Below are 72089 nucleotides of genomic sequence, written 5' to 3'. Positions count from 1 at the left end.
GTACCGAGGAGTGGGATTGTTGCTAGACTGCTGACTATGTGGCTTTGGCCTTTTGGAGCTGATTTTCAAGAGGAATGTGGAAGGATTTGAAACCTTGGCCTAAGAGATGCCTTTCAGTGTTCTAAGTACAGCTTGATGGGCTATTCTGGTCAGAGTTAAAAGACCTGAATGCAGTATGAACTATGGACTGTGAGGTTTGGCTTATAAGGGTTAGATAGAGCTTTGCTTAGACTGGGCTAGCAGTTTGTGTGAGAAGCTTGCTGTTATGCCCATGTACTGAGAAGTTGTGCAGGGTTGCTTTGCTTAGAAATGAACTGGTGTGCATAGAGGGATATGGCACAGAAAGAAAAATCTTTGGGCCTAAACTGCTGCCCATTCACTTGCAAATTGCTTGAGAGATTATAACCACTGAGATTGGGCCAGCTGACCTGCAATGGGGCAACAGAAAGAGTATAGACTCTTTTGAAGCGGTCTGAGTGCTCAAGAAGTGTCCTGTTCTTCAAAGTCTGCTTTATACCTCCCTGGCTTAACAAATTGGCACTCTACCTGGTATTGTGGAGTATAAGAAATGCAGGAAAGAGAGAGTCATTGAGTTTGCAACATGGTGCTGTTGTTTTGGAAATGGTCATGGGCAGTGTGAAGCAGTTTGTTGGTTGTCTGTATGGAGATGCCATGGAGTCATGAGCATGGACCATGACTTGCAATGGAGACCCAGTGGAGATGCTAGGACCACAAGATGACTGCTAAGGAAAGCTTCCAGCCCTGGTGAAGTTTACCAGGACTTTGAGTAGCCTAACTGGAGGGTGAAAATTGGAATTCCAGAGATTTGTTGCTGGTTAGAATTATCGGACTTGGAGAGTTGTCACTGGCTAGAGTTGTAGGACTTGGAGCTATAGAGTTTGGTATTTTCCCTGATTAAATCATGTATTGCTTGAGTATTTGCTATGTCCAATGCCATCTTTTGCAGTGTGAATATTTATTCTGTGTCATTATGGGAGTTTTTTAGGTTATTATTTGGTATTATGGCTCAGTTAAAAGATCTTGGACTATGGGGTTGTATGAACATCATTGAACTTGATAAAAACTATAGGGACTTTTAGAGTTAGATGAATGCATTGCATATTGCATCATGTATAGTTATCAGTTTATGTGGGCCAGGGATGTAATGTGGTGGTTTGATTCATGTGTCCCCCAGAAACTTAGGTGTTCTAAATGCTAGGTTCCCCAGCTGATGACAATTGGAAATTAACACTTCCTGGAGGCAGTGTACTGTTGGGGGCGGGCTTATGGGTGCTATAGCCTATTTCCCCATGCCAGTGTTTGGCATACTTTCCTGTTGCTATGGTCCACCTTCTATTGGCCAGGGGTGATGTCTACCTTCTGCTCATGCCATCATTTTCCCCTGCCATCTTGGAGCTTCCCCTCTAGCCTGTAAGCCAAAAGAATCCTCTTTTCCCACAAGCTGCTCTTGGTTGGGTGATTTCTTCTAGCAATGTGAACCTGACTGTAACAGGTCATATGGTAAAACACTCCATGAACACTGGTATGATAGAGCTATAAAACCCTGCTCGATATGGGCCTATGAAGAGCTGTTTGCCAGGACTCATGAAGCCTAGGTCTCTTTGCTGTGAAGTCTATGTTAATTCTATTCACTACCATTCTAATTGCTCAGAAGCTCAGGATTTTCCTCCTCCCCTCCCAAGGTGTGGGACACCTCACCTTTCTGAGACAATTCAAATAGACACATCTTTTTTTGCATGTGAAGAAGTGATTGCATGCATCCAGACACGTCACCGATTGTCAAGAAGTCCTGCCTTTGTCTGCCTTCATTCATAGCAGGAACTAGGAATGGCAGTACTGTGGCAGAATTTTCTGCACATCCATACATTAGCATTTATTGATGAGGTCACACTCATTCATTTTTATTTCATGACTCCAAGATAACAATGTAAAGATGGTGAATGATTTTCAAGGAATAATTGACATCATAGTCATATATTGCTTAATAACCCATTTTATTTTTTTTAATATTTTTTGTTCATTTTATTTATTTATTTGAGAGTGACAGACAGAGAGAAAGACAGATAGAGGGAGAGAGAGAGAATGGGCGAGCCAGGGCTTCCAGCCACTGCAAACGAACTCCAGACGCATGCGCCCCCTTGTGCATCTGGCTAACATGGGACCTGGGGAACCGAGCCTTGAACCGGGGTCCTTAGGCTTCACAGGCAAGCGCTTAACCACTAAGCCATCTCTCCAGCCCATTAATAATCCATTTTATAATTAATTATTGGGGTTCTCACTGGAAACAATATGCATTGTTTTTATATTTCAGTCTTAAGATTTTGTACTTTTGGTTTCCAAAAAAAAAAAAATGAGGACAGATGACAAGTTGAGGAAATACCACAAAATTTCAACCTATTGTTTCAATGCATGGGAAAAAATGACAAACTACACATTTCATATTTTGATATCACTGTGCAATGATAATCACATGTTTTATTGTAGAAGGGAAAGGTATGATAGAGTCTGAACATAATAGCACTAAATCCTCTTATAAGGAGAAAAAAAAAACAGTATACCTAGAACAACCATGTTTGTCTTTGTAAAAAAAAAAACACAGAAGTTTCTGTGACCGTCCATAGGTCAAGTTGAAGTTCTTTCCCTTCAGTCTCTGAATGTAGATCAGCCAATATGGTCCTCACTTCCCATACCACAGTACTGATCAGGGAGCTAACCTTTTCTTCCCTCCCTCCCTCCCTTCCTTCTTTCCTTCCTCCCTTCCCTGCCCCTCCCTTACCTTCCTTTCTTCTTTCTTTCTTCTTTCTTTCTTCTTTCTTTCTTTTTTCTCCTTCCTTCCTTCCTTTCTTTCTTTTTTCTTTCTTTCTTTCTTTTTCTTTCCTTCTCTTTCTTTCTTCTTCCTTCCTACCTTCATTTCTTTTCTTCCTTTCTTTCTCTGTCTTGCATTCTTTCTTTCTTTTTTTTCATTCAGAAACAATTTCTGCTCTTGGAATTGTCTGTGTCTGAACAGAAAGCATTTGCCTTATATTCTCTTTCCCTTGTCTCCCTATACAGCTCCATTTTCGTAGCTCCTGAGGCTCTTGCCTTTCTACATTCTGGAGGAAGACATCAGGTTTAGATGACTGGGTGAGGCCTTATAGATGCAAGAGAAACATAACCCTGCATGCCACTTATGAGTGCAAGGACAACCTAAATCCTTAATGGAAGCAGGACCAGTGAGGTCACAACAGGCCTATAAGCTACTGAGGCTGTTAAATCCCAAACTGGGCAGACCACCAACAATGATTCACTGTCTCACAGCACAGGCAGTTAAAAGTCTGACATCAAAGTGTCTGCGTGAATATTTCTTGGAGGTTCCCTGTCCTAGGCTTGAAGATAGTTGTGTAATCCCTGTGTTTTCATGCCATAGTCCTTATACATGTTCCTCTGTCCCAAGTCATTTTTATAATATCACCCTTGTATTAAATTACTGTGTTGGCTTCATTTTAGTTTAAAGAATCTATCTCTAAATACAGACACATCATGACACACTAAGAATTAAGATTTTAAGATTGGGTTTTAGTGGGACAAAATTTAGTTCATAACTCTAGGAATTCATTGAAGTCAGAGTTCTTTAGCAACAAAGGCAGTTGGGTGTTATGGTTCAAGCCTGAAATCATGAAGCTGAGTCAGGAGGATCTTAACTCTGAGCCTCAAACTGAGACTCTCTCTACAAACAACCAGCCAACCAGTCTTACAGAGAATCAAGCTGTTTGCCATCATATAACCAAAAAGGATGAAGAGTATATTGGCATGCTGTACACAATAGAATAGAAACCTTTATCAGGAGATAAGTCACACCCCCACTGGGAGGATGTAACTTTGTATGTGGCATCTATTCTTCACTCTCTCCCTTCCAGTGAGATATAGAACACACGCCCCCACCTGGAACTTTCTTCTCAATGCTAGGTCCTCACATTTTTATCTTAGCTAGTGATTCAAAGCTTTTCTAACATCAAGGATAAGAATGACTTTCCATATAATATTTTTACAAAATAAAAAATAAATTACCAAAATGGATGGAAAACATTCTAATCCTCTTTATTCCCTTTTAAGTGATATGATTAAATAGGATCAGATACTGGGCAGAGTTGGGATATTCTAATCAGAGAATCCATTGTAATTGTCATAAAATTTTAACTATTGAAGTGGTCTGGCCACTATGCGAACACAGTCTAAGAGCCTGATTTGATAATCTAAACATCAACTAGAGCAGCTGAATGAACATTGTCTGGAGATTGCTCTTCTTTCTCATAGGAAACACAAAAATGTCAGTAAACCACGTTGTTGTCTTCAGGTATTAAATACTCTTCTGATAACCATCAAGACTCAGAGAGAGCAGAGGGAACTAGAAATGCATGTGAAAGTATGTTGCCATGAACAGCTGAGCAGTGGTATGCTCCTTAGGTATTAAGTTACCCTGAAAGTATCAGAAGAATGCTTTTGAATATGTAAAGTTTTGACTGTCAAAAAATTTTTGTATAACAATTTTCTTATTGTCGTATCTTTTGTCCTTTTTAGAGCATGCCCTTTTAGAAAATAGTGATTAATTAAAAATTGAACTCACATGTCATTCAAAATATGGTTTTTCAAAATAATTACTCTGCATTTTGACTTAGAAAAGATATTTTTCTTTTTTTTCCATTCAGTTGGGGAATCAATACTGTTTACACATGCTGGATCAAAAAATGTAGATGTTTAAATGTAAACATTATTCTGTATACTAGCATATAGTGTTTCTTAAAGTTTTTTTTTTTTTTTTTTTTTTTTTTTTTTTTTAAGAAACAAATTGAGAGCTGGGCATGGTGGCACACGCCTTCAATCCCAGCACTTGGGTGGCAGAGGTGAGTTTGAGGCCACACTGAGACTACATAGTGAATTTCAGGTCAGCCTGGAGTAGAGTGAGACCCTACCTCGAGAAACCAAATAATAAATAAATAAATAAATAATAATAAAAAGAAACAGATTGATGTGTAGAATCTATCCACTATGATATTCAAATTTGTTTGTGTGAACATTTATGTAACAGTTCAAAACTTCCAGGTTGAGAAAACCTTAAACTTCATCACACATGAATAGCCAGACAATCAGAATTACTGGTGAAAAAAACTACTTTTTTTTTTCTCTCTTTTTATCTCTCCCCTGTTTCTGTTTTTATTACTGCATTTTACTTAAGGGATGTGCAGTCACTGACAATTTATGTTCAGTGATACTGTGCTCTGTTTTCTCTAAATGCCTTGTGAGGACCTCAGACTATGTTCCTGCATTTTGCTTAGAAGAGCAGTCTGTGTTGGAAGTTGGAGGCATTTTTACTTGGCCTTTTAACAAATCAACCATTAACATGGTTCATGAGAATTGGCTCAGTCAGGTGAAAATAAGTTCTCACACTGAGTCAAATCTTAAAGAGCTCAAAACACAAAGAAAAACTGATTTTTAAAATAATTTTCATATAAACTGCATTAAACAAAAATGAGTGAACAATGCTATGGAAAATATTTTTATACCTTAACTCTGAGCCTCAAACTGAGATTCACCCTACAAACAACCAGCCAACCAGTCTTACAGAGAATCAAACTGTTTGCCATCATATAAGCAAAAAGGATTAAGGGTATATTAGATGCTGTACAATCAAAAGTAGGGCAGACAGATACTTCTGGTTAAGATGGCGGCTTAGGTACCATGCTAAAGCAACCTGGGCGGGGGGGGGGGGAAGACTGAAAAAACTCAGCAAAATACACACTTTTACTAAAAAGTGACGTGTATAGGAAATCAAAATGGCAGTGGAGAAGTAGAAGAGATCCAGAGCCCACACAGGCCAGCAAAAGTGGCCCCAGCAGGTCTGCCAACCGCAGTGGCAGTGGCGCAGCAGAAAGCCATTAGGCTCGGCTCCAGCCATAGGAAAAGCCAGGTGAGGGGAGCTTCCACTCACACCAGAGCTCTCCACAACTCAAGAAACGTGAAGGGAGAGTGGCAGTGAGTAACAGAGGAGCAGATCACAAGGTAGAAGAACACTGTGAGAACTGTGAGAGAACTACAATAGCTGTGGCTCCCTCCCCTCCCCTACCACCTGTGCCCAGCTCCAGCGAACAGAGCAGCAGTTCCAGACCTGGCCAAACCAACATGAGCCAACAGCGGGACCCAAGCAGAAGCAGAGTCTGGCATCAACATCAGCGGCTCCGGCACCAGCAGCAGCAGCAGATCCAGAAGCAGCAGTGGAGGATCCAGCAAGGTCAGCTAAAGCAGCAGCAGCAGCTGTGGACCCAGCAGAGGTGACAGACCCAGCAGCGGCAGCTTCAGGAGAAGCAGTGGTGGTTCCAGCAGCGGAGGTGCCAATCTGCAGGGCCACAGTTGGCAGGCTTGGTTTACCCTGCAGGACAAGCCAGTGCCCAGCTCCAGAAATCAGAACAGCAGCCCAATGACCCAGCTAGCAACTTGACTGAAACCAAAATCATCCAAAAAGGTAACTGGGATTGCACCAGGGAAGGTTCTTACTTGGTCACAAGGTGACGTGGACCCCTCAACAGGCCAGAAATCTTAACCTCTTTGTTGATAGAAGATCTGGTTGTTATAATAACTACTCTTGCATAAATACTCGGTGCTGCCTTTGATTGAATGTGTACAGTGTTTAGTTAAATTTTAGAATCTACTTGTATTTCATTCCACTCAGCTTACATGAATACTCCCATAGCAGGGAAACTCAACCCCTAGGAACACCTTTGTAGACACTCTGAGAGTTTTAAGAGCCACACCTAATACCTTAAGCTCCTACTCTGAAGATATATAACATGAAATCAATTGATACAGCTAAGAATACCCAGGTAACTAGAAAATCCAAGCATTAACATAATCCAAGATGCAAAAATATATTCATTATAACACAAGAAACACTAAAAAACAAAACAATATAAATACACCTAAAAGTATTAATGCATCAGAAATGACCTCCAGTGAGAATGAGTTAGAGGAAATGCCTGTGAAAGATTTCAAAAGAATGATTATAAACATGTTCAAAGAAGCCAAAGAACAAATCAAAGGGATCAAAGAGGAAATCAAAGAAGATGCAGGACACCAATTTAATGAAATAAAGAAAGCAATACAAGACATAAATAAGGAAATAGAAATAATAAAGAAAAACCAGTCAGAATTACTAGCAATGAAGAACACAATTAATGAAATAAAAAAACTCTGTAGAAAATTTCACCAGTAGAATGGATGAAGGAGAGGACAGAATATTTAAGCTAGAAGACCAGGTAGTAGATCTAATACAGTCCAACAAAGAGAAACAAACTTATAGAAAAGTATGAGTGGGAATTTCAAGATATTCGGGACAGTATGAAAAGATCAAATATAAGACATCAGGGCATAGTAGAAGGAGAAGAATTCTACTCCAAAGGCATAGTAGGCATCTTCAACAAAATCATAGAAGAAAACTTCCCCCGAATTGGGAAAGAGGTGTCAATGCAGATACAGGAAGCATTTAGAACCCCAGCCAGACAAAACCTGGAAAGAACCTCTCCTCATCTATTATAATCAAACTACCAAACACACAAACCAAGGAAAAAATAAGCAGTCAGAGAGAAAAATCAAGTTACCTACAAGGGCAAGCCCATCAGGATTACAGCAGATTATTCAATACAAACTTTAAAAGCCAGAAGAGCTTGGAATGATGTATTCCAAGTTCTGAAAGATAACGACTGTCAACCAAGGTTACTTTATCCTGCAAAGCTATCCATTCAAATAGACAGAGAAATAAGGACATTCCATGACAAAAGCAGTTTAAAGGAGTATTTGAAGACAAAACCAGCTCTACAGAAAATACTTGGTAGAATCCTCCATGCTAAAGAAAAGGAAAAGCACTCATATAAGGAACCTGGAAAAAAAAAAGTCATACTCAAATACTAGTTAACACAAGAAAGCAAAGGTAGAACCAGAACCACACACACACAAAAAAAAATGGCAAACATAAATACATACCTTTCAATAATATCTCTTAATATCAATGGCCTCAATGCCCCAACCAAAAGACATAGGTTTGCAGGCTGGGTTAAAAAGCAGGATCCTACAATTTATTGTCTGCAAGAAACTCACCTTTCTACAAAGGATAGACATTATCTTAGGGTGAAAGGTTGGAAAACAGTGTTTCAAGCAAATGGGCGTAGAAAAAAAGCAGGGGTTGCTATCCTAATATCTGACAATGTAGACTTCAGTCCAACGTTAGTCAAGAAAGATAAGGAAGGTCACTTTATATTGATTAAGGGCACACTCCAACAGGAGGACATTACAATCCTAAACATATATGCACGTAACATGGGGCTCCCAAATTCATCAAACAAACACTATTAGAACTAAGGTCACAGATAACACCAAACACAGTGGTGATGGGTGACTTTTAACACCTCACTTTCATCAATTGACAGGTCATCCCAGGAAAAAATAACCAGAGAGGCATCTGGACTAAATGAGGTCATAGAAGGAATGGACCTAAAAATATACACAGGACACTACATCCAAATGCTGCAGAATATGCATTCTTTTCAGCAACACATGGAACATTCTATAAAATAGACCATATATTAGGACACAAAGCAAATCTTAACAAATTCAGGAAAATTGAAATAATTCCTTGCATTCCATATGACCACAATGGAATTAAACTACAAATCAGTAGCAAGAAAGGCTATAGAGCATACACAAAATCATGGAAACTAAACAATATACTACTAAATGATGAATGGGTCAATGAAGAAATCAAGAAGGAAATCAAAAGAGTTATAGAGTCAAATGATAATGAGAACACAACATACCAAAATCTCTGGGACACAATGAAGGCAGTTCTAAGAGGTAAATTTATAGCCTTAAGTGCCTATATTAAGAAATTAGAAAGGTCGCAAGTAAATGACCTTCACCTTAAAAGCCTTGGAAAAAGAAGAACAAGGCAAACCAAAACTCAGTAGTCTGGAAGAAATAATAAAGATTAGGGCAGAAATTAATTAAATAGAAACAAAAAGAAACAATCCAAAGATTTTATGAAACAAAAGAGTTGGTTCTTTGAAAGGATAAACAAGATTGATAAACCCTTAGCAAATCTGACCAAAAGAAAGAGAGAAGATACACAAATTAATAAAATCAGAGAAGAAAAAGGTAACATCACAACAGATTCCAGAGAAATTCAAAAAATCATAGGGGCATATTATAAAAGCATATAGTATAGACTATATGTATATTTTATTAAAAATATGTGGTAATTATATTAACTATGAAAAAAGTAACCCTGTTATTCCTTTCAAAACTCTACATATGGGTTGTGAAAAAGCCCACTTTCTTTTTTCTTTAAGTATAGAAAAACAAGTACACCAGGGTAATTAATTGCTCCTGTGGAAATCATCAAAGCCACATAGTCAAAGAAAAAAGTACCCTTTTCATTATGTAAACCACTAAGTCCAATAGTTTATTTATTTAGTTTTTGGTGGAAAATATAACTCTAACCAGAACACTTTGCAACAATTCTGTGTGAGTTACCTAACTCTGACCCTCCACATTGCTTATCATTCTAAGTTCTGTGACCAGACTGACCATCTTTAAATATGACATGTATCTGTGTCCTTGCCCAAACACTTTTAATAACTCTGTTCATACATTGCATCTAATTGAATTTCCAGGCTGGCCCATGTTCCCCAGATATTGACCCTGCTATTCTGGAGAGTAAAGTTTTTATACTGGGAAAGCTACCAAGTAAAAACATTTATGCCTGTCCTTAATCGGGTGTTGGCTCAGAAGATATGTCTTGTTAAATATATCTTCTTATCTCCTTTTCTCTTTCAGGGAGAACTGGGAACCCAAATCATCTTATCCTAGTGTTCTTCCTGAGATCTGATATCAGTTGTCAGCTAGTATTCCTCGTTTAGTTCTTAATCCTTAAATTTCACCATCACACAACACTAGATTGCATTCTGCTTCTCTGACACTTTCATGAATGTTGACACTGTAATGTTTCTTAAGTGGTATCACTAGGAAATAACAACGAAGCAGAAACAAATTAATGCAAAAACTAAAACACGAGACAAAGACTTCTCATAAGCTTCGCTCAGGATCTAAGGACATGGCTGAGTGGGTAAGAGGGCTGGCCCTGTGACCATGAGGTCCTGGAATTGATCCCCAGAATCCATGTTAAAGGCCAGGCAGGGCTGCCTGTAACTCAGAGTTTGGAATTAGAGGGGAGATGAGTGGAAACATGGAGGATCCTTGGGGCTCACTGGTCAGTCAGTCTAACCAAAAAAGCACAGGCCCCAGGTTCAGTGGGAGAACCTTTCTCAAAGAATCAAGGTGGAAGAGTAGTAAAGGAGCACTGCTGGCATTTTCCTCTGGCCTCCACATGCATGCTTGTGGTGCACATGAATCTGCACAAACAAGTGCCCGCATCATACATGTCCATACACCACATGTACACATATCTACACCACAATATGTACCCACCACATAAGTACACACACACCACAGCTACACAAAAAATGAAAAAAATGCATCTTAGCTTGGTTTAATACTTATGTATGAAATTTAAGATTATTTTCCATAAGATGAAACACTCCATGTTCAATAATGGAGAGAAATCAATAAATCTGAACACAAATGTATTCATTTTACAGCTCTGGTTAGGATTCTGGGGGATGAATAGAAATAATTTTACATTTTATCAAAATAGTATTGATTGAAGGGATAGAGATATATCACAATCAGCCTAAGAGATACATTTTGCATCATTTCTTCTCGTCAAACAGCTGTCAGGAAATCCTAGGGAGACCCCATGGCAGATCCTTCAGCCAAAGTGGAAATTGTTTTTCCTCTTTACATTCCATAATGAAGGATATAATAGTTAATGACAATTAAATTGAAATGAAAATTTAACTTAAAAATCCCCTTATAATCTTATTTTAGTTCCTATTAGTAATATTCAAATAAAATTAAGAATTAAATTAATTATAACTATTTTGACAGGGTAGGAGGTAAATTCTATTCAGGACATCTCGAATGGTATTGGGTAAGATTCATTTAACATCTACTATTTTATAAGGTCTCACTGAAAAACATTAGGGTAGCTTTAGCAATGAGTCAGCTCCATGATCAAGCTTGACAGTGTTCAGAATGTGTTCACTTGGTGAATTTTCTTGAGTGGCTGGGCAGGAATGGTAAACAGAAAGTCCTGGAAAAGAAGTCTGTGAATGAGTTGGGTGAAGCCTTCTAATCTGATCAAGTCTCCTTAGCTGGCCCTTGTTCGTTTGGTTAGGCGCTATGCACAGGGCAGACTTCTGTATAGATTCAGCAAAGCTTGCGCATTGGCACAACAGGTGACGACTGCTCAGTAAAGATCAGCAATTTCAGCACTGCTGTCTCATTCATACCAATCCTCAGGGGGCTTGGGAAGACTTGGTGCCTGCCTTTGTTTCTGTAAAGAGAAAGTCTATTATCATGGTCCTAATCCAAAATGTGGGATGTATGTGGTCTATCTGGTTGCCTTGGATAGGGGCATGGGCTTATAGCTCATTATATACTTTTGGAAAATTGTATAAGCCTTTGCTGAGAATCTAGTGTGATCTGGTTTATATTTTCATTATTTGTTTCTGTTTAACAATATGTTATGGATTAAGGTAGTATTGTTGTAGTGTGGTGCACTGAGAGGATGGCTTAGTAGTTAAAGGTGCTTGCTTACAAAGCCTCCTGGCCCAGGTTCAACTACAAAGCCACCCCATTTAAGCAGATGCAAAAAGTGGTATACATGTCTGGTGTTCCTTTTTGTAGAGGCCTGGGCACACCCATAGACACATACATACATACATTGCTTTTCAAAAGGCAATATTTTGCCTTTGAATAACTTCATATTTGTGTAGGTATTTGAATAACTATATTTGTGCAAGTATTTTCCCCTAATTTCTCAGTTGAGCATGTTGGTGGTAATTTGACACAGTGGTCTTTATCTGTGTTTTATAGCCACTATGATTTCCATTCTACATATCCTGAGACTAAACCTTGGGGTTATTTGAATTAACACTTATTTTTTTAAATATTTTTTAAATATTTTTTTAATTATTTATTTGAGAGCGACAGACATAGAAAGACAGATAGAGGGAGAGAGAGAGAATGGGTGTGCCAGGGCTTCTAACCACTGCAAACGAACTCCAGATGCGTGCGCCCCCTTGTGCATCTGGCTAACGTGGGACCTGGGGAACCAAGCCTTGCACCGGGGTCCTTAGGCTTCACAGGCAAGCGCTTAACCACTAAGCCATCTCTCCAGCCCTGAATTAACACTTATTTATCATTGGTTATGTGTGAGGAACTATGGCAAACACACACACACACACACACACACACACACACACACACACACCAAATAATGCCATCCTCATGTCAGATCATCAGGTAGGTTCTGTTGTTATTTCCCTCTCACAGGGGAGTTGATGAGACCTAAGAGAATCTAAGCAACTTGCCAAAGATAACCTAGCTTACCAGGTCTAGTTCTTCTCAGGCCTTTTTCTTCACTACTTGGCTATACTTTGTCATTGCCATTCAATATCTAATACCTAATTACACTTGTCTATTAATACATTCTGCCTCATCTACAATTTCAGCCTCCTTGAGAAAGATTGCTTATTTTATTCTGTTCTAAAATTCCAGTGAGGACCCACTTTTTATATCAAGCTAACATTTGATATTTTCATTTTTTTTGTCTTTTTAACTGGAGGTTCCTTATTATAGCATTGTTGATGCAGTTTGAAATCAGGCTTTTGGATTCTGTGCAATTCTGATCTGCTGTATTCATGCCAACATGACTTCTGAAGAACATGTTCTTTGTTTCAATTTCCACTGTGGCTACAGATCCATTCTGTAGGAAGTTCAAGAACAGTGAGAGCACATGCACCCATTTGCTCCTAGGACTTCTGTTCCTCACATCACACGGAGCACTGTTGATCTCACATCGTTCTTGTTCATTCCTTCCTAATTCTTGAACTCCTAGCTCTTTACTCATAGTTAAGAGCTTTAAGTCCTCAAAATAGATATTACTGGGCATCTTCAAGGATCTTTACTATGTTAAAAGATTTATAAAATTCTTATGAAGCTTTCATTACTTAATCAACTTAAAAGTTTACAAGTAAGAATGGCAAGTAAATAAGAAACTCTTAAAAACTAAACGTGGATCTTCCTTTTTACGTCCATCTTTCCTCCTTCCTTTTCATAAGCTAATATTTCCAGTGCATATGGTAATAGCCTCACTAATATCTATCCAGTCCCCCCAAGTCACTGCTAAAAGGGGAATAACTCCTGAAATATGATAGAAGATATAAATAGGTGATTTTGAAATCAAGAATTCCACAATATCAGTAAACATGGAGATTTCTTTTGAGGGTGGTATGTTTCATTAGGTTTTGTTTCTGTTCTTCTTTCCAACTTTTACCTCAGGAAATTTCCTCAATATCAATAACATGCTTCCATAAACAGAAACTGGCATGGAATATTCCATTGAGACATATTCTCAACTATCCATTTATCCTGCAGACTTACATGGTGCCGAAAGTATCAGTTTTGCATAGCAATATTAAGCAATGAAGAAGGACAGCTATAGCTAATGACACCATGGTCACTGTGCACAGTCGCTGTCATGCTTGGTTGCCCATGAGCATTGTACATTAGAGTTGGAGTTCTTGCCTGATCTGGGTTCTTGCTACCTGTTGGATCTAGAGACTCAGCATTTACTTAGCACTCACTTCTGAAGAAATCAGCACTCTTCCCTGCAGTGGATGACTGCCTGCCCTTGATAAGTCTTGCAGCTTCAGCCCCATGCTCGGATGCCTTCTGTTCTACATATATACAAGCCCTGGTGGTAACTTTGGTTCAGGCTTTCTTTGTCAGCTGTTAACATTTTCCTTGTCACTTCAGTGTTCTTCTACACCAACAAGTACTGACCTCAAATGCCTTCACCTCCATATCATGCTCTACCTTGACTAGAAGTTTTTTAAGATCATTAAATTTGTGGTCTAAGATGAGTCCTCAGTGCTGGTATCTTTCTGGCGGTGTTGCTTTTCTTTATGCAGATAGGGCTAAGCCAGTCCTGGGACTCTTCACCACAATCTGTTCTCAGTATCTGTGACAATGACTTACTGTCTCCAACTACAGATAGCAGCTGCCTACATGATTTCTTAAATAATGCATAGTTCAGCTAACATATTGTCAATCAAAGCTACATAAACTAAGATGCAAATAAAAACATGGAAAATAGGTGAATTTGTGTTATGTTTATAGGCATTTAAATTCTTAAAATAGCTTTGAAATATAATCTGGTAGGAGGGATTTAGAATTTTGGGGTATTAATTCTATAGAAATAAGTAGTCAAATTCAAAAAAACTGGAAAGTTCACAAAATTTGACTGTTGTTACAGAAAAAGTAAATAGGAAAGATTAAAACCTATCAATATGAGGCCAGAGAGATGGCTTAGCAGTTAAGGCTTGCCTAAAAAGCCCAAGGACCCATGGTGTACTCTTCAGATCCCACAAAAGCTAGATGTGCAAAGATGGAGCAAGTGCAAGGTCACACATGTCCAATGGGTAGAGCTAGGGTCTGGAGTTCTGTTGCAGTGGTTGAGACCCTGGCACACCAATTCTCTCTCTGTGTGTGCCTTTCACTCTCTAAAATAAAATTTAAAAAATAATTATCAATAGGAGATTAGTGAAATAAATATCATATGTATATGTATATATGCTACATATATACATACAGACCTTCATAGCATATCTATAATCATAATGGAGTAGCATATATGTTTTAGTAATTTTTTATTAGATATGGACATATTTAGTATGTAAACAACACATGTTGGTACCATGCATTTCTTCCTCCCTGCCCCTTTTCTGAAGAGGCCATCCTCATTGGGGATACTGATCAACCCCATAGGGATTGTGGGTCATGCATTATGGGGGGGAGGCAATGTCTTTGTGTAAAATGTCGCAACGTACGGCTCTTACAATATTTCCACCCCCTGTTCTGCAAAATTCCCTGAGCCATATGAGGGAACTTTTTTTTAAATTTTATTTATTTATTTGAAAGTGACAGACAGAGAAGGAGGGAGGGAGGGAGGGAGGGAGGGAGGGAGAGAGAGAGAGAGAGAGAGAGAGAGAGAGAGAAGAGGAGGAGGAGGAGGAGGAGGAGGAGGAGGAGGAGGAGGAGGAGGAGGAGGAGGGAGGGAGGGAGAGAATGGACGTGCCAGGGCCTCAAGCTACTGCAAATGAACTCCAGATGCGTGTGCCCCCTGTGCATCTGGCTAACGTGGGTCCTGGGGAAATAAGCCTTGAATTGGGGTCCTTAGGCTTCACAGGCAAGCGCTTAACTGCTAAGCCATCTCTCCAGCCCACTGGGGGCATTTTAAGTCTACTTCAGTGAGGCACTTAGGAGCCTCTGACTTTGGTTTGGTAAATGTTGAGTGTCCTCATTATCTATCTCCATCATCCTTGTGTTGATATCTATCAGATTCACTAAGAAAGCATAACTCGCTCATTTCCCCAATTCTTCTGTGTTTTCAGCTGTGGCCAGGATGGAGTAAATTGGGTCGTTTATCTCCTCAGGTCCAGATCTCATCTGAAAAAGAGCAGCAGATTCTCCAATGGAAAATGAAGTGACCACCAGTTAAATGGATAACCATTATTAATTTAAAGAGAATTAAATGGTTATAGAACCTCTTATAGTCTAAGGTTAGTAGGAGCTTGACGATGGAAAACAGAATCATTATCTGCATATGATTCTGGCTTGTTTCCCAGTTCCAGATATGGTTTCCTTTCCACTAAGTGGATCTGTTAGCCAATACAAGAGCAGTTGGTTACCCATCATAGCTGTGTGCCACTACTGCACTTGTGTGAGCATCACTTCAGGTTCTGTGCTTCTGAGTAGTTTAGACTTTGAGTTGTTTGGAGAGATGTTGGGGACTGGCTTTCTTCCAGATTCCAACCAGGTCTCTCCGTGGTCTGAGTTGAGAGCATATGGTGTCTTTAGCAATAGGGTCTTACCATGAATGTCTGGTAGGTAAACACATACTCTGACAGAGTCTGTGTTGTTTGTTATAGGAGACCTAGTTGGTGTCACTGTTCAGTAGTTCATTGTGGATGTAAACCACATCCTGATTCAGGGAATTATAGGCCATCACCAAGAGAAAGGAAAAAAGAAAAAGACAGAGAAGAAAGAAAAACAGTAGAAATTTACAGTTAGGTTTCTTCTCACCCTCTTCAGGGCCCTTTGATTCAGGTGCTCCCCTAAGGTAATCTCTGGGGTTCCACCGTTTAGTCTGACTTCCAGGATATAGTATTTTATGGTACCAGCTCAATTTGGGTTTAGTTTTCTGTCCCCTCCCACCCTTCTTCTTCCCACAAGCCCTATCCTTCCTATTTTCCAAGCTTCAAGATTCCATTCAATTATACCAGCAACTTAGGTTAATCCAGGTTAGAAACTGCAGATGAGTTAGATCATGTGACAGTTGTTTTCTGTGATTGTATGAGTTCACTTAAAATGATCTGTTCCAAGTTCAACCATCTTTCTACAAATTTCAATATGTCATTTTTTTTCTTTCCGCTGAGTAGAATTCCATTGTGTAGATATTCCACATCTTGGTTATCCACTCATCCAATGATGGGCACCTGGGTTGATTCCAGTTTTTAGCTATTATTAATTGAGCAGTTATAAAAGTGATTGAACAAATATCTCTGAAGTGAGATATGGAGCTTTTAGGGTAAATACCCAGGAAGGGAAAATCAGTATCTCTTTGTAATACTGTATTCATCTTTTTCAGGAGTCTCCAAATTGATTTCCATAGTGGAAATCAACACATTCCTGCCAACAATGAATGAGTGTTCCTATTTCTCCACAGCCTCACTAACATTCATTTTCATTTGATCTTTTAATACTTTTTATCCTGACTGTGTGTGATAAGGTGGAATCTCATAGTTGTTTTAATTTGTATTTCCTTAGTGGTTAGGGATGTTGAACATTTTCTTAAGTGTGTGTTAGTTATTTGTAATTCTTCCTCTGAGAACTCCCTATTTAAATTTTCTGGCCCATTTTTGGAGTGGGTTGCTTGATTTTTTTATTGTTTAGTTTTTGTGAGTTCTTTGTAGATTCTAGATATTAGGCTTCTGTCAGTGGCATAGCTGGCAAAGATTTTCTCCCATTCAGTAGGTAATCTTTTGGCTTTGCTTATGGTATATATGTCTGTGCAAAAGTTTTTTCTTAGCTTCATGAGACCCCATGAGTTGAGTGCTTGTTTAATTTCCTGGGCTACTGGGATTTTATTCAGGAAGTCTTTTTCCAGTCCTATATAGTAAAGTGTGCCTCCTATTTTTTCTTCCAATAATTGAAGAGTTTTGGGACTTATACTGAGGTCTTCAATCCATTTTGGACTTGAGTTTTGTGTATGTTGAAATGAGTGTTTCTAATTTCATTTTTCTACACATGGTCATCTAATTTTTCCAACACTATTTGTTGAAGATGCTATCTTTTCTCCAGTCTATATTATTGGCACCTTTGTCAAAGACTAAGCAGCTTGACCTAAGACCTGAATCTTCAATTTTGTCCATCAGTGTAAGTTTCTGTTTGTATTCCAGTACCATAATGTTTTTGTCACTAGGACTTTGTAATATAGATTTAGGTTGGATATAGTGATACCCCCAGAGGTTTTCTTTCTTTATTTTCCTGAGGATATATTTGGATATCTGAGGCCTGCTGCCATTCCATATGAATGCTGAGGAAATGTTTCCAATCTTTGTGAAGTATGATGCTGGTATTTTTATTGATATTGTATGGAATCTGTACATTGCTTTTGGTAGGATTGTTATTTTCACAATATTAATTCTACCTATCCAAGAGCATGGGAGGTCTCTCCTTCTCAAGTCCTCCTTTCATTCTTTTTTGAGTATTTTTATGTTTTTATTATATAGGTCTTTCACATCCTCCTTTAGTGTCATCCCGAGGAATTTAATTTATTTTATTGCTATTGAAAATGGGATACCCCCACTGATTTATTTCTCTGTATATTTGTCCTTTGAATATAAGCAAGCTACTGATTTTTGTGCATTGATTTTGTTTCCTGCCACTTTTCTGAAGTAATTTCTCAACCTAAGAAGTTTTGAGATGGAAACTTTCAAGTCACTTCTACATAGGGACATGTTATCTGCAAGTAGTGCTGACTTGACTTCTTCCTTTACAATCTGAGTCTCTTTTAGTTCTTTCTCCTGACTTATTGCTTGGGCTAGTACTTCTAGTACTATGTCGAATAGCAGTGGTGAGAGTGGGAACCCCTGCATTCTTCCCAATCTGAGTTGGAAGTCCTTGAGTTTTGCCCCATTATTACTTGGGCTTTAAGAGCTTTATATATAGACATATTGTGTTGAAATATAAACCCTCCATACCTATTCTTTTCAATGTTTTGATCATGAAGTCATTTTGTTTTTTTGTCAAAGGCCTTCTCTGCATCAATTGGGATGGTTATGTGGTTCTTATGATTCAGTTTATTTATGTGGTACTTTATGTTGAAAGATATCCATATGTTGAATCCTCCCTGCATCCCTGTGATGAAGCCTACTTGATCAAGGTGGATAATGCTTTTGATATGTTGTTGAATTTGGTTTGCAAGGATTTTTGTATCTAAGTTCATTAGGAATATAGACCTATGTTTTTCTTTCTTTGTTGCATCTCTGGTTTTGGCATTAGGTTGATGCTAGCTTCATAAAAGGAGTTGGAGAGGATTCTCTGGTTTCCAATTATGTGGAACAGTTTGATAAAAATTGGTTTCAGGGCTGGAGAGGTTGCTTAATGGTTAAGTGCTTGCCTGCAAAGCCTGAGGACCTTGGTTCAAGGTTTGATTCTCCAAGACCCACGTTAGCCAGATGCACAAGAGGGAGCATGCATCTGGAGTTAGGTTTGCAGTGGCTGGAGACCCTGGCGCGCCCATTCTCTCTCTCTATCTGCCTCTTTCTCTCTCTCTCTGTTGCTCTCAAATAAGTAAAAACAAACAAACAAACAAAAAAAGTTTAAAAAAAACTTGAAAAAAAGACAAAAATTGGTTTCAGTTCTTCAATGAAGGTTTGATAGATTTCAGCTGAGAAGCCATCCAGTCCTGGATTTTCTTTTGGGGGAGGTTTTTGATTACGTTTTCAATCTCCATTAATATGATAGGTTTGTTTAGGATATTAATCTGTTCTGAGTTTAGTTTGGATAGGTGGTATGTGTCTAGGAATTCAATCATTTCTTCCAGATTATCCAATTTTGTGGAGTAAAGGTTTTGGAAATATGCCCTGATGATTCTTCCAATTTCATTGATGTCTTTTTTGATCTCTCCTTTTTCATTTCTGATTGTGTTAATTGAGACATCTTTTTTTCTTCTTGATCAATTTGACAAGGGGCTTGTCAACCTTGCTTAATTTTTCAAAGAAGCAGTTCCTTCTTTCATGAATTTTTAAAATTGTTTTTTTTAAGTCTTCAATTCATTAATTTGTGATCTAATCTTGATTATTTCTTTCTGCCTGGAGCTGTTTGGGTTGGATTCTTCTTGTTTTGCAGTGCCTTTGGGTGGACATTCAGGTTATTAATTTGAGATCTCTCTGTCTTTGTAATGAAGGCATTTAATGCTATAAAATTTCCCATTATGACTGCCTTCACTGTGTCCCATAAGTATTGGTAGGTTGTGTTTTCATTCTTATCCAATTCTAGGAACTTTACAATTTCTTTTGTGACTTCTTCCATGAGCCATTCATTGTTTAAAACTGTATTGTTTAGTGTCCAGAAGCTGGTGGAGTCCTTGTTATCTCTCTTGTTTTTAATTTCCAACTTTAAAGCATTGTTATATTGCAAGAAAATACTTTAATTTTCCTGATTTTATGAAGGCACACTTTATGCCCTAACATATGGTCAATATTGGAGAAGGTTCTATGGGGTACTGGGGGGAAAAATGTATATTCTGTAGAGTTGGGGTGGAAAGTGCTGTAGATATCTGTTGGGTTTAGTCGATCTATGATATTATTGAGCTCTGTTGTTTATCTGTTGATTTTCTGCTTGGATGATCTGTCCATTGATGATAGTGGGGTATTGAAGTCTCTGGCTATGATTGTGTTGGTGTTTGTTTCTGGTTTATTGTCAAGTACATTTTGCTTTATAAACTGTGGAACTGTGGTGTGTCTGTGTTTAGTGCATATGTGTTTACTATTGTGATGTTCTCTTGTTGCATCATTCCTTTGATGAGCAAGATGTAGCCTTCTTTCTTCTTTTTGATTACTTCTGGTTTGAAGTCTATTTTGTCAGATGTTAATATGGCAATATCCACTTTTTAAAATTTCCATTTGCTTGGAATAGCATTTTACAACCTTTCACCATGAAGATATGTCTATCTTCAGTGGTGAGGTGGGTTTCTTGAAGACAGCAGATCAAAGGGTCCAATTTTTTGATCCATCCTGATAATCTGTTTCTTTTTATTGGTGTGTTAAGGCCATTAGTATGTTGGGTTATTACTGTGAGGTTTGAATAAATCCCTGACATAATGAGGTGTTTTAAGGGGTTTGCTTCTTGTGTTTTGTACTATCTTGAACATGATATATTTTGGTTATTGTGACCATCTTGTTGGCTCTGGAGATTGGTTGTTTGATTGTTCTTTGTGAAGTATTCACTCAAGTATTCTCTGTAGGTTTGGTTTTGTGTTCATATAATCATAGAGTTGAATTTTTCATGGGAACTTTTTCTTTCACCATCTATTATGAGGGATACTTTTTCTGGGCAGAGTAACTTGGGTTGGAAGCCACAGTTTTTCGGACTTTGAAGTGTTTCATTCCAGGCCCTTTTGGCTTTCAGGGTTTCCATTAAGAAATCTGATAAAATTATGATGAGATTGCCTTTGTATGTTGTGAATTGCTTCTCTTGCTGCTTTTAACACTATTTTCATTAAGAGTTTTAACTATAATGGGTCTTGGAGAGTTTTGTCTTTGATTCTGTCTCTTTGGTGATCTGTGGGCTTCTTATATCTGGATGGGCCTCTCTTTTGAGAGATTCAGGAAATTTTCTTCCATCATTTTGTTGAATATGTTCTCTATGCCTCTGGTCTGGATTTCCTCTCCTTCTGGTGTACCCATGATCTGGATATTTCATCATTTTAGGATGTCCCACATTTCCCTTGTATCCTGTTCATTTTATTTACTTATTTATTTTGATTTTTTGATGTAGGGTCTCACTCTTGCTCAGGCTGACTGACCTGGAATTCACTATGAGACTCAGGGTGGCTTTGAACTCTTGGTGATCCTCCCACCTCTGCCTCCTGAGTGCTGGGACTAAAGGCATGCACCACTACATCTGGCCCATTTTAGTTTTTGAACTTAGCAAAGTTTTTGGTCTCTTGATCAATTTCTTCTGTCTTATTTTCCAGGTCATGAGTAACTTCCACATGAGTAACTCTGTTGGTGAGGCATTCTAGAGAGGTTTTTATAATTTCTATTTGATTTTTGTTCTCTGTTGTGTTATTGCATTGTGTTCATCTCTTTTGGAGGAATGATTTCAATTCAAGTTGTTTTTTTTTTTTTTATGCTTCCTGTAGTTCACTCTTGCATTTGATCAAGTCTTCATCATTAAGCTTAATCAAGCAGTTGTTGATCTTCCAGTTCTTGACTTACCTTCAATTTACTCATATCTCTTTGGAAGGTTCTATTTTTTTTTTTTTCAATCATGTTAAGTCTACTATCAAAAGATGAGCACTCTAGGAGATGATTCTGTTCACTTTCATTGATATGGTTATTGGTTCTTTGATAGTTTGCTTCCAGTTCAAAGATTTTTTTTTTTTTTTTTTTGATCAAGGTCTTATTGGTTGCTGTGTTTTTATTTGGGGATTGAATTTCTGTTGATTTCATTGTAGGCTTCCATTGTAGACTAGGCATCCTTGGTAGAGATCTCTCAATTTTCTGTATTTTGTTGCCTTTTTTGCATTGTTGTATGCTCATTTTAGGAAGACTATTCTATTAAGGAGGAAGCAAGTTTTTGTCCTTTGGCCAGTGCATCCTCTGACTCAAGTGACCAGGGATATTGGTACCCCATGGACAGCCAGGATGCCAGAACAAAAGGCCTGATTCCTCAGCTCACACAGAGATCCAGGCCTCCTCAAGCAAGGCAAATGGGACCTACTAGGTCCAGGGGACTGGGCAAGCAAGGGAATAGGGATCTGGCTTTCTACCTGCTGAGCCCTCCAGTACACACACCAGTGCAGGGAACACAACCCAATGAGGTGGGAGAAGCCAGAAAACAGGGGCCTGGCCTACTCACTTTAAACTACCATGCCTGCCCACACAATGTCTGAGCAGGAAACTCAAACTGGGGAGGTGGGATGAGCCTGAAAACAGGGAAATGGCCTACTCACTCACTCCAGATCATTGTACTTGCCCATGCACTGTCAGAGCAAGGCACTCAAACTGGGGATGTGGGACAGCCTGGAAACAGGTGTCTGGCCTGCTCACTCCAGACTGTGGCACCCGCCCACATACTGTCTGTGCAAGGAACTCCTGGAGTAGTATATCTTATCCTTATAAAAAAATATATGTACATTCAAAGCCAAAAATCAGAGAAAATTCTACAGGCTGGAGGGTAAGGAGGTATTACTGTATAGCTATAGAGCAATATATCCTATATTATAAATTGTCATTTCACATTGTGGGATTATTGGTAGTTTCACTTATTTAAATTCTTCCTATATAGATTTAATCTAGCTATGCTTATAGATAGACTTTTAACCAAGGATCACATTTAGTTTTATTATAAGTTGTTAAATTACAGTGTGCAAAAGCTACGCTATATAGAAAGTCTTTGCATTTTTAATGATAGGCCTTAAACTGGCTAAATAACATGAAACTTTGCACTTCTGTTTGAACTTCTGAAGTGGTGAGATTACAGGTGTTTGCCATCATGCCTAGTTTATGCACTCTTAGCAATTGAACTCAGGGCTTAATGCATGCTCGGTAAACCTTCTACCAGCTGAGCTACATCTTTGATCCTGCACAGAAATTCTTATAATCATTTTAATCTGAAGTGTCACAAAGCTCTCTGCATTTGATACTATCATGATCCACATTCTACAAATGAGGTTACAGAACTGAAACAATTTTACAAACTCATTAAACTGAAGAAAGGTGGAGTTGAGATTTGAGCCTTCACCCTCCTGATTGTCCATAATTTATTCTAATAAAAATCAAAAAAAAGAATGTAACTTATATCTATTTGATATGAAAAAAAGATATTTCTCTGTAATCTTACTAAGTATTTGTTGGTCCTTAACCTCTTTATCCATAAAACATTTAAAATAAAACAAACACAAATTTAAGTAAGGGATTTGTTGTGGTTTTGTTGTCTATTTTTCCTTCCACTCAGAGACTAGAATGTTTCACAGTTAATTTCCTGGTTATTAAAAACATCTTCAAGATAAACACTCTTTCCATACAGGGTATGATCATTTGATTTCTATTTCCCTGCTCTTCAGAAAACATTCTCACAAAAAAACATTGTCATCTAATCTGCCCAAGGGCATTACAATGCAAGCACATCATTCTGATGTCAGAGTGAACTAAATAGTCTATATGGCAGCAGTTAAGAGTAACAGAGCACTGTGGCCATAACGAACACTCAGTGGCTTCTCTGGATCAGATATGTAGATAGTGTTGATTGAATACATTTCAAATTTACAACAGAATGCTTACTGTAAGTACCCACTACTTGTATCGTTTTAACCACACAAAATATTACAGGAATGATTGAAAAGTTTTATGTCATTCTATCATTCTTATAGGAATAGGACACACCAAAACAAATTCACATACATATATGTTATTAACTCCTCATTCAACAAACCTGAAAGGCTCTATTCTCACCCCTATATTTACAGTTAGACTACAAGCCAGATAGGTCATTCTGTGTAGCAAGACTGAGCTGGGATTTAATACTAGGAATACCTCCTAGTGATCAATCTATGAGGAAGAATTCCTGGTACAAGTACAAAATTATCATGAGTCCAAAATTATACTTTAAAACTTTGTCAGTTGCTTTTTCATTATTATGATCAAGTATGTGGCAAGAAGCAGCTTACAGGAAGGAAAGCATTTACTTTGGTTTATAGTTCTATGGTCCATGGGACAGAATAATGGCAGAAGCAGTCAGCTGCCTGTTAACATTGCATTAACAATCAGGAAACTGAGTATGTACAGTAAGGTTGGACAATAAATCCTCCTAGAAGTTCACAACCATCCCAAACACCACCATAAGCTGGAGACCTAGTGTTCAATTACATGAGTCTATGGGGAATATTTTACATTCAGATAACATGCCTGAACAATATGAGCTAGACAGGTGGAGAGAGGAAACAAAATATATATCTGTGGGAGTCACAGAATGATCACCTATATGGTGGTTTGATTCAGGTGTCCCTTATAAATTTAGGTGTTTTGAATGCTGTGTTTCCAGTTGATAGAGATATGGGAATTAATGTCTTCTGGAGTCAGAGTATTATTGGGGGTGGGTTTATGGGTATTATAGCCAGTTTCCCCTTGCCAGTGTTTGGCACACTCTTCTGTTGCTGTTGTCTACCTGATATTGGTTAGGAGATGATGTCCACCCTATACTCATGCCATGGTATTTCCCTGCCATCATGGACCTTGCCCTCAAGCCTGTAAACAAAAACAAACCTTTTTTTTTTTTTTTCCAACAAGCTGCCCTTGGTTGGGTATTTGCTGCCAGCCATGTGAACCTGACTGCAAGAGTAATGTTGGTAGCAAGGAGTGGGATTGCTGCTGCTGGAAACCTGACTGTGAAGCTTTGGCCTCTTGGAACTGTTTTGTAGGAGAAATGTGGGGGGGATTTGAAATCTTGGTCAAAGAGACGCCTTGCAGTGCTGTAAGTTCAGCTTGATTGACTATTATGGTCAGAGTTTGAACACCTGAAATCAGTAATCACTATGGACTATGAAGTTTGGCTTATGAGGGTGAGAAAGAGCTTTGCCTGCACTGCCCTAGAAACTGCTTTGTGTGAGAGGCTTGTTGTTATGCCCATGTCCTGAGAACTTGTGCAGAGTTGCTTTGCATATAAATGGACTGGTGTGAGCAGAAGAGTAGGGAAAATAAATAAAGCCTTTGGGCCAAAACCCTGCAATTGTATGAGAGATTACAGCCATTGAGATTGGGGCAGTTGACCCGCATTGGAATAACAGAAAAAAAAAATAGATTCTTTTGAAGGGGCCTGAATGCTGAAGGACTGACCTGTTCTTTAAAGTCTTCTTTATTCACTCCTGGATGAACAAATTGGCAACCCACTTGATATTATAGAGTATAAGAAATTCAGGAAAGAGAGGGTCATTGAGTTTGCAACACAGTATTGTGTTTTGCAATGGGCCATGAGCAAAAAAAATGGGCCATGAAGCAGGTTTTCTGGATGCCTGCATGGAGACCTAATGGAGCCATGAAGATGGGCTGTGGGTTGTAGTAGAGACCCATTAGAGATGCTGGGACCATGAGATGGCTGCTAAGGAGAGCTTCCAGCCCCAGATGAAGTTTTCCAGGACTGTGAGTAGCCTAGCTAGTGGAGCAGAATTGGAAGTCCAGAGACTTGTTGTTGATTAGAATTATTGTACTAGGAGATTTGTCCCTGAGTGAAGTTGTTGGGTTTGGAGCTATAGAGTTTGATGTTTGCCCTTAAATCTTGTATTGGTTGAATATATATATATGATATATGATATATATATATATATCCTTAATGCCACCGCTTGCAGTATGTTTATTCTGTGCCACTATGTTGTTTTTTTTTTCTGTTTTGTTTTGTTTTGTATTATGGCTCAGTTAAAAGACCTTGGATTATGAAGGTGTTTAACATCATTGGGATTGATTAAAAACTATGGGGACTTTTGAAGTTGGATGAATGCATTGCATTTTACAACATGTATGGTTAAGTTTATGGCAGCCATAGGTAGAATGTGGTGGTTTGATTCAGGTGTCCCTATAAACTAAGGTGTTCTGAATGGTAGGCTCCCAGCTGATGGAGATTTGGGAATTAAAGCATCTTGGAAGCAGTGTATCATTGTGTCAGTATAGGCACACTGGGGCAACTGTTGTATGATTCCACTTGTCTTTGGTCCCTAGAGTTGTTAGGACCATAGCAACAGAACATCGAATGATGATTACTTAAAATGGAGAGTAGGGATGTAGAATATTTTGTAGTAATCAAAGAGTTCTAGTTTTATAAAAAGAGAATTTCAGGTAAGATACAGGCTTTGAAAATATGGGTTACAGGGCTGGAGAGATGGCTTAGCGGTTAAGCGCTTGCCTGTGAAGCCTAAGGACCCCGGTTTGAGGGTCGGTTCCCCAGGTCCCACGTTAGCCAGATGCACAAGGGGGTGCACACGTCTGGAGTTCGTTTGCAGAGGCTGGAAGCCCTGGTGCGCCCATTCTCTCTCTCTCCCTCTATCTGTCTTCCTCTCTGTGTCTGTCGCTCTCAAATAAATAAATAAATAATTTAAAAAAAAATATTGGTTACACAAAATAAAATTTCAAACAAAGAAAAGTTACTAAAAGTTGTTTAAAAAGGCAGTTTGACTGCAAAGAAATGACTGTAAGACCTAATGCTGTTTCTTATTTTCAATAAGGAAAATCAGAAGGTTGTTGAAATTATATAGTATAAATGCTCTTACAAAATTACTTTGTTTAAAAATGAGTATAAAGACATGAAAACAAAATATTTCCCCCCTAATGAGCTTAAGTAATTTTGCTTTATAGAGTTGTGTAAGTTAGAATTAAAACACAGAGCAAAAATATACATAATATATGTGAATCTTCCACTTTTACTAGAAGATAGTAAATGCATTGATATATTTTTGACTTATGAGGCAAAATGAAAAAATTAAATACTGAGATAATATAAGTAGGGATCATAAAATAAACTTGGTAAAAATTCTTAAAATTGAGAAAGAAGGAAAAAACTTGCATGAAACTCCAAAGATATCAAGGAGGAAAAAAGTAATAGTATGAAAACAAACCTAAAGCATAAAACAAAATTATGCAATATATTTCAATATATCAACAATCTAAAATGCTTCATTTAAAAAGGGTTCTTTTGTTTTGTTTTGTTTTTTGTTTTTTTGAGGTAAGGTCTTGCTCTAGCTCAGGCTGACCTGGAATTCACTATGTTATCTCAGGGTGGCCTAGAATTCATGGCAATCCTCCTATCTCTGCCTCCCAAGTGCTGAGATTAAAAGCATGTGCCACCATACACAGCCCCAAGAAAAGCTTCTCTAAGGAAGAGGATGGGATTATATTTCTCCTGTTCTTCACAAGACAGTAGACCACTTTGTTACCCTGTCTTCATGCTTCACCTGTGTCCATGTGTTTGGCTGCGAGTGAGGAGAACATTGGACACTAAGGAACTATTAATGTCTTTTCTGTAGTTGTGACCTAGATACATGGAAGTTGTATGGATACCTATGCTGCATTCAACTGGCTCTCTTGAGATCATACTCTGCAAAAAGGGAGCATAGGAAAACTGCTGAGTGGAAGATGTGAGAGAGAAGGTTCTATGAATAAAAGAACAAAAAATGAACTAAAAGATGGAAGTTGTGTGCAATCAGGATTATTTGCTGTAATATTAAATGAAAGCACAGCAAGCCTCCTATCTATAGAAATGTTTTCTAAGCACCTACCTGGGGCTGAGCATTATGTGGGTCCTATGGACAGCAGCACATGCTAAGCAGGTGACCTGATGAACTAAGTGAGCTGGATGGCTTCCTCAGCATGGAGACTTTTGGCAATGGCAAGACTCACTTCTTTGGGAGGACAGAGAAGGGTACTGCAAAATTTCAATATGGCCTTCAGAACAGTATAAGATATATGCAGTTTAAGATATATGGATTCCTTATTCCTTACAATTTGCCTTCAATATTTATGGGTGATAGTTGGCCAAAGATAACTTAAACTAGAGAACCAAGGGGAAGGGATACTCCTATATACTCAATATTCTGAAGAAAATGTAAATATTTTACTTTGGACATTAAACATCTAACTAATCACTACTTACAAGAGAAATAAAAACTATAAGAATTGAGAATATTTGGCAGTCAAAATGTTTTCTTTTTATGAGCTAATTACATTTATCTATATCATAACTGATAAACATGTATATTTATAAACTTTTTATGATATATATATGTATAGATAGATAGATAGATAGATAGATATAAGCACATTAGATAGATAGATAGATAGATAGATAGATAGATAGATAGATAGATAGATAGATAGATATGTACCACAGAAATAATAAAAGAGGCTGCTATATACTGTTATTGACAGGCCCAAAATAAAACACTAAAACACATAAATGAGGACATTATATGATATAAGCATTTAATCATCTCAAGTATGATATAACTAAACTTATGCACACTTAATCATAAAGTGAAACTATTAGCAAAAAGTAGAAATGGACAGACGTTAGCATTTTTAGGAGAATTTTGGTAGCATGGTTTTCCTTGTTGCCTGCACACTGTTGGCTCACCTGAACTGTCTATGCTTCGTCACCGTGGAATGGAGCATAAAGTAAGTGCTCACTTTCTGTTGTACAGAAGAAGGCAGACTAGAACAGATGATGGCCATGGAACATTTGCTATCATGCAGAAAGTATTCAATTTAAATTAAATACTAATTTTGTCTGCTCTAAAGTTGTTGATAAAGAAGGTAAAGCAACAGTAGAGAAGTTGCAATTTGATTACATTGTATGATGGTGGGAGAAGGCCAGGGAAAGAAAACCCCAGAGGAAGGGTAGTGGGATGAGGAGGCGCATCTGTAAGCCATTTCCAGAGTCCCATACAATCTATAATACTCTTTTCCTTTCAGAGTCTTTCTATGACCACATCAAAAAAGAGCCAAGGAAAAATGTGAAAAACAAACAAAAGTTATTTAATAGTGGAGTTTATTGCTTTGTCTGCCTTGGAGGCTTAACATACTGGGAGAATAAAAAATCTTTCTTATCCTCCAAACTCCTCACATTTTATCTTTACAATTGTCAATTGCTTTAAAATCCAGTCTGTGTTTTCTGCTTGGGTAATAAATTGTCACTCAACTCTCTGGCTGCTAATAACTCATTACTGGACAGTTGGTAGGACTAGGTAAATATGAACAGAAAAGATGTAAGAACTAGGAACACAGCATCATTAAGGTGAAATAAAACTCAGTATTGCTTTTGGATAATGTTGTATATGGAATCAAGAAACAGTTTAATGTGGAAATATTTACTCTGTTCACTGGCTTCCAAATTATGGTGCAAACATACAATTCTACAGTGATCGCTTTGGCTCCATATGAGCAGTTGCCGTGGTCATGAAAACTCTAAATTTACTTCAACTAACCACATGCTGATTGGATTACAATGAGCCCTGGTATCTTTGCTTTGGTTCATTGCTGCTGCTTGGCTTAGGAGTCTGAGCTATCCACTCCACTTACCTTCAGAATATAGTTAAGCATCTTTGAAAAGCTTCAGGCACATAGCAAACCACTACCTGACCCTTAGTGTTTGCCAGCTAATAGGCCTGCTGCTTTACAAAAAGAACGTGGTTAAATATGCATTTTTCAACAGGCAAGTTTGGTCTTTCTGAAACAGAGCCATAAAATTGCACAACCTAGAGGGAGGAACAGTTTGTTTTACCCTCTTTATTGCCAGTTAAATGCCAGAAGACTTTTAAAGTAACAGCAACCAGAGCAAAGGAAAATAAAAGGTAATAAAATTTTTATAGTCTTAAAATAAACCTATTGCTCTTTGCTCTTCCATAGTTTTACAAAACTTTCTATATCTATTGGCACTGGAGCTATGTATAATGCTTCTTTTCTCCATGAATGCCAGCAAGGCATCATATAAACTTATAGCTGTAGAAATCCAGATGCTGTAAAACTAAGCAGGGAAAAGACAATTTTTCTATAGAGTAAAACAGTTGATTTTATTTTCACTCAATAAAGCAAGATTTCTTATAAGATAAAATGAGTGAAATTGAATGTATGCTTTTACTTTTAATAAAAAATACAACCTCCTTACAGCAGCATTATAGATGGATTTTATTTTGAATAACACGGTTACTTCTATCTTACATCAGATTTTCTCTCAGGGCTACAGTGGAGCCATTCCAGTAGAATGCAGCCATATCTGAACATTGGAATGACTGGGGAACCCTTGATACTGTCAAATCATGTGGTCTCAAAGGATTCCTAGTCAACTGACTTGGGGTGCTTCTTAGACTTTTCCTCCTGGAAGTTTCCAAAGGTCCACAGGTCAGTCTGCAGACAACCATGTGCATCACTGCCTAACCAGTTTACAGGAGTTGGCTTAGATGAGTTCCGGGTCTACAAAGCAAGTCCAGGTGCGACAGAAAAAGCCACCTGTGACTTAACTATTGCCCAGCATCTATCCTTTGCATTGATTTGAGTGAGTTAGAGGATATATTTTTAATTCACCAGGTCCAGTGTGTTCACTCCTGATCTTTACAAATTTTACCCATAGAGGAAAGAATAATGGTGGTTTGAGACTGGAATGATAAGAAGAGAGAGAGAAAAAAAAAAGAAACATGCTTCTTTTTCTTTCACTTTTCCTTTATTTTTGGTTCCTATTCTCTCTCCGCTGTTAAATTTTGACATATTACTTAAGAATGGTCTCCAGATGTTTGGCACTAAGGCTTATTTCATTTGTACTTCCTACACTTGGGTTTGTTTGCACTTGCATTTTCTTCATTGTTTTTGTTTGCCTCAACAGTTCTGCATTGCTTGGGTTAAGGAGACAGACACTATTGACCTGTGGCATGCATGTGGGTGCACAGGAGGCAGCATCCTGGGGAACTCAGAGGAGGTATGGAGAAATCAGGTCTGGAGAAAAGGGAGACTGGCAACATGAAAAATTCATGCTACCCTTAGCCAAATCTCAGTGCAGGCTGGCATACATCAGAAGCTAATACACATTTGCGATGTACTCTTATCCTAATGTTAAACACAGTTTTTAACATCAAGCACAGCTAGCCAAATCAAACTGACTAGAAATTGAAAATATTCTAATCTAAATCTTGATGGAATACAAAAATATGTTCTGTCCTATATCTACAAAAATGTCATGTAAGGAATGGAAATTAACTTAGAATAAGAAAAAGGAAAACCTGTCTCATCAGTCTGAAGCTGTACAAACAAAAGATTCAGCATTCTGTCTCTCTTGAAAAATAGAATAGTAATTTGTAATAATTTAGTTGCAATAATGACATTTGTTATGACTATAATAAACAATTGGTAATAAGTTACTCATAAAATATGCCATTATAAGGAATAACGTATAGCTTAGTAAATGTAATAATGTCAAAATCAGACACATATAATTAACAAAACTGAAGCCCCGATTTAAACTTGTGAGGATGAAAGTAACAGTTGTGGACACAATAGTGTTTTCTGAGCTATGTGTGATTGTGATTATTGTTATTTCCTCCTTCCCTCACTTGTGGGCTGATTTAACAAACATTCATTACTCCCAGGTTCCCAAGAGTTAAGCACTGTATCATATCTGAGACAATAAATAAATGGATCTGCCTTCTGTCCTTAGGTAGGTAGTTTATAGAGTAGATCAGGACAGACATTAAATAAGTAAAAACTCAAATGGTTATATTATCTGATATATTTTCAACTGTATGAAAAAAAAGGAACAAAGACATTCATATTCTTTACAAGATGTCCTACTTCAATTTCAGTCTTCTGAGTATCCTTTTTAAAGAAATGATATTTAGACTGAGTATTGAATCATATAGGAATAATTATGGTTTAGGAAATGAAAAAAGTTCATTTGACACAGGAAGAAAAGTGTGTTGCATGCAATGAATAAAAATGCTTCATACAGTATGCATATACACACACCACCAAACACACATACTGAGATCTAACAGAGCAACTACGCAGTTACGTCAGGGTCTGGCTCACTCCCAGGGTCCACACAGATGGGAAGAACCAGCTGGGGGCCAACCATCACAACTTCCAAAAACAAGAGCCATAAAACATCAAGTTTCAGTAAATATATCTCTTCTTTGATCTCAAAACTCTCATGAATTCATTTCAGAACATTCTTATGGAGTATCTCCTTGTACTTGTGTGATATTTCCTGCACCCAGACGGCTGCATTAAACACTGTAAACACTCTGCTGGGCTTCCCAGAGACAGCGCAGTGGAGCCTGCTCAGCTCAGAACCCCACACAAGTGGGGTTCTACAACTGCAGGGGATGAAGGCTTGGCTCCAACTGAGACTATAAACAAACCGAGTAGATTGTGAGCTGAATCACTGCTGGGGGAAGAGGCTGTCTACCAACCATTTAAGAGGTATATATTGGCACTTGTTCTGCAGATAGCCCTTCTGGTTTTAATGAAAAATATTCTCTTTCAGTCTTTGAGCCTGTTGTGTTGTACTTTTTTTTTCCCCTCTCAGCTATTTTGAAGGTCATGTTTATATTCATCTATAGGTTTTGAGCTATACTATTTTGCTATATGGTGATGCCTATCACTCCAAGAATAATACTGCAACCCACTATTAGAACATAAATAAAGCAGTCCTGACCTCAAGAAAGGGCAGGAGGTGTTGCTGTAGTGACTGGCAGCCATGCTGATCAGTTCCTTCTACATCCTCCCCTTTGTTTGATGCTGTGTGACACTGTTATCTGTGCAGAAGAAATTAGGCATTGGCTGCTCAGATTTCTGAGCTTCTGTATCACAGAGCAAAGAATTATATCAGGAAGCAGGTTATTTAGCTGGGAAATGACATGTGTTCAAAGGTAGTGGTATAATTTCTATAGCTTGCTAGTTATTAGTCAGTTGCATGTGATCTGGTAGAAAATCCCCTACAAATCCTCATTCAGACCTTATTAAGCTCAGTGTGTTCTCTCTCTCTCTCTCTCTCTCTCTCTCTCTCTCTCTCTCTCTTTCTCTCTCTCTCTCTCTCTTTCTTATGCACACACACACACAGACACATACAAATTTCAAATAAGACATCAAAAGTAGCTGGTAAGAAGAAGGGTTCAGTGGACAGGGAAGGGGGGTCAAGAGCAGACAATGAGAGGGAATGGGATCATAATAAAAATATTATACACAAATATAGAACTTGTTGACAAAATTGTAAAAAAGAGCTGAACCACAAATCTTGTAAGCCTTTACTGGCCTTTTGCCCAGCACCTGCCTTCTCCTGCAATCGGTTGTCTGTGGCTTCTCTGGGCTGCTCTGCCTGATGCTTTCAGCCCAAGGGAGTGAGGTTTCTAGTCCTCTGACTTCTAGCTTAACTCATGTTAGTCTTGACTCAGCTCTCTTCAGTCCACACTGCTGCCATAAAGTGGTTATTTGAAACAGTATTAGCCATTATACAAATGCTGCTAACTCATTCTCTTCCAAAATCTTCAATTATTCCATCAGTTGGGGAGTATGTCTCCTGCACTTCTTTGTACTCAAGCCCTTCCTGTGAAATTGTATGCCTAATTTACTTTTGTATTCTTTTTTTTTTTTTTTTTTTGGTTTTTCGAGGTAGAGTCTCACTCTGGTCCAGGCTGAGCTGGAATTAACTCTGTAGTCTCAGGGTGGCCTCTAACTCATGGCGATCCTCCTACCTCTGCCTTCCAAGTGCTGGAATTAAAGGCATGCACCACCACGCCCGGCTACTTTTGTATTCTTATGTATGGCTAACTCTACGCTATTTCTAGTAGGGATTATGAGATTATTTCTGCATAAACCATGAGTACAGTCCATGAAAAGATGAATCTAAACTCATTAACATCACAATAGACATAATTGTAGAGGTTTCTTTGGTCCTGTCCATCTCAACATCTCAAACACCTTAAATTCTAGGTGTTGATTACCCTATTCTTCTCTTGAGCACTCAGAGTCACTTCGCCAATCCTTAGCCAGTGAGCACTGTAGTAAGGTCACATCCTACCCAAGGGGAGATCTGGTAGGCACAGAAAAGGGTTGGGTGCTTTGAGTTAACAAACAGTCTTAGACTAAAGAATCTATGAACTTATGGACCATTGTGTTGGGTTGAATTGCTGTCCCCCAGTTAATTCAGAAATTTATTAAAAGCTTATAACTTGGAACCTCCTGGTGGGAGAAGGTGTAATGTGGGTGGGTCCTAGGGTCCAGCTCCAAGGTGTGGGGTGGATTTGGAATTCCAGTCTAAAGATGTGCAGAGTGTTGGAGCTTTGCTGGAGTTCTGCATTGTGTTCTGGAAGTGTGTTTGCCTGCTTTTGGGGGTGGCTTTTCCTTCTATCTGCTTGATCCTGAGAAAGTGGGCCAATTCTTCTTCTGTCATTATGGAACTTCCCCTGGTTCTTTAAATTTCAAATAAATTTCCTTCCTCCATAACTGTGTCTGGTCTGGAGGTTCATCCCAGCGACCTGAGGCTGCCTGCTATATTCAATATTTCTAGTCTTTGGCTAACAGTAAATGTCTAAATATGTTCAGATTACTTAGTGGAGAACCAAATACTTATTTCTGGTAAGACAAGGTTTCCTGATTAGCAAGGGTGATCAGATGTCTACCACAAAGGATCAGACTGCCACGTAGTGGTCTGTTGAACAGTGGTGGATGGGAAGAGAGGTCCCTTCTACACTATGGGGAGATGCTCTGTGGTCATTTGGGAGTGTGTGTTTTCCTCTGAGTACATTGAGAGACAAATGGAATTTGAGAACAAACAATGGAAGAAGGAAAACTTGAGAAGCATGAGAGCAAGTGGAAGAGCTAGAAGGTTATGTTAACAGCTGGGCTGTCACAGGAAGGGAAGCTCAGAAGCAGGTATCTTTCTCATTCTTCCAAGTCAGAGGCACTGTGAGACCCTTGATGTGACAGGGGAGTCTGTCTGCATGGTCAAGGCGTGGACTCTCTATAGCCTTCCCTGCCTGGATCACCAAGCAGGGAGTTCCTTCATTTGATGCTTATGAGGATAAATTACTTAAAGGTAGTGACAGAATTCCAAAGTTTCTCATTTTCAATATTTTATTTATTTATTTATTTGAGAGAAAGAAGGAGAAAAATAGGCAGGGAGAGAGAGAGAGAATGGGCCCTCCAGGGCCTCCAGCTGCTGTAAACCAACTCCAGATGCATGTGCCCCCTTGTGCATCTGGCTTACGTAGGTCCTAGAGAATCAAACTTGGGTCCTTTGGCTTTACAGACACCTGAACTAATAAGCCATCTGTCCATCCCAAAGCTTCATTTCTGTGCCTTGTCATAGACCAAATGCTTTAAACACATCCCTGCCATATGTATGCAATAGAAGTGCTTGTGCACATTTGACCTAGAAAAGGAAATAAAAAAAAAAAAAAGTCAAGAATTTTTCAAAGGAGACATTTTGTTGCAAAGCCTATCATCTGATCACAGAACAACGGTGGCTAAGAGCTGGGGAAGAATGTGTGTTTCTGTTCTGCACCCACCATCACATGACAAGAGACGTGAGTGGCTGAGGGGTCTCCTGCTTCTAACTGCCCATCAGCTGTCTGTGCCCATCCTTGTCCTTTGGGGGCTTGGCTAAAATTAGAAAGCAGACTGTAGTCTGAATTCTTTTAACACTTCATTGTCTGACTGAATAATCATTACTTCCATGTTAGGCAATATTTTTTTTTTCTTAAAATTTTAAATTACCTATTTTAACCCCTCACTTTAATTTGAAAGTATATAATATAGTAAAAGAGGAGCACTTTTTTTCTTGACACAGTTAATAATTGTCTCCACTGGCCACATAGATTCTGGTAATGACACATCATTCTGAGTTTCTGGGTTTTTTTTTATTTTTACTTTTTATTTTTTATTTATTTGAGAACAATAGACAGAGAGAAGAAGGAAAAGAGAGAGAAAGGGAGAGAGAGAGAGAGAATGTGCACGCCAGGGCTTCCAGCCACTGCAGACAAACTCCAGGCTCGTGCACCCCCTTGTACATTTGGCTAATATGAGTCCTGGGGAATTGAGCCTCGAACTGGGGTCCTTAGGCTTCACAGGCAAGCGCTTAACCACTAAGCCATCTCTCCAGCCCTTGAGTTTCTTTTTTGAGGCTACTGCATATAGCTACTAGAGTTGACAAGAAACCATTTGAAAGAGAATTTGTTCCCAGAAATCATCTTTCATAAGAAGGAACTCAGGAGAAGGAGAAGCATGAGATATCAGCTTTAGTAATAGCCCATTTCCCTCGGAACTTTACTTTCACTTGAGAATGGCTGTGCCTCTTGAATTACAAAGTCTTAGTATTACTACCATGTTAGTTTTTAATACATCACAATACCTCAGTGATATGAAAAATTTATAAATGCAGCCATGTAGACATGTATGATACTTAGTGCATGGTTGGTTTTCCCCTTTCCCAGTGTTATATATTGGAACTTAATTCCTACTGTGTAGCCATTTTTTTCCCAATTGAAACATTCCCTCTTAGAGAGAAGAGACAAGCTCATCATACAACATATGAGGCTCAGAAAGCAGAAAGTTCCAAGATCCAAAAGCCCATTCCCAAGGTTATAGAAGCAGTAACAATTGCTGGGGAAAGACTCTGCAGTCCACTCACTTGCCTGCAATTCTACAGGCCATTCCAGGTAGTCACCTCTTATGGGTCATCACCCATGCTAAGGCGAGCTTTTTGGTGATACAATGGCCTTCTATTCACCCACACTCCTTCAAGTTACCTCAGCAAACTCACAGAATCATTGAAGTACACTTAAGTGGAATCATGTCTCTGGTCTGCAGTGGGTTCTACCTTTAGCACAGATGTTTGGTCATACTCTCTCCAGAAAAGCTTGCAGCAATCCTCACAGAGGATGTCTGAGGAGGTAGACTCTGTGGAAGGTTATTGGGTGAGGAGCCTGAATGCTCATGAATGAGATCAGTAGAGTCTGTGGAAGGCAATTGGGTGAGGATGGTTGAATGCTCATGAATGAGATCGGTAGAATCTGTGGGAGGCAATTGGGTGAGGAGGGTTGATTGCTCATGAATGAGGTTGGTGCCCTTTAACAGAACCCCATTCTCTCACTCTATCATGCTGTCCCTCTTTCACAACCAAACGACCAGCCTGTTGTGCTTTCCTGAAAGGGGGGAGAGAGAGAGAGAAGGAACTCAGAATAACTGTAATTCAAATGTAGGTGCAGAGCTAGAAGACACCATCTACAACACAGGAAATAGATCTCCACCAAATAGAATATCTGCTGATGCTTTAGTCTTTGACATCTCTGTTTCTAGACCTGTGGGGAATAAATGTTATTCATAAGTGACTCAGTGTATGGTATTTCATCATAGCATCTTAGTGTGAATAAGACTCCACAAATCATTGTTGTCCTCCCATTTCTGAGTGGCTCTCCTCTGCCATTAGCAGCCCACACCTGCCTTGGACCAGGCCTAACATGTTTTCCCTGGAAATTTGCATGGAACGTAAATTTTTTTACACTGGCTAACTGACTTTTAGTGGCTTCCTGTTCCTCAGCTTCCATGGGAATGAATCCAAGGAAAGCTTCTCCCCACTACACTCCTCTCCATGAACCTGCTCCCGCATGTCTATCTAGCAAAGTCAAGGGACCGGGTGGAGCAAGACAGTGTGTGACCAGTCTGGTCTCTGAGAAATCATCAAGGTCCTGGGGCATTTCCTGTGGGTCACACGCACTGTAAGTCAGTGACATAGGCACTATGAATATGAAAGCCAAGTTTCCTCACTTATAATTTTAGTTTTAGTCATTTGAACATTCATTATATTATTTTAGGGAAGGTATATAAAAATTAGTAGAAAAAGAGAGGCATGCAAAGACTGCATTTATGCATCCTTAGCTGAATTTTGCATACTTGACAATGTTTCAAAGGTAAGCATGAAAGGTATAATTTAATCTGTTTTTGGTCTACAAATAAATACAAATGAGAACAGTTTTCATTTAAATAGCCCATTTTGTTCATTTTTAATTAAGCATACCACATTTTATCTAATATACTCACAAATTTGAACTTTGGACACTTTTATGATATCATCCTGTTTTATTTGTTTGTTTGTTTATTTTTAATTTATTTGAGAGAAACAGACAGAGAGAAAGAGGCAGATAGAGAGAGAGAAAAATAGGCACACCAGGGCCTCCAGCCACTGCAAATGAACTCCAGATGTGTGTGCCGCCTTGTGCATCTGGCTAACATGGGTCCTGGGGAATGGAGCCTTGAACCGGAGTCCTTAGGCTTCACAGGCAAGCACTTAACCACTAACGCATCTCCTCAGCCCAAAATTATCCTGTATTTTGAATTTGCACCAATATTAATCAAGTATTTTGAATTCCTTGGGTCATTTTAACTATCTATTCATATTACTGCATGGGGTAATAGACTGTGATAAAAATGTTGGTCTATAATTAATGAAAGGCATTATTATCTGGGAAAAAGTCCATGAACGTTGGGATTTTGAGAAAGATGTAGGTTCAAGTTGAAATTTTGCCATTACTTATATATAAGAATTTTTGTTGATAATTTTTCTTTTGTAGCCCCTGAAAATAAACTAATTCCTAAAGGTTCATCACATAGGTGTTTGTTAGTTTGACTTCAATAATGGACAGAAAAATTGTGTGTAATGATTACAATCAATAGTGACTAATACAAAACTAAGTGCCACAGACTATCTGTCAGGAAGGCACCTGTACAGAACTAGAGTGGGGCAAGAGATGTATACATCCATTCCTTTCTGGCCTCATGCAGTTCGTAGCAAACAAACTCAGAGCCCTTAAAAAGAGAAATGTCTTCTGGGGCACATGCCCCAAGTGTGTAGCAACAGCTACAGACAGCATGTGGCTTGTGCACAGTCGGTAGAGCTGAGGACATTTTGAGAAATTGCCTGACTCCGAAGGTTCACTCCAATTCTTGGTTGGTTAACTGGCCTGTCTGAGACTATTTTAGTATTCAATTACCAGGGCAATTAAGCCCTGTCTTAGAGAAGAGTCTCCATTAGCAAGTTACTATCCAAATACTGAATTAGTTGCTCAACTCTGAGCTTTCCATTTTCCCCAGCTAAAGATTTCAGAGTAATAGCTGGGTTTTCACAAGAAACAAAGAACCCCTTGAGGCTGGTGTCGCAAGTGAGTATTTCTTGGCTTACCTAGCTCTCTTAGTACACTTTCCTTACCACTTTTTACAAGCCCATGCTTTCCTCTCACTCATATTCTTGTTGATTAGTATGTCTAGGGTCACTCCTTTGCTGTCCTTGAAGACCTTGAAGAAACTCAGTTTCCCTCCACTATGGTGTCCACCTCTCTGCATGCTAATTGCCTTGTTCACAACTAAGTTTTATGGGTTTCCCTGTCCCATAACCTTTGTTATGTGACTGTAACCTTTGTTTCTTCTGCTAGAATATGCAAGAGGACACACCCCCAATGTCCTCATTTTTAGGAAATGCCATCCGCCTTTTTCTCTTAGGAATTTCCCTTTCTGATGACAAATTCCTGAGTTCTTTCTTTTTTTCTTTTGCAATATTCCTGCCATCAATGAGCATGTCATTCCTCTTCCATGTACCTCCCAGTGTATGATTGCCCTAGATCCTAATCCCTCAGACCTAGTTTGTCTTGCTTCTCTCCTAGCTCAGAACATAGAATGACCACACAACCCCTCCCATCACCTCTATCCATGTTTTTATTCACTCAACAAATATTTACTAAATGATAATGCTGTTCCAAATGATGTGTTTCCATTTCCTTCTCCTGCACCTTGACATCCACTTATATTGCTTCCTCTGCTGACCTTCATCACTAATACACCCATATTTTATTAACTACAGAGCAATATAAATAATAAAATTCACCTCTTGTACATTATACATATCTTTGAATAGAAAATGCTGCCAATTAAAATAGTAAAATGCCATCAATTGCAAGATGAATTCTGCTTTTAAAGCTGTTAAAATATGGAAACATATTCATTTTATAATACAGAATAATATTGTTTAGATAAATGCTGAGATACTTGCTCAGATATTACATTTCCTAAAATTGTCTGAGTTGTAAAGCCCTGTTGTCTTATACCTCACATATGCCTCATCCCTTTAAAATTTAGCCAAATGAGAGTGCTTTCTTAAAAGTCACAAGTCACTTTATAACTGTCAAAATCTGAGGTCATGTCATAGAGTTTGCCTCTCAAGGGCATAGCACAAGCTGCTGTTACTCCAGTCTTTCCTATTGACACTTTCATCATCATTCAGATAAGCTTTCTTAATTTTCAGAGCAATTTTCTATTATCAGCCACTAGCCTGTTTTTGTTCGCAGTGGTTCGCCTGCTGTCCACAGCATCTTCAACCCTTCCATTTGAAACCTCCCAGGTAGGCTTTTGTGCCCAGCACATCACACAGCTCTCCTGCAGTTCACTGTTACTACCCAATTTCTAAATCCAGTGATCACTTCTCCCTCACCATCTTCTCTGATCTTCCTGTGATATTTGGCTCAGCAACTCTCCCTTCCTTATGAAGATATGCTCTTTTCACGTCATGCATGATGCTCAGTCTCCTGTTTCCCTGGCTGCTCCTCCTCAGCATGTGACCTCCTTGGGCTCAGTGCTTGGAGCTCAGTCTCTATGACCTCAACCAGTCTCACTGTGTCACAGAATGTCTACTTCTCACCTCCAGACTTCATGTTTATCGCCAACCTGGACTTTCTCCCCAAAACTCAGATTGCACAGCTCATCACTCACCATCACAGGGTATCTAATGTGCATCTCACACATATGATATCCAAAACTAAATCTATGAGGCACTAAAACCTGCTTCCTCCTGTCTTTGTCATCTCAGAAAGTGTCACAACTCTTCCTCTTATTTCTCAGGATAAAAGCATAAGGCCATCCTTGATTAATCTCACACTCTCAGTTCTTTCCTGACTATCAGCTCTAGTGATTAAATTTAAATGCAGTAGAACCAGAATCCAATCACAGATCTTTACTTGAACAAAAATTCTAGGTTCACACATACATCATCTACCATCTAATTACCCAGCTGCCTTTCATGACCCATAACTCTGTCTTCAACTTGCTTTAACCATGGCATCAAGAACAAGTCCATTTGAATACAACTATAATTGTTATAAGCATGTTGTTAGTCTTAGTTCTGCAATAGCTTCTCAACTCATCATGAGTAATCCCAAAGTCTGTTCATTTTACTCAGGCTTGGTCTCCTCCACTCTTCTTCCCTCCCTTATTCAGCCTAGCATATCCTTAACATTCAAAGATTCTGGAAATCTGCCATTTTAAGGCCTTTGCTAGTCAAGTGTGCTCATAGCCAAGAATATTCTTCTCCCATATTTCCTTGTGGCTCAGCCTTCCTTCCTTCACATCTGTGTGCTCTCTCATTAAGTATCATATGGTCATATTCCATGGTGCCCACCTCTTCCTTGCCTTGCTTTATTAATCAAAGTATTGTTATCTAATAAAATATAAATTTATCAGTGTAGCATCCATCTTACCATCTCTCTTTTTAACTTTATTTTATTTTTACTTATTTATCTGACAGAGAAAGAGGGGAAGACACACACACAGAGAGAGAGAGAGGAGAGAGAGAGAATATGGGTGCACCAGGGCTTCTAGCCACTGCAAATGAACTCCAGACACTTGCGTCCACTTGTGCATCTGACTTATATGGGTCCCGAGGAATCAAACCTGGGTCCTTTGGCTTTGAGGGCAAGCACATTAACCACTAAGCCATCCCTCCAGCCCAATTACTGTCTCTTGTTTTTCTAAGTTTCAAAGGGAAGAAGGGAGGCTTACTGAAGGGGTAGGAGGACAAGGATAAAGGAAGGTAATGGGAAGGGGTTATGAAGAAGGTACTTTATGCATGTCTATGAAAATCAATATCAATAGAAAAACTAAAAAATCAGATAGCAATTTTACCTGTTCAGCTTTCTATTATAGCCAAGCACCAAGAAGGGTGCCTTGCACATAGTAGGTTTAATAAATATTCATTAAAGGCTCAAGAAGTCAAATTTGTTTTTTGCAAAATACTTTGTTTTTCATGAAAACAAACTCATCTACTACCTTGGATTTTATGTTCTAACTATCTCAAACTCAGTATGAGCCCCATTTATTCCAAACTATTATCAGAACAATTTTATGTCTAACCTATACTTCAATTACCTAATGCTATCCCACAATCTCTATTTTGATGCTATATGGAAGACAATATGATCCATGCCAACCTTGTACACATTCTTCACTTTCAGTCAATGGTAAATAGTGAAAATTTCAAAAGTCAAATTCAAGATGGAGAACTGTTACCTGTCCATCCTGCACACTTGGTGGTTGTATGTCTTTGTGACATGAGTCATGACCACAAGTCTGCTTGACAGTTCCATATCCTATTTCCAGTTGGAGAAACATGGTGCCCTAGTCAGCATAGATTCAACTCTTTTCCTCTGCTAAACCGAGGGATCTAGGGGAAATGCCTAAAGTGTTCCAAAACTGAGAGGCTGGAGTAATGAGGATGGTGGCGGTTCCCTTATGTTCTGGGTATTGCACTAGCATAAAACTGCTTGAATTGTAGTCACTAATAGCATTTTCATATAATAGTTGGCTGTTTCATTTTATATGTACACTTTTCTGGGACATAGAATGCCTATTATTATTGAGGTATCCATGTGTGTGGGTTTCAATGAGATTAATATTTGGCAGGGAAAAATTTTTAAATATTTTTGTTTATTTTTATTTGTTTATTTGAGAGCAATAGACAGAGAGAGAAAGAGAGAGAGAGAGAAAGAGAATGGGCATGCCAGGGCCTCCAGCAAATGAACTCCAGATGTGTGCACTCCCTTGTGCATCTGGGTAACATGGCTCCTGGGGAATCGAACCTGGGTCCTTAGGCTTTGCTTAACCACTAAGCCATCTCTCCAGCCAATGGCATGGGGAGTTTTGCAAGGGTCTGACTAGAAAGATTGTCTTCCTTTGTGTGGGTAACTCTTGTCTACCTAATCAATTAAGGGTCCAAGTAGAACAAAGCAATAGTCCAAATAAGTGTCAGCATCACTCACATGACAACCTTTTCTAGGACACGGGTCATTTTCTGCCTTTGGACTCAAATTGAAATGCCAATGCTGTTGGGTTAGGACTAAACTCTTGGCTCTTTTGGGTTTCCAGCATTCTGACAGCAAGCAGATCTTGGAACTTCTCAGCCTCAGAAATTGCATAAGCCAATTCTCTATAAGAGTTCTGTTTATCTACTCCTCTTATTGGTTCTGCTTCTCCAGAAAACCCTGATGAACTCATCTCATCTTCGTTGTTAGGGACATGGAAGGTAAAAGCAACTGATGGGATGTCCACAGCCTCCAGGCCTGGGAGGACATGCCTGCTCCTCCTCAGCACACTGTGAGCAATAGTGGTGAAGCTTGCAATATGTGCACTGTGGTTGCTTTGATTGGCCCTGCTACTTCTAATGCATGTGGTTTTAGGTCATTTATTTAACCTTACTGTATCTTTATTTCTTCTTCAGGATAATGGGTATAGTCATAATCCTTCCTTCAACAGGCTTGTAAATAATGTAAGCAAGGATAAACACAGACAGACTCAGAAAGTGAAACCCATAGGAAGCTGTCAGAAGATGTCAACCAGGAACACGTGTGGTGCATTTTGTTAGTGCATGGCCCATCATGTTGGATACAACATCCCCCCTTCCTGGCAAGACCTCAGTTAATGACCTTCAGTGGCACTTATGTCCGAGTCGGGCGTTCAGTCTATGCCCTGGTACACAGAAGGCATGAGTGTGCATGGATGAATGAATGAACTTGCTAAAACTTACTCTTTGTTTAAGATGAAGATCACGGTGTCTCTTTTGCCATAATCTTATCAATTAAGAATAATATGGATAGAGTGTGTATTATCATGTTTAACAACTAGTATGCAATCCATGAGTGTGGCTGTCACCTCTGACAATTGTTGCAATCAGGTTCGTATTGCTGGCAGAAATCCCCCAACCAAGAGCAGCTTATGGCGGGGGTAAGGAGGGGAGGTTTATTTTGGCTTACAAGCTTGAGACAAAGCTCCTTGATGGCAGGGGAAAATGATGGCATGAGTAGAGGGTGGACATTACCTCCTTGCAAACAATGTATCAAAACATTGGAAGGAGAAACTGGCTATAACACCCCACCTCCAACAATACACTGCCTCCAGGAGGCATTAACTCCCAAATGTCTATCATCTGGGAACCTATCATTGAGATTACTTAAGTTTATGGGGGACATCTGGATCAAACCACCACATTCTGCCCCTGGCCTCCATAAACTGATAACCACCCATGATGTAAAATGCTATGCTTTCAGTCCAACTTTAAAAGTCCCCGTGGTTTTTATCAGTCCTAATGATGTTCAAACATCCCCATAATCTATAAATTTATATGGAGGACACCAGAATCAAAATACCGCAATATATGTCTGCGTTTTGTCAGTTTTTTTTTTAAATTTTTTTTTTTTTTTTTTAAATTTGCGAGCGACAGACACAGAGAGAAAGACAGATAGAGGGAGAGAGAGAGAATGGGCGCGCCAGGGCTTCCAGCCTCTGCAAACGAACTCCAGACGCGTGCGCCCCCTTGTGCATCTGGCTAACGTGGGACCTGGGGAACCGAGCCTCAAACTGGGGTCCTTAGGCTTCACAGGCAAGCGCTTAACCGCTAAGCCATCTCTCCAGCCCCGTTTTGTCAGTTTCATACTGTTTTTAATGTTTTTATTGACAACTTCCATAATTATAGATAATAAGCCATGATAATTCCAATAACCACTCTGTCCCCTACAAATCCACCCTCCATCATATCACCTCCTGCTAACAATTAGTTTCTCTTTAATGTTGGTGTCATCATCTTTTTCTCATATTATGAGGGTCTTGTGAAGGAAGTGCTAGATAGGCACTGCGAGATCATGGGCACCTAAGCCACTTTTTGTGAGGAACACTGCATTGTAAGCAGTCCTGCCTTTTCTTTGGCTATTATATTCTTTCTTCCTCCTCTGCAACAACAGTCATATCCCTTCTTTATTGGCTCTCATTTTACTCTTTGATCTTCTTTAAGCAGAATTCATAACTTATTCAAATCAGTTTTAAAATCTTTAATAGATTCAGTTTGAAATGTGCTTATCACTGGACAAAAGAAACACAAAGTTATGTTTAAGAATTTGAAAATGTATATGCCTTTTCAAAATTAAAATTTCATAAATTTTCTTCCTTTTACCTATAATTTTGCAAATGTTAGACCTCCACCAAGGTTCTATCTAATGATTGTAGGGACATATTCCCTTTTGCTCTTCGATGATTAAATATATCATTTGATTTCATGGAGAACTAGCTGAGATTTCTTATGAAAAGAAAATTTTTATGAATAAACATTCTTGACTGGACAGTTTACAAGGATAAAATAATGATGAATCAAATACAATTAAATACAATTAACTTGAAAGGTTTTTGCATGTGCTTTGATGCTTCAGAATAGAACCTACTCAGAAAAAAAAAAAATCTTTGTAAAAGATATTCAGTTTTTTAGTTGTTTGAGTTGACTAAAACATTTATATTTTCAGCGTACTCACTGGTGCCATGAACAGATTTGGACACAGGAAGTTTACGTGGTGGGTAGATAGCAGCATGGATCCAGCTGCCACGCCCATCACAGGCCTCCTCAGAAAGACGCCTCTGTGTCCTCAGTACCCATGCCACAGGGCTCAGCACTCTTGCACAGGCATCCTGTGGGACTTTTTGTGGCCTCACTTGGGTTCTGTCAGATGACTCTTCTTTGCTTTCAAAGGCCACCAATGAAACTCTAAAATGTTAATGTGGACTATAATCTGAGTAAACAAAATATACCTCTAATCCTTTACTACAACTTTATCGTAAGGCACTGGGAAGAGACCGGCCTAAACCCTGTATTCTGGTCATGTGACCACCACCTTCCATCTCTAGTCCTCAGAGTATCAAAGATAACCAGGAAGGCCTGGTTCACTCAAAACTCAATATGCTTTATTGACCTAGAATGTGATAATGATTTAAGAACCCTAATGCCATTTTTAATCACACTTCCAAAAACTACACAAGATTGACAATGTTACCTATAACATCCATTTTTTTTTTTTTTTTCTGAATGTAAAGCAGTAAAGCAAGGTCCTTTAGTTGTCTATGGTAAGAATTCTTTTCACTATCTTTTTGTCTTATGGTGCTAGTGACCGAAGCCAGGATGCCATATTAGCAAGCGCTGTACCACTGAGTCATATACCCAACTCTATGCTGGATATTCGGGTTATAGAAATAAATCTAAAAATATAATATCATCCAGTAGAAGAATTCCGGAGGCATATATTTATTTCTGATATGTATCTCTATGAATCATTTTTAATTGTATTTTTTATAACTTTTAAAAACATTTTTTATTTATTTGCAAGCAGAGAGGAGAGAAAAGAGAGAGAGAGAGGAGTGAGAATGGGCATGTTAGGGCCTCCAGCCACTGCAAACAAACTCTAGCTACGTGTGTCACATTGTGCATCTGGCTATATGTGAATGCTGGGGAATCCAACCTGGCTTATTAGGCTTTGTAGGTAAGTGACTTAACCACTAACTCATCTCCCCAGCCTCTAAAATGTCCCACTTTAGATTTTTTTTTTTTTTTTTTGACATAAGGTCTCACTCTATCCCTGCTGACCTGGAATTCTATGTAGTCTCAGTCTGGCCTTGAACACACAGTGATCTTCCTAACTCTGCCTCCTAAATACCGAGATTAATGGTGTGTGCCATTATTTTTTCACAATTTCATACATTTATTTAATGGACTTTGACCATATTCACCTAATTTTCCTATCTCATCCCCCATTTCCCACTGAACTTTTTCATAACTAACCTTTATACATGTATGTATGTACATATATATGCACGTTCCCACAGAGTTAAAATAGTGTGGCTTGCATGAGGGTTGGTCAGGAATTATTTGTTGGAGCATAAGCAATTTACCAGAACAGCTGTGCTTTCCTGCACAAGAACCAGGTTGCCAACGCTATCATAAATATGGGCACTACTCCCCGAGTGGCAATTGACAATTAATGGCTGCTGTAGGAAGGGAAACGTTTTCTTCCGTGGTGTAAACCCTGGCATGTGCCCAGTAACTCTTTCCATGTTGACGTTGTATGTGTGGAGGGAAGTGGGATTTGTGTGAATGGACAGCAGGGGGAATTTATTAATCTAGAAATTATGGGTTTTTTTAAATTTTTTATTTATTTATTTGAGAGCGACAGACACAGAGAGAAAGACAGGTAGAGGGAGAGAGAGAGAATGGGCATGCCAGGGCTTCCAGCCTCTGCAAACGAACTCCAGACGCGTGCGCCCCCCTTGTGCATCTGGCTAACGTGGGACCTGGGGAACTGAGCCTCAAACCGGGGTGCTTAGGCTTCACAGGCAAGCGCTTAACCGCTAAGCCATCTCTGCAGCCCAAAATTATGTTTTTTTGTTTCATGCTCTGTCAGAGAACTTCAGTGGAACACCAGCCTTCTATTCACAATGCACCCCACAGTTCTTCAAAGGATAATAGTGAAGCAAAGAGGAAACTCTTCATTCATGAGTTTTATTATCATGATGTCTGAATGTCTAAAAGCTCATAAATTATTTTTCATCTTTTCTACTATGAAACATGTCATCCTGCATATGGTGTTCTATTCATGATATTTAAAAATCAGAGCTTTTTATAGAAACTTGGCTTAGCTTTGAGAGAAACCTGGCTGTGAAGATACCATTTTTGTAGTTTTTGATTTTATATTTCAAATTGTTTTCATAAAAGTTTTCAGCTGTGTGTCATTATTTGAAATATTCTCTTCCTTAGCAGTCCCACCCTTCATCATAACACACCCCAAAATATCAAAAGCATTTGGAAAACAGGAGTTCTAACAAATCAGAAGAGACTGCATATGCTCATGACTAAAAGGGAATTGGAAATAAAAATAGTATCCTAACTTACCTTCTAATAATCATGGACATATATCTATATATGTAATGGCTCCACCTCTCTGGATCAGAAAACTGCCATGTCAATGATTCAATTTTACCTTCCTTCTCTTCACTTTCAGACACAGGTTTGGGATATAAGCCTTGTATGTCTGTAGTTTGTTATCTGACTGACTTCTTATCACATAGTGTTATTTATATTCATTCAGATATTTAGAAGGTCCTCTGGTTAAAAGAAAAAACAAAAACAACAGAATAATCAATGTGATCTCAGTATGTCTATAGTTCCAGTCTAAGGAAACTACATAGAATATCAGAGATCAAGTCTTGTGAGGCTTCATCTCGAGTAGCCAGGAGGCTGCTGCGGGTGGCTCTGGGCACTTGAGGCTGCCATCTTCAGGGTAAGGGGTCTCAGTCAGGCATCCTATGACTGGGTAGCCATGGAAGCCCCTCCTACAGAGAGAGATAGGGGGGTCTGAGCTAAGGGGAAAGCGAAGATGCGCATCTCACCCTCTACCTGCAGGCTACCCTATTGACAGAAATCACATTAAAATATAGAATAATAAACAATTATAAAATAGCATTATTTTTTCATGAATGATGCTTAAGTTATCATTGATACGTGGGATTCTATTTACTAAGTCATAGTTTGCCTATTAATTTTTCATATTTTCAGTGATAGTTCAGTTCTAAATACTGTGGCTAGCTGTATATTATAGACACATTGGAGTTCAGGATTTTGAACATTATTAACTAGAGTCAGAGTAGCCTTTTAAGTGTCCAAGCAGGACAGCATGGTCAAATACATTGATTTTCCTATTCCACTTAGAAACATGTTTCACCATTCCCACTCTTTCCCCTGCTCCAGACTCTGGGAGAATGTCAAGTATACATTAGAACTGGTCTTATATTTTGATCCTTGACAAACAGATTTGGAGAAGTGGTAATAAGCATTCAACACGGGCTCCCCTACACACACACACACACACACACACACACACACACACACACACACACACAATGAGAGAGAGAATGAAAGAGAGAGAGAGAGAGAGAGAGAGGTGTTAAGGTCACAGTTGTAAATGGTTCAAGGAAGTAAGAAAGTAGGAATGAAAGAAAATCCAGACAAGAGAGGTCTGAGTCAGTTACTAGTTTGGGGTTCTCAAGTGAGAATGGGCTTTCAATAGGGCTCTGATATGAGCTTTTTATTAACCTAGTATTGATCACTTATTTGGAATTAATTGTCTAATATAAGGAATATATTTTTGGATAATGTAAAAATACTATCTCCTACCATGTCTCTGGTAAACAGGGATTATAAAGAATGGGTGCCTCTATAATCTAGCCTCACATGTATCATACAAGAATAAATATATGCTTATCAATATATGTACATGTACATATATGGGTATACTTATATAAATATGTGGTTGCATGTATGCATATTTATATGTGTATATTACATATCCACACTCATAAATGGTTAATACTATTATATATTAATTTTCTAGAATAAAGAGAAGTAAAATAATCAAATATGTGCTATTGTCAACAGCTATTATTAGACTCAGTCTCATCCATTTCCCCTTAAGGCTCCTCTGCTCTCTGCCTATAGCACTGCAATATAATTACACATCAGACATTCATGGCCATGGCTGATAGAGTTGGAATGAAGGTGTAGGAAGAAGAACAGTGTGATGCTGGCATGAAGAATAATAATAATAGTTCACAGTGGAGGCATTCCTCAATCACAGGAACTTGCTATCTGGGTGGGGACTGATTTCTTCTTGTCTTCCTTCTGCTCCTCTGCCATGTTCCAAGGCTTTGGCCATTTTTCCTCTGTCTTATCCATTACATTTGCAATGACTCACAGTGCACAGTGAAATCATTTCTCCAACTTCCAACTTTTACTCTGGAAGTATGGGCTTATCTCAGCAGATGACAATGGGCAATTCAGTCCTATTCTATCACTGACAGACAATTTAATTTGCTTTACCAAAACCCTTTTGTTTTACCTCCAGCTCTTTCCAGATAACCTCTTCAGCAATAATGATATCTTTGTAGATCTCAGACACCTTTATCCCTGTCACAAAGGCCATGTAAAATAGATAATTAAAAATGTTCTTTTTGTCTGCTGAAGGTCAGGTTTAACTCCTCATTAGGTCTCCAGAGAGTGTTTATAAGTAGTAGCATTTCATCACTGACAAGTGGAAATACAACAGCCTAATAAGAAGGAACATACGGTACTGGAAACATAGTTTATAAAGCATCAGAAGCAGTTTTGATTGAATCAAAATTATGAAGGTAATTAAAACTTGAAATATATTAGCTAGCTCTCTTAAGTTATCTTTACATAAAATTTAGAATTTAAGAATTGGAATCCTAATCCAATGAGTTTCAACCTGAGTTTTACCCATACTAGCAGTGACCTCTATAAGCAGTGACTTAATCAATCTGTCTTGTATAAAATGAGTGTGTGGTATACATATAAACAGATAAGTGCACTTATATGTGTCTGGACACACATGAGAGTAAGTGTGTGTGTACACATGTCTGCATAACATGTGGAGGTCAGAACTCAATGTTGGGTGTGGTTTCCTGTGTCCTCTGGGCCCAGCTGTGGTTCCCCAGAAGGCTTCCCAGGGCAATCATGGAGAACAAGGTTGTACATACCTGAGGAAAGAAAGACTCACTCCAGGGAGTCAGTTTCCGTGAACAGCTCTCTAGATTTATTGTCAGGGAAATGGGTTTATAAGCATCTGAAGGTGGGTGGAGGAAGGGGAAGGTCCTAAGGGGATTGGATGTACAAGGCTCCTTGTTGATGCCTAATTAGCATATGGGGTCATTCATCCCAGAACAAGGCAACGGAGGGTGCAGTCAGGCCATCTAGGGCTGGTCTGTATGAAGGTGTTGGCTGATAAGGGATTTCTTAGGCAACTGGCCAGAGGTCACAGGGCAAAGCCTAAGTTCAGATGCGCTGTGGTTGGAGATGGAGTGGCTCCTGTAGCCTGGGGATCCTTAGTGTGCCTGGCAGCTCAGGCTCCTCTCCTGAAGGCTCCAGCCTGTGCCTGGCACTGCCCAACAGTTGAGTATTTACTTCTAAGCTCCACCTTATTTATTGAGATAGGGGTCTATCCTCGAACCTAGAGCTCACTAATGGTAAACTAAATTAGAGAACCAGATTTCCCCAGCAAACCCATCTGTCTCCACTCCCCAGGTTCTGGATTTGGATCCCCTGAACTCACACTCAGCATTATCTGTCCTCTGGGGATCTTAGAGGGTTCCTGTGCTTGCATTAAAAATACTTCACTGACATCGTCATCTCCCCAGGCTCATTAGGACTATGTGTATGTGTGTGTGTGTATATATATATATATTGTTTGTTTTTTGAGGTATGGTCTCACTCTGGTCCAGGCTGACCTGGAATTAACTCTTTCATCTCAGGGTGGCCTTGAACTCATGGCGAGCCTCCTACGTCTGCCTCCTGAGTGCTGGGATTAAAGGCGTGTGCCACCACACCCAGCTTTCATTATGACTTTTAAGAGCAAAAGGGTGAAATCGTGCAAGTCCTTACTAGGTTATTTTGACACTTATATGAACTAATTTATTTTAAATGCTCAGAATACTTATACATGGTAAATAATGGAAAACAGGTAATTTGAATGAAGTATTTTGAGCACAATTTACTTCTTCACAAGAATGTTGAGGCTTTGATATTCCTTCTATCTGGTCAAATTTCTTGGTATTTGGAGATTTCACTGATAGTGTGGATTAAAATAAGCACTAAAAGAAGCCAGTGTTTCCTCAATGTGGAGAATGTGTTAGTCATATGTCTATCAAAACAGAATATTCACAACAAACACCTCTGCAGATAAGAAATGAGGAAAACAAGACAAAGAAGTTTGCCTGAGATCAGTGGCTTCTCACAATTAGATTCGTAAGCCAGCCTCTGACTATAAAGTCACTTTATCAGTGGCCTTTAATAAGCAAAGGCTGAATAAAGGGATATTTACAGACCTGAAAGGCTGAGCCTTGGGACAGCTCTAGCCTCTGCAGTGTTAGATTTATTTTTTTTTTTTAAGGCATCCTTCAAGTCACTGGTACAAAGGAAGAAAAGAAAAAGCATATGAGAGGAGAGAGTAGTGTGGAGAGAACAAGAGAAATGGAATAAAATGAATAGAGTCATTAACTTTGATATAAGTGCTCCTTGTGACCTAATATATTATAATATTTGAAAAATTTAATACATAACCTCTTCTTTTTTCTTCCCATCCCAAGATTAGGGAATCCATTTCAGTTTTGAAGTTCAGCTATGGACCCAACGCCAGGGAGATTCATCACCTTTAGTATATGTGTTTTCTTAATCCCATTGTTTATGAAGTTGGCAAAATATAACCTAACCACTTCATATGATTAATATTCCAGATTTTCTCCTTGGGTTTTGTTTTTCCTTGTTAATCAGCCATTATTCTAAAGATTAGCTCTCCATATTTTTTTCAAATATTTTTATTTATTTATTTTAGAGAGAGAGAGAGAAATAGTGAGAGAGAATATGGGCATGTGCCACTCAGGGCATCTGACTTTATGTGGGTTCTGGGGAAATTAACTTGGGCCACCAGGCTTTCCAAACAAGTGCTTTTATCCACTGAATCATCTCTTCTCCAGTCCTCTCCATATTCTGCTTTTGTTTTTGTTGTTGTTGTTTTGTTTTTTGAGATAGGGTCTCACTCTAGCTCAGGCTGACCTGGATCTCACTATGTAGTCTCAGGGTGGCCTCAAACTCACTGTGATCCTCCTACTCTGCCTCCGGAGTGCTGGGATTAAAGGCGTGCACCACCATGCCCTACTTCTTCTTCTTCTTCTTCTTCTTACTTTTTTTTTTTTTTTCAAGTTAGGGTCTTGCTCTAGCTTAGTGTAACCTGGAATTCACTATGGAGTCTTAGAGGGGCCTTGAATTCAAGGAGATCCTCCTACCTTGGCCTCGCAAATGCTGGGATTAAAGGCATGCACCATCATGCCTAGCTCCTCTCTCTGTTCTTGATCCACGAAGTTTGTTAGTTTTGATTCCCAGCTCCAAGGGATAGCTGTAATTCAGTCCTAGTCAGAAAATTACCCCCACCCCCACATTCAGCCCTCACACAGATGTGGACCCATGGCTTCAGTGGCAGGTCACAGAAATTCTGGGACTGTAAAATTACTAGGAACATGAAACATAGTCATGTTGAAATTTGTAATTGTGAGAAAAGTAGCCTAGCCTTACAGTGATCATTTCTGTCACTGTGAAGGGAAATTTTAGATTGCAAAAGATAGAAGCATTTGCTGTTTGGGATCTTGCATAACTCAAGGCACTGGATTTCTTTCTTTCTTTCTTTCTTTCTTTCTTTCTTTCTTTCTTTCTTTCTTTCTTTTTCAAATTGAATTTGTATTCACAATTTCATACATGTACATAATATGTTTTTATCACAATTCCCTTGAATTTGTATCCTCAATCTCAGAGTCTCAGAAAACCCTCCTACTCCCAACTGGCCAAAATTAAGGTCTTCAGAGGGCTCACTTACCCAAAGGGCTTGCTTGTTCCATGGAGGATGTAGCTAGTCTGCCTCCTTCCATGAGCAGTGTCCAAAATACCCACAAACCCCTCTTCTACTGAACAAGTCCTCCAGGCCTCCTGGCAAGGACATAAAAGGCCTAGTACCATTCTATCATTCCTGCTTCTTCTGACTTTTTTTTCCCAACAAATGGTGCATATTTTGGAATCGCTCTCAGCCTGTCTCATCTACTTTTCTCATAAGAGCTCCTTTCTTCATCTCTCCTTTCTTTTCTCCCTGCACTTCTCGGACACCCTGCATTCTATTGCTTCTGGTTCGACAGTGCTGGAATGCACCACTGATTCTCCTGACTCCTCTCACTTCCTTCAAATCCCACTTCAAGCTGGTAATACACTCTCTATTCCCCCAAAATGTTGTCTCAGAGTCCTTTGTATTCAAACATGCCATTTTCTTCCACTGAACCCACAATTCTTTTCAACTAGTCCCTCCTCTACATTGATCTATTCCCTGCCACCCCTGAGTTGTCCCTTTATTCCTTTGTGTGACCTTCTTTCTGGAAACCTGGAAATGCTTACTCTCTGTAACAAAGGCATAGAAGAAAGGAAATCAGAGGGAGAGAAAATGAGGGAAGGAAGAAGAAATGAAAATAAAACTGTAGAAAATTATATGTAAGTTGGTAGATGATTGGTGGAGAAATGATAGATGGATACAAGATATATAACAAACGTTAAGTAGTTGCAGGCAAATATACCAGTTTTCATTTTGTCACACCCAAAGCACAGGGAGCCATAACAGGCCCCCAGTATAGTGTTAGATATTAGTAATCAAACTCTGTGCATGGGTGAAAGAATGCAGCCAGCCTTTATGCCAGTAGTTCAGCTCCAAAAAGTTCTTCATTGTCTCTTTGAAAGTTCAGAATCCAAGTCTTCACAGATAACCATTCCTTCTGCATCTAGAATTTTCAAACTCTTATCATAATATCCCACTGAGCTCTACTTTTACAATACCATTGTAGGGCTTCTTCATGACCAAGTACCACATTTTCCAACACACAAGTTCCAAAAGACCAAAATGAGTAGAACTGAGCCACAGCCTTCCTCTGCCCTGAAATGTGGCATGAACAAGTTCTCTGGTCCCCTGCTTATATATTAATGAGTAAGAAGACAAAATTTCCCCTTTAATATATGATATTTTTGAGTCTTCATTACTATAAGTAACACTTTTAATTCTACTTAAGGGAAATTCAGATTCTTGTAATAATACAACACAAAAAATAGGGACAGTTGAGGTTTTCTAAGTAATATTTGGCTAAGTACTTGATATGAACTGGAAATTTCATTTTCCACTTTTTAATGCATCTCTTATACTAGAAAATAGGTTAAAGAGAATTTCTATGGATCAATGATTCTGGTTTTCATTTCATATTTTACATTTTAACTAAAACTTTGATTTGATGGAATCTTTCTAAGGTATCTTCTGTTTAAAGCTTTCTAAAACAAAAGTTTCTAAGTATGCTTATTTGTTATAGAAGAATTAAGAAATACAGAGAAATATATAGAATAAGTCACAATCTCGCTACCTAGGTACATTCTAATACAATTAATTTTTAAGAGATACAATTCTGTTATTTTGCTTTTTCAAGTAACTTTATATTATTCTCTATAAATTCTTCATTTTTAGTTTTCCCATAGAGAAGTTGAGACACAGGGGGTATTACAATGCAGAGAAATTATGGCAAAATTCCTGCCCTTGCACTTATATTTTAAATAATGTGATTATTAATATTGCTTTGTAATTGTTTATATATTTGAGAGGGAGAGAGAAAGAGGCAGAGAGAGGAAGAAAAGGGAAGAGAGAGAATGAGCATGCCAGGGAATCCAGCCACTATAAATGAACTCCAGATTCATGTGACCCCTTAAGCATCTGGCTTATATGGGTCCTGGTGAATCAAACCTGGGTCCTTGGGCTTTGCAAGCAAGTATCTTAACTTCTAAGTCATCTTCCCAGGCCACTATTACTTTATATTGAATGGAATTAAGATCAACGCTCCCGTGACTCAATCCAGGACAGGCTGAGAAGAGAAAGCCCAACCTGACACTGCGGAATCTCCACAGCAGCGTCCCTCAAGCATCTTACTCCATAATTTCCCTATATCCTTTTCACCTCCCAGTGCAGTTGATGACGTCTGTGAGTTGCATCTCAAAGCTATTGTAGACAATAGAAAGGCTGCAAGATAACAATCATGTGGTGGTTTGATTCAGATGCCTCTGAGTGCTAGGTTCCCAGCTGATAGAGATTTGGGTATTAACACCTCCTGGAGGTGGTGTATTGTAGGAGGAGAGCTTATGGGTGTTATAGCCAGTGTCCTTCGGCCAGTGTATGGCACATTCTCCTTTTCCTGTTGTCCACCTGATGTTGGCCGAGGGCTGATGTCCACCCTCTGTTTATGTCAGCATTTTCCTCTGCCATTGTGGAACTTCCTCTTGAGTCTGTAAGCCAAAATAAACCTTTTTTCTCCACAAGCTGTTCTCAGTTGGGTGACTTCTACCAGCAATGAGAACCTGACTGCAACAAATAGTGACTTGATATTAATATCACTATTTTGGAAATATATGTATAGAATTTCTAATGTGGAACTGGGGAGGTGGCTCAGTTGGTAAAGTGTTTGATGAACAAGCATGAGGACCTAAGTCCAGATCCTCAAAACTCATGACAGAGGTGATTTGTGGCAATGTGTGCCTACAGTCCTGTTCCTGAAGAGGTGGCAGCAGGAGAACACCAGGCTCCTGCCAGACTTGACAGAGCCGTTAGCTCGGGGGTCGAGAAGGGACTCTGGCAACTGGAGAGATGTCTTAGTAGTGAAGGTGCTTGCCTGTGAATCCTAAGGACTCAGGTTTGATTCCTCAATACCCACATAAGCCAGATGTGCAAGGTGGCACATGCATCTGGAATTCATTTGTAGTGGCTAGAGACCCTGGCATACCCATTCTCTCTCCCTCTCTCTCTCTCTCTCTCTCTCTCTCTCTCTCAAATCAATAACGAAATCATTTTTAATTTGTTTAAGAGACTTTGTCTCAAAGTCTAAGGTGGAGAACATTTGAGAAAGACACCTGACTTCTACCTTGGGCGTACACATGCACCCACATGCACACACACCCACACATATACCCCATGTGCCTACAAATATATGAACATGCTTAGATGCATGTATGCACATTACACATATATACCCAAGGAAAAATAAAACAATGTGTGGCCCACCAAGGTGCAGGATTCAAAGTAGAATCCCCTTTGAATGTATGTTTTCACAAATGGAAAGATCTGAGAAAGGATGTGCAAGAAATTTGCTGAGGTTCAGATTTTGCCACTGACCTGGGATCTGAGTTTTGAAGAAGCAACTGTCATTTGTTACTGACATTCAGAAGAGAAACTCATAGAGAATGACAGCTGACAAACAGCAGATGTATGCAGCATGGTAAATTCTGATATCTGGTGTTAATATATCTTTATGGAAATTCAGAGTTCTCTGGGCAGGGGGCCAACAGATAGGCAACAGAGCTTTGAAGTAAGATAGTGGAAGTGAGGTTGGCTGCTTTTGCACTATAGTTTCCTGCCAAACTGAAGGGGCTCTCTTGATTCTTCCAGGAATAATTCTAAGCACAGGGCTGTACTGAAAGATTATCTTTTGGGTGTTTTTAGGATGCGGGTCAAGGTAGGCTGAGCTCTGGCTCAAGGATGCCAAACCAAACATCTTTTGCCATGCTATGTCAGCCATCTCCAACTCTTGATATATTTTAGTATTATTAGCAGAGTGGGAGCAAATGGCTAAGACAAACAGATTTCCTCTTATGTGGGTGATTTGCCATCAATGGGGCATGCAATTACCCTCTTTCATCCTCTGGGCTTTTCCCTTGATACCCCACTGCTCAGTTCAGAGAATTTCACAAATGTGGGCTAAAACTTTTTGAAATGTCTATTGGCAATGGTAAGATCTTATGGTTACAAGAAAATAGTCTCTTAAAGCAGCTAGCTTCCACCCATGACCTACAGAGGACAGTTTTATACATGATCATTACCAACTCTCTACTTGCTTGACATCATGTTTTCAAAAAGAAAGTGCCCAGAGGATGGAGGGATGACATAGTGGTTAAGGTGCTTGCCAGCAAAGTGGAGAGAACTGGGTTTGATTCCTCAACACCCACATGAAGCCAGATACACAAGAAATGTTGATCTGAGTTCAAGTTTCTTTAGCTTTATTGTGACTTGATTTACTTGCTATAATTTGCCAGACATTGTTCACTTGTTTCATGATAGGTTCTGCTAGAAGTGTCTTATTATTACAATACTTGTTAAAGCTGTGAAAATTTCCTTCAAATTTACGGTTAATTGTAGAAAACTTTCTATAATTACTAGCAATACATACATTCTCTATGTCATATACTGTGCCACACAATTTGCATGTGTTGTCACTTATCTACTTTAACAACACCATGAAATTGAGGTCACCTGCTGCATTTTCAGTTTATAAAACACCGAAGCTGAGTTTCAGAGGAATTAATTTCCCTGTCCTTGTGCAGGACAAAGTGTAGCGCCTGCTTGACTGATGCTCAACGCATTTAGACTGATAGGAGCCCATCTTCCTTCCCATGTTTCTTAGCCAGAACTTCCTTGCCACTGACCCAAGGAGGTTCAGTGGAACCGCTGGCCTTCCTGCCACCGCTCCATGGCAGCTAGCCCAAATTTAGGCCTACTTGTGATTTTGAACTTTATGCAGCATAAGGCATAATTGTGGACTTTGAAATATTCCTTAGAGGGATGTGGACCCTTTGTTTTATCTTTCCTTCATTCCATACATAGATCAGAGCTATTTGTATTGTTATATTTGCTTATAGCCTATCATCCATTAGTCATCATCTATGATTATCTATTTGAAAATTAAAAATATTGTTCATTCCTTTTGGTGGAAGCTTATAAATGTTTATATGTAAACAGGGACAAGAACTAAATAATTCAGGTCATTTAGTAAGTATATTTTGTACATATAAATATTTGGTCAGATGTTAGCTATTAAAGGAACTGAAAAATGAAGATAGAATGGCTCTACCAATGTTAACACGTAACTGGAATGGGAGAATATCTATTTAACATCACAATAACATTCCAAAGCAAAGTCGTGACTTAATGTCAAGAGAATAATGCATCCAAGGAACCAAAAGCACCAACAGAAGTACAGAAGGTTGTAGACTGCAAGGGTAGGCAGTGCTGAGAAGGAATTGGATGTTAGCCAACTATGACGTAATTTGGACAAGGCTGAGATACGGTTTAATGGTGAAAGACACTTAATTGCAAAACCTGGTGGGCATGGTTTGATTCACCAGGATCCAGATACACAAAACAGCACATGTATCTGGAATTTGTTTGCAGTGTTAGTAAGCCTTGGTATGCCTATACTCACTTGGTCTCTCCATCTTTCTTCCTGTACCCCTCTCTTTAAATAAATAGAATATTTAAAATAATTTGGGCAAATGATCGGAGAAGAAATTTTAAAGAACAATTATCAATTTATGTTTATACTATTTCCCTTCATCCTCCTTGTCAATAATAGGCAGTTTTTCTATAACATTGCTAAGCCCCCAAAAAGTCCAAAAAGGATGTTTCAATGGTGTGTGTGTGTGTGTGTGTGTGTGTGTGTGTGTGTGTGTCTACGCACAGAAGACAGAAAACAACCTGAGGCTTCATTTTCATGCTATTGCCATGGGGTCTTTCCTAGCCTAGAGCTCACTTCATTAAGCTTCATTAAATAGCCAAAGCTCCGGGTGCCCCTCATCTTGGCCTCACCAGCTCTGAAGCTGCAAGTATACGTCATCACACTGATATGTCTGGTCTCGTTTCTAAGGACTAACCGCAGGTCCTCAGGCATGTAAGGGAAGCCCTTTGCCACCCAAGATACTCCTCCCGCCCATCTCCATGGACATTCCTCATGCAGGTGGGCTTCTTTCCAACCATGGGGAAGATATCCTCCCATTTAGCTTGGTATAGCCATAAACTTGGATCTTCTCCTTTTGTCCCTTTAGGTCCAGATATACTCTTCTTGGCACGAGGCTGAAGGCTGTCATTGTTCAAGCCTTCATAACCCTCATCCCCAAAGCTAAATAAATAATGTGGTTGTAGTTCTTTTATATTGCACCTAAACTTGACAACATATAATAAGATTTTTCTTGAGAATCTCATTGTTAAATCAATTAAGCCAGAGAAAGAAAGAGATGTATACAGATTTATGTGTATATATACATTATATATACATACATCTTGATAGTGAAATATATCTTTGATTGTAAAACCATCTATATATGAAGCGATAGTAATAAAGTGATTCTTTATGCTATCGATGGAGTGCAGGTATACCTTCTTGCCATACATTTTGTATATTTATGTATCTACAGAGACTAATAAAGCAAATATTGTCTAAGAACACCTGAAGCATTTTAAATAACCAACAGGGACTTGATGGAATAATAAGTTATGTCTTGTAGCAATGCCATTGATGTCATAGTTATTGTTGCACTTTCAATGGGAAATATACCCACTTCAGGTTCATGTGATTAAACCTTTGCTCCCCAGATGGTGACATTGTTTGGGGATGTTGTCACAACATTTCTAATTTGAGATTACTTAGAAAATCTGGCTAGAGTCTCTGTGCTTCACGGTTGGCAGCATGCAACCAACAGCTCCTGAGTGCTCTTCAAACCATGAGCTACTTGCTGTGCCTCACCCACATAATGGGATTAATTTCCTCAAAGTGTTAACCAAAATAAGTACTTCTCCTCTTCATTTGCTTCCTGTCCTTCATTTTGTCACATCAATGAGAAAAACAACTAATATAGTCAAAATGATAGAATCTTAAAATGCTAAGGGTAGACTAGAGCTACAAAGCTACGACGCCCGCGTCCTGGGCTCTCTGCAGCAGGGTGGCAGTGGCCGAGAGCCTGCGCTCTGACACCCCGTCTGGTAAAGCCCACTTCATTCTCCACAACACACTCATGTATGTTGTTTTTGTTTGTAATTGAAATAGATACAGTTACAATAAAAATATGGTTAATTAAAAAGAAAGTATGTTCCAAGTTTGCTTTCATATGATCTGGCCCACATGCTAAAAAAATGATAATTTGACATAGAAAACAGCTGGAAGAATTGCCAGAAATGAGATCTGGGGAGATGGCTCAATTGACAAAGCACCTGCTGCCCAATCATGAATTTGTGAATGCGGACCCCCAGAACCACCAAGCATGAGTCTGTGAATGCGGACCCCCAGAACCACCAAGGATGAGTTTGTGAATGCAGACCCCCAGAACCACCAAGCATGAGTTTGTGAATGCGGACCCCCAGAACCACGTGAAAGCCGGGCTTTGTGGGGTGTGCCTTTAATCCCAACCCACAGGCTAGCTAGTCGGGATAGCAGCAGTGAGCAAAAACCAAAGACCCTGCTTCAAACAACATGAGAGCCGATACCCACAGTTGTCCACCAGCCTCCATTGCACACTGGCATGCACTCACACATGGAAAGAACATTCTCTCTCTTACATACATGAAAAGAAAGAAAAAGAAAAAGAAAAAAAATGAAGTAAAAATGGAGGAGAGTTAGGTAAAGCATTATATGAAAGTCCTTTGAAATACAGTAGAATATGTAAATACATTAGATAGATAGGTAGATGATAGATAGTACATAGGTGATGTATTTATTGTCTCATTTCTCATTTTATGATCTGGTACATTTGGGTGTCTTATAAATATTTTAGGATTTGAATATCCAGGGATTCAGAACAATGTGATGTATTAGCAAACACTGTTGTGTAAGTCTCCATTGTAAGTACAGATAAATCATTCTGAAGCTAGGACAAAAGCCAAGGGTTAAACATGATGCTGATTTATTAAATTCAATTTATATACAGGGAACACTTTTCATAAACAAAGGAAAGTTCCTTCAGAGTTTTGTGCTTTTACATTCTGGACATACAGTGACCAAATATCAGGTAATCCAGGGATTAGTGCTCACCCCTTTACTTGATTTGAAGGTTTTTCATGTTCCAGATTATTTCTTCCTTATTAATTGATTAGGTAAATGTTTTCTTTTTAGTTTTTTGCTAATTTATTTTTTCCAAATTCTGCTTATGTGTTATAATGTATTTTTAATCATAATCACCCCTATTACTTTCTCTTGCCCTCCCACACCCACAGACCCCTTTCTTCTTCCTAACAATTTCCCCTTTTATTTTGATGTTTTTTGTTGCTATTGTTGATATCTTCAGTTGAGTTACAACTGTTTGCATGATCATGGATGGAAGTTTATTTACCAGATACAGGCAGCTTACCAGTAGTCATGACTAACTATTAACTGGTCCTCATTTAGTTTCTGCATCATACAAGAGGGGGTGTTGATAGATACAATCTAGTGTAAATCTTATGCAGGTAACATAAATATTTTCTAAAAATGCTTAAAGGAACTCAATTATTCATGCTTGGTATTGATTAGAAATAAACTTATTTTGTGAAGCTGATATATCTCATTTACTCTTCTGGATATAGCAACAGTGATACAGTTCTTCATCTCCTTGTCTGGACAGTGTTCTTTGTTCTACAAGTTATGCTCACATGTCAGCCTCATGGAGACCCATGAGTTCTTCTTGTGCACATTCAAAGAGATCCAAGAATTCAAATCACACTGCCAGTCTCAGTAACAAATGGTGGTTCTCAGCACAAAGCTACGGTGCAGAAGCCTGGTTTGACTGATCAAATAGTCAAAGGAATTTTGTTTGCTGAGGGGATCCCATCATCAAATGGAGGGAATCCCAATTTCTGATTTCTGATGATCCTTCTATTCTGCCTTTGGTACTATTGGCACTATTAATACTACTATTGCACTATTAGTTCAAGTAAAATTTTAGTTAAGAAATTATCTTCAGTTCATTTTTAATGGTGCTTTTAATGGCCTCATACATCCACTGTCTCAGGATAGCAGTTCAGTATTGGCAGAGGTTCCAACATGCATGCATGCCAAATCTATCATTATTCTCCTTCAGTCATCAGATTCAGTGTACGGCTTTACTGAATGGGTCCTGCTCTGTTCTCTTTTAGCCCTAGTTATGAATTTATTTCAGATGACCTTTCTTTTGTTAATATTACATTTTAAATTATTTTTAAATATTATTTATTTATTTATTTGAGAGAGAGAGAGAGAGAGAGGAAGAGGCAGAGACAAAGAGAGAAAGGATGTTCTAGGGCCTCCAGCCACTGAAGACAAACTCCATATGCATACACACCCTTGTGCATCTAGCTTATGTGGGTCCTGGGGAAATGAACCAGGGTCCTTAGGCTTCACAGGCAAACACTTTAACTTCTAAGCCATTTCCTCAGGCTATTTTTTTTTTTTTAATTGAGAGAGAGAGAGGAAAAAAAAGGAAGATAGAGGATGGGCATGCCCGTGCCTTCAGCTGCTGAAAAGGAACTCCAGATGCATGTGCCACCTTGTACATCTGGCTTACATGGGTCCTGGGGAACTGAACCTGGATCCTTTGTCTTTGCAGGCAAGTGCCTTAATGGCTAAGTCATCTCTTCAGTCCAAGATGACCTTTCTTATTACTGGCCTTGGTGTTGGGCCATTTACTCAATCTTACAGGTTTCTGTAGCTTTGAATCTTTGGGGGAAGCATTTAGGAACTGTGCCTTTTTCTATAAAAATGCCCTCTGAAGGGCTAATGAACCTCTGCCATTGGACCACTGACCTTGGCAGACCATAACACTTTTTGGGACCATAGCATTGTAAAGGACTTCTGTTACAAAAACAAGCTCTAAGAGCTCCAGCCTAAAGAGCTATCAGATCACCTGGGTAGGTGATTAATCAGCAAAAGAAAAGGCCTTCCCTTTCCCCCATTCTTCTCTCCCTAAGACCCCCCCATCCCTCGCCCTATATATCTCTGCTCTCTCCCACATTCAAATGCAGCAGAGTCAGTTTCATCCAGGAAAGCGGTTGTCCCTCCAATAAAGAATACTCTGTGATGGTTTTCTTTCTTGCTTGTATTTCACAGTTCACTTGCCAATCGCAAATGCTAACACCCTAAGTCTGTACAAAAGTACCCCATCCCCTTCTATCTCTCTCCCCTTATTGTCACTCCTGAGCACAGAAAGCAAAATGTTTCTAAATAGTCCAAGACTCAAAAATCCACAGGGTCTGAAGGGACCTGAAGAAGGAAGTTAGGTATCTGTATGTAGTTCCTGGGCTCCAAGTGGCTTCCTATCACCTCCTTTTCCACCATTGTGATGCAACTGGTGTCACTATTCTGTTGTGCTTCAGGTTTACCTTTCCTAGGAAAAGAAGTATATATGCACTAAAATGTTTGCAGTATAGTCCAGATTATTATGGATTAAATAAGGCTGTCATTGTAACATTTTTTTCCCCTGTAATAAAATACTTTAAGTCAAAAGTATCAGAACATAGACAAATGCTAAGTGGGTACAAACTGCTGTGCATTGATCTCAGAACCTTTCACCTAATAGATATTTCAATGGCAATGATTGCTCCAGAACATCGTCAACCATAATATTCACTTAAGGACCAGTCAGATGTAACACATTCACTAATACATAGAGGGAAATGGAACCAAAAGCTACAAAACCATATGCAGCCAGCACATAATACATACTAGAAAATAGACATTTATCACTATTGTCTCAAAGCCAAATTTATGCTACTAGAAAAATGGACACAATGTTAAAAGTCATATATCAGTATTAAAGTATTGAACTAGCCTAATTCTTCATGCTTCATTTTACCTTTTCCCCTTACCTTGTTGCTATATCAAAAAGAACACTAGTTTTGAAATTTATGGATATGTTTTTGAAAGAGCCAGGTCAGGTAGCTCTAGCATGTGATCCCAGTTACTCTGGAAGCTGAAACAGGAGGATCAGGAGGATAAGAAATTTATGTTTTTTCTGGGAAACAGTGAGATTTTGTTCCTAAATAAAGACAGCTGTGAATATAGTTCCATGGTAAAGTGTATGCATAGAATGCACAATAACCTATTCCGATGCTTATTACTAGAAAGAAAGACAAAGATACTTCTGAATGTATCTGTGCAGGTGTTTCTGTGTTAGGTTAGTAGAGGTGAGAAGCCCCACCCTACATGTGGGCAGCATTACTCCATAGGCTGAGGCCCTGGACTGAGGAAAAGGAAAGAGCACGCTGACCACTGTCCATCACTATTACTCTCTTCTTCACTGTGGACATGAAGTGTAACCTGCTGAGCCATGCTCTGGCCTTCATTCCTCCCCTGCCATGGTAGACTATATTCCCTTGACCTGTAAGCCAAAATAAATCCTTCCTCCCTGAAGATACCTTTTCCATGTGTCTTCACCACAAGGAGAAAAGTCACTGATACAATATTGTTACCTGAGAGAAGAGAGATGTAAGAGAAGGGATTTACAGAAACATGTCCATAACACATGTGTTTACTAATAAATGATCTTTCATTTCTTCGAACGTAGAAATATAAGGACATTTGCTGACCTTGTATTTGGGGGAAAAAAAAGTTCTTATAAATACAATGAAGCTGCTATCTCTTAGAAGTCAGTTTTGTTATAGTGGAGAAATAGGTTTGAAAAATATTTGACTTTAGAAATTGGGTTTTGTTGATATTTATGGCTAGAGAAAGCTTCTCACTTGATTATTGTTCTATTGGACTTGAGACAGAGTGATCAGTCCTAATGGGTTTGAAGGAAAATTACTGTTTTTGTGATTCATGAGCTTTTGGAAGGCAAGCATTGTACTATTCCTCGCCAGCACTTCAAAGGATGCCAGGCATCTAATAGGCACCCAACCACTTTGCCAGTGAGGGAAAGAGGAGAAATGTTGTTTGTGTACATGGCACTATCTGTTCCTGGGCAGAATTCAGGCCATTGTTTTCTCTCCTCTTTTTTCAAAATTATTTTATTTATTTGTAAGCAGAGAGAGAGACATGGAGTGCAGAGAATGGGTGCGCCAGGGCCTTCAGCCTCTGCAAATGAAATCCAGATGCATGTGCCCCTTTGTTTGTGTGGCTTTACGCGGGTACTGGGGAATCAAACCTGAGCTGTTAGGCTTTGCAGGCAAGGGTCTTAACTACTTAACAATCTCTCCAGCCCTTCTCTTTTGTTTTAATATTGTTTGTTTGTGTTTTTGATTTTGTTATTGAAACATTGCATAGCTCAGGGTGGCCTCAAATTTGTGTGCCTCAAGCCTAAAACCTCCCAAATGATGGGCTGATTGTCATATATCTCTATGCCATACTGATGTCATGTTTATAATGGTTCCAGAAAGAGGAGAAATCATAAATAACAACAAACTTTGAAGCACAAAGTGATAAAGTCTTGTGAACAATGTAGTAAAATTATCTGAAATGCATGTTGTAGGTCTCTCTGATTATGAACCAGAAAAGTATAGACTCTCGTGAGATAAGAGGACCTTTTATACAATAAGGACAGTTGTGCTACATAATCCACATTACTCTGGTGTATAACATTTTACAGTTGTTAGAATTAATAAAGCAGCATTTACTTCTTTATTGCTCTTTGGTTTCTGAGAGTGTCTGTCTAGGGCGCCAGGATGGCCTGGGACTCACAGTCATCCGGCCTCAGACTTCTAACAGCTGGGACTGTGCTCTTGAGACACTACACTCAAGGAGAGAGCTCCAGATAAAATACTTTATAATATTCAGTTGTTCAAAGTATTGTGTAATAACTATATAAAATAGTGGTTTTCCTTTTATTGTATAGCATTTCCCTATGTGTATACTTTGTTAATATTTATTCCTTCATGATCCTTCCAGTTTACCTCTCACTGGCTCACTGGTCCCCTACTTTCATGTCTGTTTCTTTTAATTCTACACAAACAAAACACATGATATTTGTCTTCACTAGTTCTTAGAATATCTGACCTGATGCGCCTGTGAAGCAGGTAGCACCACAGCAAGCATTAAAACATGTCATATGCCACATGACATGAGTGTTATGCAGATTATTCCTGAGAAGCAGGCTCAGTGCACTCATGAAGAAAGCTCATACATGACATTTTTTTTTTTTTTTCAGATGGCAGTGGCCACTGGGGAGCTGAAAGACCCATCAAAGTGCTGAGAAAAGAGTGGAGTTTTCATCACTAAGTGAGACAGAATCTCTGTCGCACCCTCCAAGGCTCAGGGACCACTGCAGAAGAGGTGGCAGAAAGAATGTAAGTGCCAAAGGAAGGGAAGAGTGTTTTGCAATACTGGCCATAGGATTTATGAGCTCACAGTGGCTGATACTATCTACACAAGACCTGCCTAATGAGATAGAATAAAATGATGACATCAAAATAGAAGGAACTGGTTGGAAAGATTCAATGGAGTGAGATGTGGGGGTGGGGGAAAGGGAAGGTTGAGGGAGGGGATTATGATAACAGTATATTGTCTATATGTTGGACGTTGTTAATAAAGAGTTAAGAAATTTTAAAAAAGAAAATTTATATACAGTATCTTACAAACATAGAAGTTCCTTTGTATATTTCCTAGCCATACCAATTTGGGTGGTGGTCCAAATATATGATTCTTCTTTTGAACGTGTGTGTGTGTGTGTGTGTGTGTGTGTCAGCATGTGTGTGGAGGCCACATGAAAATCTAAAGATGTCTGACCTCTCCACCTTCTTTAGATTTTTGTTGTTTTACAACTGCAAGTGCTTACAATTTAAGGGTTCCCCTGGCTCAGCCTCCCATTGTCTTTACCATGTTGGGATCACAGTCACAGCCTCATCTACCTTAAATCTGGTATTGAAGTGGATCAAACTTCAGTTGGCTGTCTTGCAAGCAGGCACTTTAAACATTAAGCAATCTCCACAGTCCCAACATCTGCCCTTTTGAGTTTGCTTATTTGGGGTATCTGGACAAAACTTAGATGCTATGTTGGGGCACCAGGGTGCAAGAAATGGATAGACCTTTCTGACTTTAAGTTGAGAACAATAAACAATATTTTATGTGTCTGTGTTCTTCTGGCCTAAAGTTCACAGAAGAATTTCTGTTTAATAGAGACAAGTGTGTTTTGTTTCATTCTGATAAACCATTGGAAAAACTAAACTCTTATGACTATTGATAAAAGCAAAATAGGGAGAGAAACTCGAGAATTGGTCTACTAAAATTGCCATGGAGTGGTATTTTAGTCAACTAGTATTGAAATGTTGCACACACATTCATTATTTGGTCTTCCAATAAACACTTCTAGATTATTCACTATAGTGGTTCTTCGAGATCTAGTTACAAGCAAAATATTTTTTAAATATTTTATTTATTTATATGAGAAGGCTAGAAAGAAAGGTAAAGGGGGGGGGGACAATGGTTGTGTCAGGGCCTTCTGCCGCTGCCAATGAACTCCAGGTGTATACGCCACGTTGTACATCTGGCTTTACACAGGAACTAGGTAATCAAATCCAGGCCGTCAGGCTTTCAAAGCAATTAGTTTTAACCACTGAGTCATCTCTCCAGCCCTTACAAATAAAATATCCTTTGTGCCTTTAATAAGCTCATATCTTAAGAAGGGAAGTAAGTCTTTAAAGTAGTTGTAACTCAGTAACATATAAGAGAATAACATAGTCAAAATGTGGGCAAAAGTGTGGACATTTTTCTCCAAAGAAAATAAGAAATAATCAACAAGCATATGGAAAGTTGTTCAATGTTATAAAATATTAGGTAAATAAAGATTGAGATGAGATAGCTCATACCCATTAAGATAGCTATATCAAATTCTCTCTGTGTACTATTGGTAGAAATTTAAAATGGTAATGTTTTTATGGAAGACAGTATGGTAGCTCTTCAGAAGCCAAAAATGAAATGTCATACAACATCAGCGCTGCTTTTGAATATGTATATGTACAAAATGAACAAAAACCACAGTACTATTTACTGTAGTTTAAATGAACAAGCAACCTGAGGGTCCATTAACAAATGAATTAGGAAGGAAAATGTGGTACATTTACACAGTTAAATACTAATCCAAAAAAAGGAGGAAAATTTGGACACATGCTACATCATGTATTAACTTTGATAGCACCATGTTAAATGAAATAAACTACTGGATGAGTCCACTTACACGGAAAACTGGGAATAGTTAATAATAGTTATGGAGTTTCAATTTAACAAGCTGAAGAGAGGTACTGATGTTCATAATGGTAATAATATTGCACAACTATGGCTTTGAACTGCATTTTAAAATATGTAAAATGTTAAATGCTTTTGTATATGTCTTCTACCACAATAAAATAAAATAATTCATTAAATTAAGTGAAATCTAAAGAAATATATTTAAAGTACAGTGAGTAAGAAAAAGCATACTCAATTTTAAATGGGTCCTGAGAAGAGTCAAGAAAAAGAGCCCCATTGGCCTTTGAGGAGGAAGTGAAGTATTTAGGGCAGAGGAAAACATTTGCAAATCCCAGGGGAATAAAGCAGCATATCACATTTCCAGAACTGGGAAAGAAAGTGGGGTGTTGGAAAGGGCTAAAGCTGGGAAAGTTAATAGTACAGAATGACTTGGTAGATCATGTAAATATATTTACACTTGATTCTCAAGGCAATGAACTACCATGGCAATGATATCCAAAGTTGGATGAATTAAGACATGCTTTAAATAAAAAGAGGTAAGACTAAATGTGCGGGTGATATAAATATCTTTCAGCTAGGGAATAATGGAGATATTTTGGAGAGAAAGTAGAAGGGCAGATCTGAGTGTTTGAGGGAGTTTGAAGACATTGTTTTACTTCCTCTGTTGCCTCTACAGCTATTTATAAATGTTAACTAAGCTGGGGTTTTGAAAACCTCACATGATTTATAATGTGTTTAGCACATTGAAAGCACTTAATAAATAAATACTTGTGGAATGAATATGTAAATTGAATTGGTATAGCTCTGTACCTTCCTACAGCCTGCCTTAGAATATTTAATACAAGTAATCCCTTTATAAATAGGTTGAGATAATCCACAGGAAGTTGTGAAAAATGTGCAAAGTTTAGTTCCATAAGATTTCACATTTATATAAGTAGAAACAATTTAAAAATACATCCTCTTCCCAAATCAACACATCCATTCAGCTGAACAAAATTTTTAAGTGCTTTTTATTTCTCACAATGTGTACTACCTGGAATTTTCCAGTGCTTTTACAGTCCTATTGCAGTATAGATGAAATAAGCTGACAGTTTTAAAGTGTTTGCTTGGTAAATGCTATTTGAATATGTTAAAGGACATATATAGTCAGTAAGGAAAATAGTGTAGAGGCGTCTCCAAAAATTACAAATAGAACTAACATATGTTCTGTCCAAAGAAAATAAAATGAGTATGTCAAAAAGAATTATTTGTATCCCCAAGCTCATTGCAGCACAATACAGAACAGTCAAGATGCAGGAAGCAAGCATGTCCATGAGCGGAAGCGTCAGCAGACGCTGTCAGTGCCGAGCACTGCTGCGCGATGCACTGGTGACGACAGCGTGCGCCAGAAACCCCACTGTGGGGAGGCCTCACACAGACACTCACATTGAATTATTAACAGGAGTTCCCTCAGATTAATGCTGTATTCAGAAAAGATTTGCTTACGCTTACTTTCCAGAGAACTAAGGATGGCACCTCTCTCTCCTGCAGGGAGGATGGGCATGCTGGCCTCTAGCCACGGTGTGGATTGTGATGTCCACTGCAAGGATGGAAACCAGAGTAGGCGCTCATTCCTCGGCTCCCTGCTCGGTTTCCTCTCTGAACCTGGGGCGAGGAGCAAACCTGCCTTCCCTGCTGAAAAGTAGGTAGTAGACTGCAGAACCCACAGGAGCATATTAGCTCTGTCAGCACCTTGTTTAAAAGGGAAAGGACAGCAGGGCGGCTCCCCGACTCACTCAGAGCAGCTTCACCTCTGGACAGCTCCCGGCTTCATCTTGGCCTGCACAGGCTGGCCTTGAGCCACCCAGCGGCCTCAGTTTACATTCTGTTCAACAAGTATACGTTCCCTCGCTGTTGGCTTGGGAAGTCCAGGCCTGCTACTGGGTTGTCCTTGTGCTTCTCTGACTATGTCTTTGAAGTCTTGACTAAGCACGCCTACTGCGGATCTACTAGCACCATCTTTCCTACTACGAAGTAGTCTTTGATCCTGCTAGAACACTTCATTCATGTCAGGACAGGAAGGACTTCCTACCATTTTCTTGCACAATTTTAGTGTTTTCTTCATTTGAATATGTAATCATAGTATACATAATATGCAAAAATATTTATTTTATTTTCTCCAAAATAAGAGCAATTCTTTTTTTCCAACATGGAGGCTCACTGTGAACATTTTGATTTATTTACAAACATAGCTACCTGTGTAGTGACTTTGACATAAATCCTTTCTTTGGTCATGAATGTTTCCTCAACAGTTGCTACACTGGTGTATTGTCTGCAGTTTTATTTTCATCAAATTATAGAAAACTAAACTTTCTTTGTAAGAAAGAAAGACTACCGATCACTACTCTGTCAATATTAAACAGGATTTTGTCCTATTTGCTTCTCAATGTAGTGCTAATTAAGTTAAAATTTCCCTTTGTAATGCACAGAGGTATGTATAGAGCCAAATTTTAATTTTACATCTTATGGAGTTTAAAATCTTGATGAGCTGACTGGGGCTATATTATATTTTAATTAAAAATATAATATTTCAACTCTATACATTACACTTTCCCAATTATACCAACCTCTCATATTTGTTTTTCATTCATATAGTCTTGAGTCATGAATTACTGAAAGAGTATATGAATGATTGATATAATAAGTATTATTACTGAGATGATATTTGAATATAATAGACACCTATCCAATACAGATTGGATTGCAATCTGCTAATTAAAATTTAAAACCCACAGTATGGCATGGTAGGGTGACATGTATTTAGCGGTGAGAATACTCTGATAATAGTGATGGGCTCTTGACCCCGACAGTGTTGTGTTATTTTAACAAGAGTATAGTTCGTAGCTTCCATCCTTTCCTCTACCTTTGCTGGGTGCAATGTCCAATATCCACTTGTGTGAACATTCTTTCTCTCAGCCAACTTCCCATTCAGCCAGTCCTCTGTCAGCCTCGCACTTGTACTGCCTTTCCGAACCTCTGCTTGCATGGCTGTGACCAGCAGCCGCGTCGGTGGGGTGTGGCAGTCAGGGAATGGAGGCCGCAGGACAGCACAGGCATCGCATGGCACCGCTCACAGACGCAGGAGAGCCTGGTGGCTTGGTCAAAACAGTGACTACTTTTAAAGTTAGACTGTAATGAAGATGACATAGGGTACCAATGACAGGCCTGAAAAGCTATTCCGCTAAAGTCTAGCTTAGTAAACCCGTGAGCTTACTGAGGTAATTTACAGGAGCGAGGGTGAGCAGTTACCTATAGAAACATGGACCAATGAAAGGCAGCTGTGTGGCAGAAAGGGCCGCT

This window comes from Jaculus jaculus, chromosome 15, assembly GCF_020740685.1.
Source record: "Jaculus jaculus isolate mJacJac1 chromosome 15, mJacJac1.mat.Y.cur, whole genome shotgun sequence".
Lineage (NCBI taxonomy): Eukaryota > Metazoa > Chordata > Mammalia > Rodentia > Dipodidae > Jaculus > Jaculus jaculus.
The sequence above is the reverse complement of the archived record's forward strand: the minus strand, read 5'-3'. Positions refer to the sequence as shown.